Genomic DNA, 72,089 nt, shown 5'->3' with positions numbered 1-72,089 from the left:
GGATGCTGGCCTTTTAGGCAGAGTTGCAAAGAAAAAGCCATATCTCAGATTGCCCAAATAAAATAAAAGATTAAGATGAGCAAAAGAACAGACACTGGACAGATGAAGATTGGAAAAAAAGTGTTATGGACAGACTGATCTAAGTTTGAGGTGTTCTGATCATAAAGAAGAACATTCGTGAGACGCAGAAAAAATTAAAAGATGTTGGAGGACCGCTTGACGCCATCTGTCAAGCATGGTGGAGGCAATGTGATGGTCTGGGGGTGCTTTGGTGGTGGTTAAGGGGGAGATTTGTACAGGGTAAAAGGGATCTTGAAGAAGGAAGGCTATCACTCCATTTTGCAACGCCTGCAAGAAGCATGGGGTGAAATCTCTTCAGATTACCTCAAGAAAATGACAACTAGAATGCCAAAAGGTCTGCAAGGTTGTAATTGCTACAAACGGAGGATTCTTTAACGAAACCAACGTTTGAAAGACACAATTATTATTTCAATTTAAAATCATTATTTATAACCTTGTCAACATCTTGACTATATTTCCTATTAATTGTGCAACTCATTTCATGTATGTTTTCATGGAAAACAAGGACATTTCAAACTTTTGAAAAATAGTGTATATATATAGAATATATAGACATTATGGGCAGTATGTGGATAGAATATGTAGTATATCTGAAAAATACGTAGCATAGAATAGTAATGTTTATGTACAGCAATAGTGAAATAGGATGGCCTTGACTAGAGTACAGTATACATACGAAATTGTGAAAACAGTATGTAAACATTATTAAAGTGAGCAGTGTTACATTATTAAATTACAACCAGCCATGACACAGCTTTCCAGAAACTGGTTTTGTCACATAGGAGAAGCTGACTGATTGACTCATACAAAAGAGACTGTAAATCAGAGAGATTGGGTGGAAACTAGGGGAGCGCTAACCCAGAGGCTACAGCATCACCTGTCTACATTACTATACAACTATTTAAACCCTCAACGTACCTACTCCTGCCTGCATGGCCAGTCAGTGACCATTATTAATCTGTCTATTTTCCTGACTGGCTGAGTTTGCACTCAAGTGGAGAATGGGTCTATCCCCCCTGCATCACACACCTTGGGGTTGTTTTGTAAATGGACTGGGACAGGCACTTGGGAGGGAAGGGGAGTGGTGCCGTGCTCCGAGGTGTTTCCTCATGATAATCTGTGCTCTGTGGAGCTCTGCTCAGCCATGCATGCTGACTGCTAATGCATTACTAACAGGACAGAATGCTAAAAGCCACAGAGGGGCTGGCTGCCTTGGCCTAAATGTCTGAGGTAATATACACTGAGTATACAAAACATTAAGAACACCTGCTCTTTCCATCACATAGACAGACTAGGTGAAAGCTATAATCCTATATTGATGTCACTTGTTAAATCCACTTAAATCAGTGTAGATGAAGGGGAGGAGACAGGTTAAAGAGGGATTTTCAAGCCTTGAGTCAATTGAGACATGGATTGTGTATCTGTGCCATTCAGAGGGTGAATGGGCAAGACACACATTTGAAGTGCCTTTGAATGGGGTATGGTAGTAGGTGCCAGGTGCACTGATTTGTGTAAAGAACTACAACGCTGCTGGGTTTTTCACACAGTTTCCCATGTGTATCAAGAATGGTCCACCACCCAAAGGACATCCAGCCAACTTGAGAAAACTGTGGCAAGCATTGGAGTTAAAGTTGTCCTCCTTGAGTCCATGCCCTGACAAACCGAGGAGTGTACTCACAATATACCACACATGCTAACACTCAACTTAATAGATAATAAATGACGAATAATATAAGAACAAATAAGTTGTGAACAAAATTTCTATGAAGTTTCTGAAATCTGAAAAGTAAAAACTGCCCTGTTCATAATACAGTTTGTTTCAGAAAGTATGTATGTCATTCCTGTGCCAGTCATTTGTGCAAGAGCATGCTTCTGATGTAGCCCAATAATTAAATATTTACATCTCTTTTCTGTTAAATACACTACTGATTAAGGGAAAGTTAGTAGGGGATATATATATTTAAACCTTTATTTAACTAGGCAAGTCAGTTTAGAACACATTCTTATTTTCAATGACAGCCTAGGAAGAGTGGGTTAACTGCCTGTTCAGGGACAGAATGACAGATTTGTACCTTGTCAGTTTGGGGATTTGAACTTGCAATACTCTCAGTTACTAATCCAACGCTCTAACCACTAAGATACCCTGTCAGGGGGGAATATTAAAATCAGTGAGGACAGTGTAGTCAAAACTCAACTGAAGAAAACTCAGCTCTTTTTATCTTTCTGGATCATCCTTCCTGTCCACAGATTGTATGTTGATACATCTGCACAGCCCATAGGGTGAGTGTGTAAAAGACATACAGTACCAGTCAAAAGTTTGGACACACCTACTCATTCAAGGGTTTTTCTTTATTTTACTATTTTCTACATTGTAGAAAAATAGGGAAGACATCAAAACTATGAAATCACACATACGGAATTATGTAGTAAAATAAAAAGTGTTAAACAAATCAAAACATATTTTAGATTTGAACTTTTTCGAAGTAGCCACCATTTGCCTTGATGGCAGCTTTGCATACTCTTAGCATTTTCTCAACCAGCTTCATCAAATAAAATAAAATTGTATTGGTCACATATACGTGTTTAGCAGATGTTATTGCGTGTGTAGCGAAATGCTTGAAATGAGGTAGACATGAGATAGTCACCTTGAATGCATTTCAATTAACCTCTACATACATGATCGGTGTCCCTAAACCGGTATGGTTGTTGCTCAGTATGCGATAATGTGACTAGAATGACATTGTAAACAACAGCCAATTCCGGGACATAGACATGTCTTATATGGGCAGAAAGCTGAAATTCTTGCAATCCGACCCGTTTTGTTCAATTTTCGCCTAAAAGGACATACCCAAATTTAACTTCCTGTAGCTCAGGACCTGAAGCAAGGATATGCATATAATTGGTACCATTGGAAAGGAAACACTTTGAAGTTTGCAGAAATGTTAAAATAATGTAGGAAAATATAGCACAATATATATTGTAGGATAGAATTCCCCCAAAAAACCAACCCGAAATGTTTTTCTTTTGAGAAACCATCCTCTTAGAAATTCAATAGAAAGGTCATATAGAACATTTGCTCCCTGGATGCAAGTCCCATGGCTTCCACAGGGTGTCAGCAGTCTATGTTCAAGGTTTCAGGCTTGTAACTTCAAAAACGAATAAGAAATAACAGTTTTAGTAGAGGGAACTGTCTTGGAAAGTCGTGTTTGCGCTTGCCATGAAGACATTACGCACCTGCTAAAATCGGTTTCCTATTGACAATACCCCTTTCCGTAAGAAATATTATAGTTTGATTACATTTTAGGGTATCTGAGGAGTAAATATAAACATATTTTGACTTGTTCAAACAAAGTTTAGGGGTGGATTTTCGGATTCCTTTCTCTGCAAGCTGAGCGAGTGGATTACTCAAATCGATGGCGCCAACTAAACTGACTTTTTGGAATATAAAGAAGGATTTTATCTAACAAAATGACACTACATGTTATAGCTAGGATCCTTTGGATGACAAATCAGAGGAAGATTTTCAAAAAGTAAGTGAATATTTAATCGTTACATGTGAATGTATGAAAGCTGTGCCAGTGAAAAAATATTTTGATGTGGGACGCCGTCCTCAAACAATTGCATGGCATGTTTTCGCTGTAAAAGCTACTGTACATCGGACAGTGCAGTTAGATTAACAAGAATTTTAGCTTTCAGTCAATATAAGACACTTACATGTACATAAATGTTTAAAATCCATAATATTTATGATTATTTATTTGAATTGCGCGCCCTCCAGGCTCACTGGAAGTTAGCTAGCGGGACTCCTATCCCTAAGAAGTTCCAGCATGGCTACCACATCATTCTGCAGCGATACGCCATCCCACCTGGCTTGCAGGACAATGACCCAACACACCTCCAAGCTCTGTAAGGGCTAAATTTTGACCAAGAAGGAGAGTGATGGAGTGTTGTATCAGATGACCTGGACTCCACAATCACCCGACCTCAACCGAATTGAGATGGTTTGGGATGAGTTGGACCGCAAAGTGAAGGAAAAGCAGCCAACAAATGCTCAGCATATGTTGGACCTCCTTCAAGATTGTTGGAAAAGCGTTCCAGGTGAAGCTGGTTGAGAGAATGCCAAGAGTGTGCAAAGCTGTCATAAAGGCAAAGGGTGGCTACTTTGAAGAACCTAAAATCTAAAATATATTTTGATTTGTTCAATACTTTTTTGGTTGCTACATGATTCCATAGGTGTTATTTCATAGCTTTGATGTCTTCACTATTATTCTGCAATGTAGAAAATATTTAAAAAATAAAGAGAAACACTTGAATGTGTAGGTGTGTCCAAACTTTTGACTGGTACTATGTACAGAAAGTATTAAAGTATTCACACCCCTTGACTTTTTCCATGTTTTGTTAGGTTACAGCCTTATTAAAAACAAATCCCTCATCAATCAACACACAATACCCCATAATGACAAAGCAAAAATTACAAATAACAATCTGAAATATCACATTTGCGTAAGTATTCGGATCCTTTAATCAGTACTTTGTTGAAGCCTCAGTTTCTCCCATTCTTCCCTGCAGATCGTCTCAAGCTCTGTCAGGTTGGATGAGCATTGCTGCAAAGCTGTTTTCGGGGCTCTCCAAAGATGCTTGATCGGGCTCTGGCTGGGCCACTCAAGGACATTCAGAGACATTTCCCGAAGCCACTCCTGCGTTGGTTTGGCTGTGTGCTTAGGGTAGTTGTCCTTTTGGAAGGTGAACCTTCAACCCAAGTCTGAGGTCCTAAGCGCCCTGGAGCAGGTTTTCATCAACGATCTCTCCATCCAAGGATCTCTCCATTTGTTCCTTTTATCTTTGCCTCGATTCTGACTTGTCTCCCAGTCCCTGGACACTGAAAAAGATCTCCACAGCATGATTCTGACACCGCAATGCTTCACCGTAGGGATGGTTCCAGGTTTCCTCCAGACGTCGACATTGCGCGTCCTAATATTTATATATTTCTCTATACTTTTACTTTTGTGTGTATTGTTGTGTATTGTTAGATATTCGTTGCATCTTGGAACACAAGCATTTTCCTACACCCACAAAAACATCTGCTAAATATGTGTTTGCAACCAATAAAATGTGATTAGATGTACATCTATTTTTGCTACCTTTGTTTTTGTTTCTGTTTATTTAGACTCCTAAACCAATTCTGTTGGGTATAAAAAGCACAATAATCAGACCTGGAGCATCCTCAACCATCCAGTAATGAGATGATGATGTAAGCAGGGGAATGTAGTAAAATACACATGGAATAAGAAATATAGCTGCAAGGAGCAATGAACGGGGTTCACAGGATGACAGAAAGGACACAATATTAGTGGTATAACAAAGCAAGCACTCTATCATGTAGGAACTAAATTCCTTTATGAGCAAGGCAAAATACAAAATCTGGAATGAATCTGACTTATGGTTCATAAATAGAAGATGATGTTGGACATGATAATTTCATATGCAAAGAACAAGTTGTTAATAATAGTTTTCTTATTTTTTGAGATAGGAATAGCCCATTTAGCATGGTTAATCTTAGGGACGTCCTTGATAGCAATGACAAGTTGATAGGCCACGGTGGAGTGGATTTCAGATTTTGGATTTGTCAATAACTCAGCCATCTTTTGACCAGTTTCTAAATGTAGTGAACCCCTAATAATGAGGATCACACACCTCTCAAATCACAACACTCTTAGAAAAAAAGCCTTTATCTGGAATCTAAAAGGGTTCTTCAGCTTTCCACGTAGGAGAACCCTTTTAAGAACCCTTGTTGGTTGCATACAGGAAATGACGTCATTAAAATAGGATTGACAGATAATTGAACACATTTTCCTAACTGGGAACGAACAAGAATGAACGGAAGAACATAATCACATTATGTTATTCACATAATAGAATTAGTATCTCAGGAGTTGAAATTAAATGGCCCAGCTCACTGTAACCATTACATTGTGTCTGTGGCAACTTAACAGTGTTCATTGAATTAAAGACTGTTCCACAACAATGTACAGCAGAACCTTCCCTCCCTCCCAGCAGTGTTGCACTACAGTGTAGTGGTGTAGGGAAGGGCCCATGGAGACTGGGATGGTAATTTCTTAATGCAGTAGTTTATGTATAATGAGACCAGCGCTTTAGTTACACAGCCCTTTGTGGTGCTGTACAACTGCTAATACTGCAGCAGTACCAGGCCCTCCTATTCTCCAGACACTCTATTATATATTTTTTTATTTCATGTATGAATTAAGAGCCGATAAAACACATGTTTTCCCCCACATAGTATGTGTGTTGAGGCATTGGAGTGTGAGTGTATATTTGTTCCAGTATATTTCTGCATGGGTTTGTATTTCCTTGAACAGTGTGCGATATTTCACACATTCACGCATTAGATGCTCCAGGCCATTTGTCCTTCTTGTACATGTCAGAATGACACAACTACCCACATATAGCTAATACCGCACATGCAAAAAAAGAATTATTTGGCAGACACTCTTATTCAAAGCAACATGCAGTACTGACTGCACACATTTTTGTACTTTTTCAATCTGGCCCACTGTGGGAATTGGCATTTGGCAACTCCGGCATTGAAAATCCCATGCTCTACCAACGGAGCTATTCCGGACCTACAAATGCATAGAAACCGAGTTTTCATTACAGCGTTACAATTATACCCAGCAGTGTTTTTCATCGAGTGTAAATAATCGTGACAAATGATTACACAACACTCTTCAGATGTCCTGAGGTGAAGGTTAGCTTGATTCAATATCATACCCCTTTTATGCATAAAATGTGATTATTGCTTCCTGTCAGTCGGCTCTCTCGCTGCTGTAGGAGATTGAGCATACCTACTAATGACACACTTGTCACAAGCTATACCTTCATCAGTCTATTTCTATGCAGGTTTTTGGGTTATTTATATAATTGACAGAGAACAGATTAATAGCAACATTGACATGAAGCAATATATATATATATATATATATATATATATATATACACAGTTGAAGTTGGAAGTGTACATACACCTTAGGCAAATACATTTAAAATCAGTTTTTCACAATTCCTGACATTTTATCCTAGTAAAGATTCCATGTCTTAGGTCAGTTAGGATCACCACTTTATTTTAAGAATGTGAAATGTCAAAATAATATTAGAGAGAATGATTTATTTCAGCTTTTATTTCTTTCATCACATTCCCAGTGGGTCTATTGGATTGAGGTTAGGGCTTTGATATGGCCACTCCAATACCTTGACTTTGTTGTCCTTAAGCCATTTTGCCACAACTTTGGAAGTATGCTTGGGGTCATTGTCCATTTGGGAGACCCATTTGCGACCAAGCTTTAACTTCCTGACTGATGTCTTGAGATGTGGCTTCAATATATCCACATAATTTTTCTTCTTCATGATGCCATGTACTTTGTGAAGTGCACCAGTCCCTCCTGCTGCAAAGCACCCCCGATGCTACCATCCCCGTGCTTCACAGTTGTGAGAGTGTTCTTCGGCTTGCAAGCCTCCCCCTTTTCCTCCAAACATAACGATGGTCATTATGGCCAAACAGTTCTATTTTTGTTTCATCAGACCAGAGTACATTTCTCCAAAAGAACAATCTTTGTCCCCATTTGCAGTTGAAAACCGTAGTCTGGCTTTTTTATGGCGGTTTTGGTGCAGTTGCTTCTTCCTTGCTGATGTCGATATAGGACTCGTTTTACTGTGGATATAGATACTTGTGTACCTGTTTCTTCCAGCATCTTCACAATGTCCTTTGCTTTTGTTCTGGGATTGATTTGCACTTTTCGCACCATAGTACGTTCATCTCAAGGAGAGACAGAACGCATCTCATTCCTGAGCGGTATGACGCTTGTGTGGTCCCATGGTGTTTATACTTGCGGACTATTGTTTGTACAGATGAACGTGGTACCTTCAGCTGTTTGGAAATTGTTCCCAAGGATGAACCAGACTTGTGGAGGTCTACAATTTTTTTTGTCTTGGCTGATTTCTTTTGATTTTCCCATGATGTCAAGCAAGGAGGCACTGAGTTTGAAGGTAGGCCTTGAAATATATCCACAGGAACACATCCAATTGACTCAAATTATGTCCCTCTTTGCCATGCAAATGAACTTAACCCCTCAAAAAATTCTACTGCATTTCAGCCCTGCCACAAAAGGACCAGCTGACATCATGTCAGTGATTCTCTCTTTAATACAGGTGTGAGTGTTGATGAGGACAAGGCTGGAGATCACTCTGTCATGCTGATTCAGTTGAAATAACAGACTGGAAGCCTCAAAAGGAAGGAAACACGTGCCGTCATCATTGCTTTGCACAGGCAAGGATATTGCTGCCAGTATGATTGCACCTAAAACAACCATTTATCGGATCATCAAGAACTTCAATGAGAGCAGTTAAATTGTTGTGAAGAAGGTTTCAGGGCACCCAAGAAAGTCCAGCAAGTGCCAGGACCGTCTCCTAAAGTTGATTCAGCTGTGGGATTGGGGCACCACCAGGTCAGAGCTTGCTCGTGAATGGCAGCAGACATGTGTTAGTACATCTGTACGCACAGTGAGGCCAAGACTTTTGGAGGATGGCCTGGTGTCAAGAAGGGCAGCAAAGAAGTCACTTCTCTCCAGGAAAAACATCAGGGACAGACTGATATTCTGCAAAAGGTACAGGGATTGGACTGCTGAGGACTGGGGTAAAGTCATTTTCTCTGATGAACCCTTACTGATTGTTTGGGGCATCCGGAAAAAAGATTGTCTGGAGAAGACACGGAGAGCGCTATCATGCCAACAGTAAAGCATCCTGAGACCATTCATGTGTGGGGTTGCTTCTCAGCCAAGGGAGTGGGCTCACTCACAATTTTGCCTAAGAACACAGCCATGAATAAAGAATGGTACCAACACATCCTCCGAGAGCAACTTCTCCCAACCATCCAGGAACAGTTTGGTGATGAACAATGCCTTTTCCAGCATGATGGAGCACCTTGCCATAAGGCAAAAGTGATAAGTGGCTTGGGGAACAAAACAAAACATCGATATTTTGGGTCTGTGGCCAGGAAACTCCCCAGACCTTAATCCGATCTCAAGAGGCGGGTGGACAAACAAAACCCCACAAATTCTGACAAACTACAAGCATTGATTATGCAAGAATGGGTTGCCATCAGTGACCCAGAAGATAATTGATAGCATTCCAGGGTGGATTGCAGAAGTCTTGAAAAGGAAGGGTCATCACTGCAAATATTGACTCTTTGCATCAACTTCATATAATTGTCAATAAAAGCCTTTGACACGTATGAAATGCTTGTAATTATACTTCAGTATTCCATAGTAACATCTGACAAAAATATCTAAAGACACTGAAGCAGCAAACTTTGTGGAAATTCATATTTGTGTCATTCTCAAAACTTTTAGCCACGACTGTATATGTATATATAAATACAGTACCATTCAAAAGTTTGGACACACCTACTCATTCAAGGGTTTTTCTTTATTTTTTACTATTTTCTACATTGTAGAATAATAGTGAAGACATCAAAGCGATGAAATAACACAAATGGAATCATGTAGTAACTAAAAAAGTGTTAAACAAATCCAAATATATTTTAGATGTTATATTCTTCAAAGTAGCCATCCTTTGCTTTGATGACAGCTTTGCACACTCTTGGCATTCCCTTAACCAGCTTCATGTGGCAGTCACCTGGAATGCATTTCAATTAACAGGTGTGCCTTGTTAAAAGTACATTTGTGGAATTTCTTTCCTTCTTAATGTATTTGAGCCAATCAGTTGTGTTGCGACAAGGTAGGTTTGGTATACAGAAGATAACCCTATTTGGTAAAAGTCCATATGACGTTAAGAACAGCTCAAATTAGCAAAGAGAAATTACAGTCCATCATTTCTTTAAGACATCAAAGTCAGTCAATACGGAACATTTCAAGAACTTTGCAAGTTTCTTCAAGTGCAGTCGCAAATACTGCCAAGCTCTATGATGAAAATGGCTCTCACTGGAAAGGAAGACCCAGAGTTACCTCTGCTGCAGAGGATAAGTTCATTAGAGTTATCAGTCTCAGAAATCGACAATTAACTGCACCTCAGATTGCAGCCCTAATAAATGCGTCTCACTTTAGTGTTGAGATTTCCCTTCACTGGAACTAAGGGGCCTAGCCCGAACCATGAAAAACAGCCCCCAGACCATTTTTCCTCCACCAAATAGTTTGCACTATGCATTGGTGCAGGTAGCATCTGTGGGACTGCTGGATTTTGAAGCATGATTCATCACTCCAGAGAACGCGTTTCCACTGCTCCAGAGGCCAATGGCAGCGAGCTTTACACCACTACAGCCGACGCTTGGCATTGCGCATGGCGATCTTAGGCTTGTGTGTGGCTTTTCGGCCAAGGAAACCCATTTCATGAAGCACCAGACGAACAGTTCTTATGCTGATGTTGCTTCCAAAGGCAGTTTGGAACTCGGTAGTGAGTGTTGCAACCGAGGACAGACGATTTTTACATGCTACGCGCTTCAGCACTCTGCACTCCCGTTCTGTGAGTTTGTGTGGCCTACCACTCCACGGCTGAGCCATTATTGGTTCTAGACGTTTCCACAATAACAGCACTTACAGTTGACCGGGGCAGCTCTAGCAGAGCATACATTAGATGAACTGACTTGTTGGAATGGTAACATCCAATGACGGTGCCACGTTGAAAGTCACTGAGCACTTCAGTAAGGCCATTCTACTGCCAATGTTTGTCTATAGAGATTGCATGGTTGTATGCTCGATTTTATACACCTGCAACGGGTGTGGCTGAAATAGCCTAATGCTTCTACATCCGCATTGCTTGCTGTTTGGGGTTTTAGGCTGGGTTTCTATTTTGCACTTTGTGACATCTGGTAATGTTAAAAGGGCTTTATATATACATTTGATTGATTGATTAATCCACTAATTTGAAGAGGTGTCCACATACTTTGTACTGTATATATAGAAAAGGGTCTCCAAATCAATCAACATATTTGTGCTTGACTGTTCCTTTTATCTTCCTAACTCCAGGTGGGTAGAAGGTGAGTTATGGGGGTTCCATACCATTCTTCATCTCTCTATAGTGCCTGGTCACATCAGGGGAACGTGAGTGCATACAGTAATCCAAGCAAAATGTCACCATGATGAATCTAACTTTTCCAATGAGCCCAAGAGTGGTTACGTACCTGTGTACACGCAACAATAATCTGATCTTTCAAAGCCTTTGTGGAGTAATTGCTGTCACCCACTCTGGTCATAAATCGTGAAACCTCAATCACACAAGCACCATAAATCATTGTTAAAATGTTCACCTGTGATGTACACTCTCCTGCAGCTCTCCTGCTTTTTTACTAACCTTTGTCTAGTCAAGAGGAGTGGTTGTGTGATTCAGACTAAGTTTCCTTTCCTATGTTTTAGTGTCACAGTCCATGGCCCTGAAAATCCATTACGTGACTATGTCCATGGCCCTGAATCCTGGGACCTGTGTCCTGGAGTGCTTACAAAGAGAGGAGAGTGTGGTAGAACTGTTATATTATATGCTGTACATGGCCCATTGATGTACCACACATCCTCCCCTCAATCTTCTTCAAGCCAGATCATTATCTTACCCTGGATGCCTCTCACAGTGTAAATAAAGAGACCACTTCTTCTCACTATGAGTGGGTCAGGCCATCAAGACTTGGTGCTGATGAGGCAGTCAAGGACATTTTCCATGGATGAGGGGGGAGGGGGGGGGGGGTGACAATTGCAGCATTGGGTGAATGATGTAAGGAGAAAAGCAGGTCTGGGGCGTTTTAATAAATCAGTAAGGGTGTTTCCAGTCAGCAGGGGAATTTCCTGTGTGGGAGCCTGGAGCCAGGAGCCATCTTAGGGGAAACCCGAGAGGGAAGATGAGAGAGGAGGGGAGATGCAAGCCTGGGGTCTTGCTGATAAATCAGCTAATGTTTTCCTTCAGCAGAGCCAACGGACAATCGCCATCAGACCGTATGACCTTTTACCTTTCACCTCTAACGTGCTTTGTGACAGAAGTGGGCGGCCTCAGGAAGACAAAGCTGTGTGAGTCATGGTCCGTAAGTCTCTCTATATAATGAACTATGTTCACAAAAATGCAATGATCAGTGTTGTTTGTCCCTGACAGTAGCTTGTAGTGCCATTTAATTTGGGAATCTAGCCAGTGTTGGCCAGTGAAAAGCTTGCTCCTCTAATTTTTAGATGCAAGTTCAGCTAGTGTAAGTACTGAACTATAAGTGAGAAGCAGGACAATAAGCTGTATTCCCTGTGACATAACTCTACCGCCTCCATGGTTGGGTTGAGGGATGGATAGAGCATGTCCTGTCCCCCCCCCATTAATAAAACATCAGTCATTAACAACTTGTATCAATCTACTTTCAACATCAAGTGGTGCATTCATCAGTGAGATGGTGGGAGGGAGGGAAAGATTGAGGTAGGGAGAGAGGGAGGTAGCGAATATGTGTTGATATTGCATTGCCCTTGTCATTACCTTCTGCAAACATTCCACATTAGAATCGTTAACATATGTTTGAGTAGTTTGTCAAAATGCACTTTGTCTGAAGCAAGCATGATTTAGGCTGTACATTGCTTGCAGTTGGTTTAACTGACTAAAAAGTGGGATGTGACTTTTGGATCACTTAGCTTATCTATTTAAGGTTACGATATGTTAATTCTCTCAAACACTATTATTTCCTTGGACTGTCTTTATTACTGTATATTCCTTCCTTTCCCCGTCCCTTCATCTCTCCCAGTGTCCTTTCCCTCCTCCACCATACCTCTCTCTTCCGTCTGTCTTTAAATGCATGCGAGTCAGTCCCGCAGCAGAGTGACAATAGCGCAACAGACTCTCCCTCCCACGGGACCTTCATTTTAACTGACTGTATTAAGTTAAGCACTTAAAATACCTCATTATGCTCCCTGCCCAGCTCTATTTTAGATCTGAAGTGCTACAGTATTGTGACTGATAGTCCTGAGGGACTTCCTACTCTGCTTTTCACTCTGTTTTTCTCACATCTTTTCACCACTGTAGCAGAGCTGCGTACTTTACACAGAAACACCTCGCATCAGAACCGGCGACAGCGTCGACTCGTGAACCATGAAAGGAGAGGACTAGGAATCCGGCGGTGGGAAGGAGGTGTGTGTTTAGGAAGGTGGACACTGCACTAATTGCGGTGGGAATATAGGGAAGCTCAGACAGCTTGGAATATGTACATTGCAATCAGGAACGCAACATCGGACTACGCCATAGAAAAACATATACATATTTTTTGGGAAAGATAATGAACTCTGTAGGAAGGTAGTCAAGCTGACTCAACTAAAACATTTTAACAGTGGTCAGATCATTCCTAGCAAGTAGCTACATAATTAACATTTTGCCAGGAGTGATGAAAAATAATTCATATGAATCTTTCCAGCCCAAAGAAAACATAATAAGGTTGTTTTCATTGTGATGTATAAGTGTTGACAGTATAATGGGATACAGACAGAGAACACTGCATTGTGTTTATGGTGTTTCCTCTGCAGTAAAAGGTAATTGAATCTACCGGTCCATCCACAGTCCATTCAGAGTGACAATAGCGCATAATGTTGTACATAATGTTGCTGCTACCATCTCTTATGACCGAAAAGAGCTTCTGGACATCAGAACTGGGATTACTCATCTCAGATTAGACAAAGTTTTTCTTCAATGAGTCGGACGGGAGGGAGATACTACAGACAACCGACCAGGCCCAGATCCCCAGCTATCGCTGGAGAAGGAAACTGAGATTTTGCAGGAAAAAAACAGGGTGCCTTGTGAGGATCAGGCGACGAGTGGCTAATCTGCCTATGCCTTCCGTCCTGCTAGCTAACGTCCAATCGCTGGAAAATAAATTTGATGAACTAAAAGCACGTACAGTATATCCTGCCAACAGGACATTAAAAACTGTAATATCTTATGTTTCACCGAGTCGTGGCTGAATGACGACATTAAGAACATACAGCTGGCGGGTTATACACTCTATCGGCAGGACAGAACAGCAGCCTCTGGTAAGACACGGGGCGGGGGCTCATGCATATATGTAAACAACAGTTGGTGCACGATATCACAATATAAGTTTTGCTCATCTGAGGTAGAGTATCTCATGATAAGCTGTAGACCACACTATCTACCTAGTAGATAGTGTGGGTTTTCATCTGTATTTTTCCCAGAAGGCATGACTCTACTGGGATGAACGTCCCAGACGAGTCCCTGCCTCTGGTTCTCCTGTCGCGGTGTTAGGCAGTGGAGCAGATGGCTGCCTATTGACATGCAGGGAGAGGCCTGCATGACCTGCCGCAACGACATAGGCAGTGTACTGTTGTGTTCTGGGCAACAAGGGAAAACACTTGATGGAGTTTAAAGTGAATTAACGTTATGTTTGTTAGCATTTATCGCCCTGCTCTGTGAGTCAACGCGCTCGGTGTTCCTGAGATTGGGAAGAACAAAGGGAGGGTGGGAGAAAGGCGGGAAGGAAGCATGGAGTGTTCTGATACAGATCTCTCTTGACATGTCTCACTGTCACTTTAGCTCAGGGAGAAATACAGGCATGCACGCACGCACACCAAGATGCCCCCGAAGAAATATCTACGTTTGCTAGCCTCCCACGGTTAATCCTTGTTGGTGAGATCATACAGAACCAGATACTGTCAATGAATGGAGTTGTGTTGACGTTTTGATGCAGGATGATAGTACAAGTGATACGATTAGGGGATAAGTGCTTCCAGTCTCTCTGCGTGAATATCAGGTAGGTCCGATCCCCCTTTCTCTCTCTGTAGCCTATCTCAGTTCCTTCCCCTTACCTCAGCAAACCTTATCAGGTCATTCATGCCATGAATAGACGTCTAATGACCCTCACATCAACCTTGTTGAAAAAAAACAGCATAATGGAAGATGTTATCTCTCCACTTGTAATAAAGCAAGGGGAGGGTGCAGGGTATGGGGTTGAACGGTATTCCTGGGACGTCAATGTCATCATTTTACTGATCAGGATCAGAATATCACTTATATATTTAACACCAGACCCATTTAGACAGACAGCGCATCACACACACACCTACACACACACACACACACACACACACACACACACACACACACACACACACACACACACACACACACACACACACACACACACACACACACACACACACACACACACACACAAGGAAGGTCATATTATTAATTAAATACTGTAAAGTGATTGAAAGGCAGTAGAGTTCTGCATTTCTTGCACATTTTGTACCAGGGTGTTTTTGTATTGAAAAATCTGCAGCCAAAGCCCAAGGACGGTTTCATTGTTGTAGAACATAGAATGACAATGGTACCAGGCATAACACCAGCGATACCTTTGTCTTTGTGTGTGGCCTTTAATTACCTCCTGAATCTCAGAATCTCATAAAGCAACAGGAACAAAAGCTTTGGTCTGAATAAGCGGATTATGAAATAAGAATGTAATTATTGACGTCATCACCATCACCATTTAAAAATGTTTTTATTAAAGAGAATATTTGGGCTGATACAAACAGTAATTTATTATTTATCTACCCCATTCTCTTCTTTTACTCTCCTCATAGTCTAAGAGAGGCTATTCCCCTGTCACTCCAGACTACATTCGTTTTGCTCAATTGAGCACAAACTATTTTTGGATCCGTGTTGAAATCTACAGTGCCATCAGAAAGTATTCACACCCCTTCACTTTTCCACATTTTGTTGTGTTACAGCCTGAATTTAAAATGGTTTAACCCTCTATGGTATGGTGTTGCTCTCAGGCAACAAACTACCTTTTTGTACCTCAAACCGCTTTAAATAAATATATGATATCACCTGACATGTCTGTGTCCAATGAAATGAGGGGCTGAAGTGGGTGTGGACTTTTGTCTGGTGAAAAAGCAGTCCTTTCAGGAAGCAAAGCTGCATGGGACACGGTGCCACCAATTGGTAAGATAAAATAACTTTTTAACATGTTTAAATTTAAATAAATGTATATAAAAAAATATATGCATGTACATGAGTATGTTAAGTCGTATGTTTGATTGTTTAAATACTTATGTTGTTTCTATTTATATATTAAACTGTGCTTTTTGGTTTGTTGCCTCAGGGCAACATTGTGCAGTTAGACCACTTTTGTTCAGGCAATATCATGCTAAAGTGTGGAGATGTGCTCAGATGCATAATTATGACCATCAATGTTTTTAATTTACTATCTACTGATACTTACAGGAAATGGACACAATAACATTTTATGGGCGGAAGGAACATGATCGAGCAGTTAGGGTCATTCCATCTGACAGTGAGCTTGAGGAGAGTGACAATGAGGACAGTGAACTTGAAGAGAGTCAGGAAGAGTGGATCCCCAAATCAGATTTGAGAGACAGTTAGGAGGTCAAGAGTCAGTTAGGGATCAGTCAGCGAAGTAACGTGTGTGTGTGTGTGTGTACATGTGTGCGTGTGTGTGTCAGTGGATGAAGAAGGGTATATGACATTCAAATGTGGGCTTCCTGCTATCTTTTTTAAAGGAGAATGCCTGTCTGTTGACAATGAGACTGAGTCTGAGGATGAAGATGTCTCAGAGGCTGATGTTCCATGTTGATGTTCCACGCCTAATGCATACTTCAATGCTTACCCTGAATGGCAGGGCCTGCTTTCAAGATATGATGATATCATGTCCCCCCTCCAGTACTTCAAGCAGTATTTCGCTGAAGACATTCTCTACATTATTGTAGGGCTGTCAAATCTACATGTGATACAATGTAATGCAAACAAGCCCCTTAACCTCACTACAAAATAATTGTGAAGTGGTACGACACCGCTCAGTGACCCTTCTGAGTGATTACACTGGAGCCCACCCAGTCACCGAGGTTGACAGGTGGAATCGCAAGCAAAAGATGATCACCACAGTCCCCTGCCCTGCTGTGGTGAAACAATACAACAAGAATATGGGTGGGCTGGATCTGCTTGACTCACTGATTGCACTGTACCAGAACAAAATCAGATCAAATAAGTGGTACCACCGGCTGGTGTTCCACTTCCTGGATATGATCATCGTGACCACCTGGCTGATCTACCGAAGAGATTGTGAAGGCACTGGCATGAGAAAGAAGGAACAAATGAAGCTGTATACCTTCAAGTCATACATCGCTGAAGGCCTATGCCAAAGTGGAAAGAGTCTGGAGTGCAAGAAGGTCATCCCAGTTCCACAATTGCTGGTGAGTATGAGGAGAGGAGGAGAAAAGGGCCCGCTGCTCCAATTCCAGTCCCTGATGGATGCCACAGCCAGGCGCACATGATTATGGCTGAAAAGAACGGGAGATGCAAGGTACCAGGGTGCGCAGAGTCACCAAAAGCCAAGTGCCAGAAATGTGATGTCCACCTCTGTTTCACATCCACCAGCAACTACTTCCCCAGGTTCCACACAGAATAGGGAATCAGAGTGCTTTGTCAAAAAGAGAAACATTGATTCAAACAATAACCCACACAAACACACATTCAGACACACTGAAACACATACACACACACACTCGCACATATACCCGCACACAGGCTAACCCCTCCACATTTTTCAATGCTTCGCAAAGGGCACCGATTGGTAGATGTGTATAAACATGTTTTTTAAATGATGCTGAATATCCCTTTGAGCATGGTTAATTAGGCTTTGGATGGTGTATCAATACACCTAGTCACTACAAATGTACTGTCACGCCCTGACCGTAGAGAGCTTTTTATGTCTCTATTTTTGGGTGATCAGGGTGTGATTTGAGTGGGCATTCTATGTTCTTTTTATATGTGTTTGTATTTCTTTGTTTTGGCTGGGTATGGTTCTCAATCAGGGACAGCTGTCTATCGTTGTCTCTGATTGAGAACCATACTTAGGTAGCTTTTCCCCACAGGGTTTTTGTGGGTAGTAGTTTTCCATATCAGTGTTTGCAACTTACAGGACTGTTTCGGTTTCATTTAATCTCTTGTTATTTTTGTATTTAGTGTTCAATAAATAATATGAACACTTACTACGCTGCGCTTTGGTCCGACTACTCTTCCTCATCTGATGACGAAAGCCGTTACAGGTACAGGCATCCTCCCTAACTCAGTTGCTGAAGAGGAAGGAAACTGCTCAGAGATCTCATGGGGCCAATGGTGATTTTAAAACCTTTACTGAGTTTAATGGCTGTGATAGGAGAAAACTGAGGATGGATCAGTAACATTGTAGTTACTCCACAATACTAACCTAAATGTCAGAGTGAAAAGAAGGAAACCTGTACAGAATAAAAAATATTCCAAAACATGCATCCTGTTTGTAACAAGGGACTTAAGTAATACTCCAAAACATGTGCCAAAGAAATTAACTTTTTGTCCTGAATACGAAGCACTATGTTTGGGGCAAATCCAACACAACACATCACAGAGTACCACTCTTCATATTTTCAAGCATGGTAGTGGCTGCATCATTTTATGGGTATGCTTGTCATTGGCAAGGACTAGGGAGTCGGCAAGGACTTAAGATAAAAAGAAACGGAATACAGCTTCGCACAGGCTAAATCTAAGTTGAAAGTCTGGTTCAGTCTGCTTTTCAACAGACACTGGGAGACGAATTCACCTTTCAGCAGGTCAATAGTCTAAAACACAAGGCCAAATATACACTGGAGTTGCTTACCAAGACAACATTGAATGTTCCTGAGTGGCCTAGTTCCAGTTTTGGCTTAAATCGGCTTGAAAATCAATGTAAGACTTGAAAATGGCTTTCTAGCATTAATCAACAACCAACTTCAAAGAGCTTGAAGAATTTTAAAAGACCAATAGGCAAATATTGTACAATCCAGGAGTGCAAAGCTCTTAGTTGTCATCTTTAACATTGTGAACTTCCATTATAGAGCTTTGCTTTGTTGTGGATTGGGGCCTATACATTCATACCATTTGTGTTACTGCATTGTATCACATTTCCTTACTTCTATTGTGGATAGTGTTTATGTGCAGCAATGGAAAGTCTACGAAACAATGAGCAAACCAGACTTTGTATTGAATACATGGAATTGGAAGTGATGATACCGATGAATGAATCCTGCAAACAATGTTTTTTTAATTATTACTATTTTGATGGGAAATCATGTTTGATTTGATGTGTTTAAAATTGCTTGATGAAATATGCATAACAGGAGAGTAATTGCCCATAATGCTGCACCTTTGAATAGATGTACTTCCAATTTTGATTTAGGGACTGCAAAGGAAACGTATTGATTTAATTGGATTTTTAAAAGACAGACTTTTCTGTTTTGTCTGCTTGGACTCAAAAGATAAGTATGCTTGCAGTAATCTTTTTGCAGGCAGTCGTGTTCTTTTGCTGAATATATTTTCAATTCTGTGGTATAATATAGTTTTGATTGTTTTTATGTTTTGAGAAGGCAACTAACTTTTGAAAAAGTATTTCATGTTTGTAAAAAGCAACAGAGTTATTTGTCTTGTGAACACTGAACACTGCACCTGCACCCACATGCACATGACATGAATTAGCTTTTTTACTTAATGAAAACTTGCACTTCACTGTTGCTTTTCTAGATGTGCCTACTAACTGTCTTATCACTATCAGCCACGATTGGCAAATTAAATCAGCATCTTACGTGCCCACAGAACTGCATATGTTGTACAGTTTGAAATCACACCTGCCCGCTTAAAACACAGCCAAGCAATTTCTCCTGTAAGCTGTTCTGGATAAGAATGTTTGCTAAATGACTAAAAATGTAAATATAAATGAAAATGTGTTTGATAGTGGCATTTATGGATTTCGGTGAGGGAAAATGCTGACACAGTCTCCAGTAATGCCTGCACATTTCATCACCATCCTGCACTACTAAAATAAAAATAAATAGATATATTATTTGTCACAAGCGCCGAATACAACTGCTGTAGATTTGACCGTGAAATGCTTACTTACGAGCCATTCCCAACAATGCAGAGTTAAAAATAAAAAATAAAATAGGTACATGAGGAATAAAATCAAATCCACAAGAATGGAGATACAGTATATACAGGGAGTACCAGTACCAGATCAATGTGGAGCTATATACAGGGAGTACCAGTACCAGATCAATGTGGAGCTATATACAGGGAGTACCAGTACCAGATCAATGTGGAGCTATATACAGGGAATACCAGTACCAGATCAATGTGGAGCTATATAAAGGGAGTACCAGATCAATGTGGAGCTATATACAGGGAGTACCAGTACCAGATCAATGTGGAGCTATATACAGGGAGTACCAGTACCAGATCAATGTGGAGCTATATACAGGGAGTACCAGTACCAGATCAATGTGGAGCTATATACAGGGAGTACCAGATCAATGTGGAGCTAAATACAGGGAATACCAGTACCAGATCAATGTGAGGCTATATACAGGGAGTACCAGTACCAGATCAATGTGGAGCTATATACAGGGAATACCAGTACCAGATCAATGTGGAGCTATATACAGGGAGTACCAGTACCAGATCAATGTGGAGCTATGTACAGGGAGTACCAGATCAATGTGGAGATATATACAGGGAATACCAGTACCAGATCAATGTGAGGCTATATACAGGGAGTACCAGTACCAGATCAATGTGGAGCTATATACAGGGAATACCAGTACCAGATCAATGTGGAGCTATATACAGGGAGTACCACATCAATGTGGAGCTATATACAGGGAATACCAGTACCAGATCAATGTGAGGCTATATACAGGGAGTACCAGTACCAGATCAATGTGGAGCTATATACAGGGAGTACCAGATCAATGTGGAGCTATATACAGGGAGTACCAGTACCAGATCAATGTGGAGCTATATACAGGGAATACCAGTACCAGATCAATGTGGAGCTATATACAGGGAGTACCAGTACCAGATCAATGTGGAGCTATATACAGGGAGTACCAGTACCAGATCAATGTGGAGCTATATACAGGGAATACCAGTACCAGATCAATGTGGAGCTATATACAGGGAATACCAGTACCAGATCAATGTGGAGCTATATACAGGGAGTACCAGTACCAGATCAATGTGGAGCTATATACAGGGAGTACCAGTACCAGATCAATGTGGAGCTATATACAGGGAATACCAGTACCAGATCAATGTGGAGCTATATACAGGGAATACCAGTACCAGATCAATGTGGAGCTATATACAGGGAGTACCAGTACCAGATCAATGTGGAGCTATATACAGGGAGTACCAGTACCAGATCAATGTGGAGCTATATACAGGGAATACCAGTACCAGATCAATGTGGAGCTATATACAGGTAGTACCAGTACCAGATCAATGTGGAGCTATATACAGGGAGTACCAGTACCAGATCAATGTGGAGCTATATACAGGGAGTACCAGTACCAGATCAATGTGGAGCTATATTCAGGGAGTACCAGTACCAGATCAATGTGGAGCTACATACAGGGAGTACCAGTACCAGATCAATGTGGAGCTATATACAGGGAGTACCAGTACCAGATCAATGTGGAGCTATATACAGGGAGTACCAGTACCAGATCAATGTGGAGCTATATACAGGGAGTACCAGTACCAGATCAATGTGGAGCTATATACAGGGAGTACCAGTACCAGATCAATGTGGAGCTATGTACAGGGAGTACCAGTACCAGATCAATGTGGAGCTATATTCAGGGAGTACCAGTACCAGATCAATGTGGAGCTATATACAGGGAGTGCCAGATCAATGTGGAGCTATATACAGGGAATACCAGTACCAGATCAATGTGGAGCTATATACAGGGAGTACCAGTACCAGATCAATGTGGAGCTATATACAGGGAGTACCAGTACCAGATCAATGTGGAGCTATATACAGGGAGTACCAGTACCAGATCAATGTGGAGCTATATTCAGGGAGTACCAGTACCAGATCAATGTGGAGCTACATACAGGGAGTACCAGTACCAGATCAATGTGGAGCTATATACAGGGAGTACCAGTACCAGATCAATGTGGAGCTATATTCAGGGAGTACCAGTACCAGATCAATGTGGAGCTATATACAGGGAGTACCAGTACCAGATCAATGTGGAGCTATGTACAGGGAGTACCAGTACCAGATCAATGTGGAGCTATATTCAGGGAGTACCAGTACCAGATCAATGTGAAGCTATATTCAGGGAGTACCAGTACCAGATCAATGTGGAGCTATATACAGGGAGTACCAGTACCAGATCAATGTGGAGCTATATACAGGGAGTACCAGTACCTGACCAATGTGGAGCTATATACAGGTAGTACCAGTACCAGATCAATGTGGAGCTATGTACAGGGTGTACCAGTACCAGATCAATGTGGAGCTACATACAGGGAGTACCAGTACCAGATCAATGTGGAGCTATATACAGGTAGTACCAGTACCAGATCAATGTGGAGCTATGTACAGGGAGTACCAGTACCAGATCAATGTGGAGCTATATTCAGGGAGTACCAGTACCAGATCAATGTGGAGCTATATTCAGGGAGTACCAGTACCAGATCAATGTGGAGCTACATACAGGGAGTACCAGTACCAGATCAATGTGGAGCTATATACAGGGAGTAGAAGTACCAGATCAATGTGGAGCTATGTACAGGGAGTACCAGTACCAGATCAATGTGGAGCTATATACAGGGAGTACCAGTACCTGGCCAATGTGGAGCTATATACAGGGAGTATCAGTACCAGATCAATGTGGAGCTATGTACAGGGAGTACCAGTACCAGATCAATGTGGAGCTATATTCAGGGAGTACCAGTACCAGATCAATGTGGAGCTATATACAGGGAGTACCAGTACCTGATCAATGTGGAGCTATATACAGGGAGTACCAGTACCAGATCAATGTGGAGCTATATACAGGGAGTAGAAGTACCAGATCAATGTGGAGCTATGTACAGGGAGTACCAGTACCAGATCAATGTGGAGCTATATACAGGGAGTACCAGTACCTGATCAATGTGGAGCTATATACAGGGAGTACCAGTACCAGATCAATGTGGAGCTATGTACAGGGAGTACCAGTACCAGATCAATGTGGAGCTATATTCAGGGAGTACCAGTACCAGATCAATGTGGAGCTATATTCAGGGAGTACCAGTACCAGATCAATGTGGAGCTATATACAGGGAGTAGAAGTACCAGATCAATGTAGAGCTATGTACAGGGAGTACCAGTACCTGGCCAATGTGGAGCTATATACAGGGAGTACCAGTACCTGATCAATGTGGAGCTATATACAGGGAGTACCAGTACCAGATCAACGTGGAGCTACATACAGGGATACCTGTAACAGATCAATGTGGAACTATATACAGGGAGTACCAGATCAATGTGGAGCTATATACAGGCAGTACCAGTACCAGATCAATGTGGAGCTATATACAGGGAGTACCAGTACCTGATCAATGTGGAGCTATATACAGGGAGTACCAGTACCTGACCAATGTGGAGCTATATACAGGGAGTACCAGTACCAGATCAATGTGGAGCTATGTACAGGGAGTACCAGTACCAGATCAATGTGGAGCTATATTCAGGGAGTACCAGTACCAGATCAATGCGGAGCTATATTCAGGGAGTACCAGTACCAGATCAATGTGGAGCTATATACAGGGAGTACCAGTACCAGATCAATGTGGAGCTATATACAGGGAGTACCAGTACCTGACCAATGTGGAGCTATATACAGGGAGTACCAGTACCTGATCAATGTGGAGCTATATACAGGGAGTACCAGTACCAGATCAACGTGGAGCTACATACAGGGATACCAGTAACAGATCAATGTGGAGCTATATACAGGGAGTACCAGTACCTGATCAATGTGGAGCTATATACAGGGAGTACCAGATCAATGTGGAGCTATATACAGGCAGTACCAGTACAAGATCAATGTGGAGCTATATACAGGGAGTACCATTACCAGATCAATGTGGAGCTACATACAGGGAGTAGCAGTACCAGATCAATGTGGAGCTATGTACATGGAGTACCAGTACCTGACCAATGTGGAGCTATATACAGGGAGTACCAGTACCTGATCAATGTGGAGCTATATACAGGGAGTACCAGTACCAGATCAACGTGGAGCTACATACAGGGATACCAGTAACAGATCAATGTGGAGCTATATACAGGGAGTACCAGTACCTGATCAATGTGGAGCTATATACAGGGAGTACCAGATCAATGTGGAGCTATATACAGGCAGTACCAGTACAAGATCAATGTGGAGCTATATACAGGGAGTACCATTACCAGATCAATGTGGAGCTACATACAGGGAGTACCAGTACCAGATCAATGTGGAGCTATATACAGGGAGTACCAGTACCAGATCAATGTGGAGCTATATACAGGGAGTACCAGTACCAGATCAATGTGGAGCTATATACAGGTAGTACCAGTACCAGATCAATGTGGAGCTATATACAGGGAGTACCAGTACCAGATCAATGTGCAGAGGTATGAGGTACAGTTTTTAAGGTAAATCTGTACACAAAGGCAGGTTAAAGTGACTAGGCATCTGGATAGATAATAATACAAGTAAAAATAATTAACAGAACAGTGTAACATTATGAGTGTGAAAGTGTGTATGTGTGTAATGTGTATCTATGTGTGTTTGTGTTGTGTCGGTCTGCATGTGTGTTATGCTTGGGTATGTAGTGTATGTGAATGCGTGTGTGTTTTGTGTGGAGGTGTCAATGCAGTGTGTGTGAGTGGTTGGTTTGGTTTATATATATAGTCTAGTCAGTGTGTGTGTGTGGTTGGTTTGGTTTATATATTTAGTCTAGTGAGTGTGTGTGTGTGGTTGGTTCGGTTTATATATATATAGTCTAGTGAATGTGTGTGTGTATGGTCATTGACATATTTCGGGTACCATTAATTTACTATTTAGCAGTCTGGCTATTTAGAAGACTTATGGCTTGGGGGTATAAACTGTCTCGGAGCCTGTTGGTCCGAGAGGCAATGCTCCGCTACTGTTTGCTGGACGGTAGCAGAGTAAACAATCTATGGCTTGGGTGGCTGAAGTCTTTGGTCATTTTTCAGGCCTTCCTCTGACTCTGCCTGATATAGATGTCCTGGGTGGTAGGGAGCTCAGCCCCAGTGATGTACTGGGCTGTCCGCACCACCCTGTGTAGTGATTTGCTGTCAAGGGCGGTGCATTTGCAGTGATGCAGCCAGTCAAAATGCTCTCAATAGTGAAAAACTGTAGAACCTTTTGAGGATCCGAGGGCCCATGACAAATCTTTTCAGCCTCCCGAGGGAAAAAAGGCGTTGCTGTACCCTCTTCACAACTGTGCAGGTGTGTGTGGACCATGTTAGGTCCTTAGTGATGTGGAACCAAGGAACTTGAAGCTCTCGACCTGCTCCACAACAGCCCCGTCAACGTGGATTGGAGGGGTTCAGTCCCAGGGTCCCGAGCTTGGTGATGAGCTTGGAGGGCACTATGGTGTTGAACGCTGAGCTGTAGTCTATGAACAGCATTCTCACATTATTATTTCCCCTCTTGTCCAGGTGGGAGAAGGCAGTGTAAAGTGCAATTGAGATTGCGTCATCTGTGGATCTGTGCTGGCGGAATGCAAATTGGGGCTGTATGCGAATTGAAATGGATCTAGCCTAGGGTGTCTGTGACGATGGTGTTGATGTGTGTCATGACCAGCCTTCCAAAGCACTTCATAATTAAAGAGGTGAGTGCTACAGGGCGATAGTCTTTTAGGTAGGTTACCTTGGAGCTCTTGGGAACAGGGACAATAGAGTTCAGCTTGAAACATGTTGGGATTACAGCCTGAATCAAGGATATATTGAAAATGTCTGTGAAGACACTTGCCAGCTACCACTACTGTTTATTTGGCAAGCTAGACTACAGCTAGAACCAGACAAAAAAACAACAACACACATTGCGCGCACAACACACACACACACACACACACACACACACACACACACACACACACACACACACACACACACACACACACACACACACACACACACACACACACACACACACACACACATTCACTTATACACTCATACGAGTAAGGTTATATTAGTTCTGTATTATTTGTACCCGGGTGGTGTCACACCCTGACCATAGTTTGCTTTGTATGTTTCTATGTTTTGTTTGGTCAGGGTGTGATCTGAGTGGGCATTCTATGTTGGATGTCTATGGTAGTTGCTTGTGTCAGCACAGTTCTCATTATAGCTTCATGGTCGTTATTCGTTTATTGTTTTGTATAGTTTGTATTCAGTGTTCAGTGCTTTCTTTAATAAATCATCTTGAACACATACCACGCTGCATTTTGTCCGTTCCTTACAACGATCGTGACAGAATCACCCACCACAACAGGACCAAGCGGCGTGGTGACAGGCAGCGGCAGCAGGAGCAGCGCAAGGAGGAATGGACATGGGAGGACGAGTTGGACGGTAAAGGACCCTGGGCACAGTCAGGAGACTATCGCCGCCCCAAAGAAGAGCTGGAGGCAGCGAAGGCGGAGAGGCGCTGGTATGAGGAGGCAGCGCGGCGGCGCGGATGGAAGCCCGAGAGTCAGCCCCAACTTCCTGTGCTTACCGGAGGGCGAGAGAGACCGGGCAGGCACCGTGTTATGCTGTGGAGCGCATGGTGTCCCCAGTGCGGGTGCATAGCCCGGTGCGGTACATACCAGCTCCTCGCATCGGCCGGGCTAGAGTGGGCATCGAGCCAGGTGCCATGAAGCCGGCTCTACGCATCTGGTCTCCAGTGCGTCTCCTTGGGCCGGCGTACATGGCACCAGCCTTACGCATGGTGTCCCCGGTTCGCCAGCACAGCCCAGTGCGGGCTATTCCACCTCGCCGCACTGGCAGGGCGACCGGGAGCATTCAACCAAGTAAGGTTGGGCAGGCTCGGTGCTCAAGAGCCTCCCGCCTGTCCGTCGCTGCCGGAGTCTCCCGCCTGTCCGGCGCTACCGGAGTCTCCCGCCTGTCCGGCGCTGCCAGAGTCTCAGTCCAGAGGCGCCAGAGCCCCTCAGTCCAGAGGCGCCAGAGCCCCTCAGTCCAGAGGCGCCAGAGCCTCCGCCCCTCAACCCTTTAGTAGGGTTGCCAGTCCTAGATCGGCGGCGAGGGTCGCCGCTCAAAGGACGCTACTAAAATGGACTAAGACTATGGTGAAGTGGGGGCCACGTCCAGCGCCAGAGCCACCACCGCGGACAGATGCCCACCCAGACCCTCCCCAATAGGTTCAGGTTTTGCGGCCGGAGTCCGCACCTTGGGGGGGAGGGGGGGATTGTTTGGTCAGGGTGTGATCTGAGTGGGCATTCTATGTTGGATGTCTATGTTAGTTGCTTGTGTCAGCACAGTTCTCCTTATAGCTTCACGGTCGTTATTCGTTTATTGTTTCGTGCAGTTTGTATTCAGTGTTCAGTGCTTTCTTTAATTAAAAAATCATCATGAACACATACCACGCTGCATTTTGGTCCGTTCCTTAATAATTAACACCAAAAGCAGAAGGACGGCTTCATTGTTGCAACCCAACAAATGGTACCATGCATACCACCAGTGATACCTTTGTTTGTGTGTGTGGCCTTTAAGGACCTCTCAGAATTTCCATTGAATATAGAGTCATAAAGTATTAAAAACACACACACACACACACACACACACACACACACACACACACACACACACACACACACACACACACACAAATGTTTTGTTTTACTATACTTGTAGGGACCAAACAATTGATTCCCATTCAAAATCCTATTTTCCTTAACCCCTGATCCTAAACCTAACTCTAACCCTTAACCTATCCTCTAACCCTAACTCTAACTGTTACCTTAACCCTAAACCTAACTGCTAAGCATTAGATATGTACTTTTTCTGAGGACACACACACAAAACAAATACACCTGCAAAGAGAGAGTGATACAGATGAAGAAAGCACAATAGACACAGGAAGGCCATAAAGATCATCAAGGACAATAACCACCCGAGCCACTGCCTGTTCACCCCGCTATCAACCAGAAGGCGAGGTCAGTACAGGTGCATCAAAGCAGGGACCGAGAGACTGAAAAACAGCTTCTATCTCAAGGCCATCAGACTGTTAAACAGCCACCACTAACATTGAGTGGCTGCTGCCAACATACTGACTCAACTCCAGCCACTTTAATAATGGAAATTGATGTAAAAAAGTGTATCACTAACCACTTTAACTTTTTATGGCTGCAGGGGCAGTATTGAGTAGCTTGGATGAAAAGGTGCCCATTGTAAACGGCCAGCTCCTCAGTCTCAGTTGCTAATATATGCATATTATTAGTAGTATTGGATAGAAAACACTGTAAAGTTTCCAAAACTGTCAAAATATTGTCTGTGAGTATAACAGAACTGATATTGCAGGCGAAACCCTGAGGAAAATCAAAACAAGAAGTGGCTTCTATTTTGAAAACTCCATGTTCCATAGCCTCCCTTTGCTCCATTTAAAGGGATATGAACCAGATTCATTTTCTTATCGCTTCCTCAATGTGTCAACAGTCTTCAGACATAGTTTCAGGCTTTTATTTTGAAAAATGAGGCAGAACGATAACATCGCGTCAAGTGGTCACATGAGTTTTGCTCGCGCAACAGAGTTTGGATAGGTATTGCTTTTCCCTCTCCTACTGTGAAAGACATTTGCGGTTGATATATTATCGATTATATATTTTAAAAACAACCCGAGGATTGATTATAAAAAACGTTTGACATGTTTCTGTGGACATTATGGAAACTATCTGGAATTTTCGTCTGCGTTGTCGTGACCGCTCTTTCCTGTGGATTTATGTACATAACGCGACAAACAAACTGAGGTATTTTGGATCTAAAAATAATCTTTATGGAACAAAAGGAACATTTGTTGTGTAACTGGGAGTCTCGTGAGTGAAAACATCCAAAGATCATCAAAGGTAAACGATTAATTTGATTGCTTTTCTGATTTTCGTGACCTAGCTACCTGATGCTAAGTGTACTTAATGTTTTATCGTGCGATCGATAAACTTACACAAACGCTTGGATTGCTTTCTCTATAAAGCATCATTTCAAAATCTGACACGACAGGTGGATTAACAAAAGACTAAGCTGTGTTTTCCTATATTGCACTTGTGATTTCATGAATATAAATATTTATAGTAATGTTTATTGTATGTAATGCTATGCTATTCAGCGGTTGTTGATGACACTTATCCCAATATCGGGATTGCAGCCATAACAGGTTTTTAAACAATGCCACTTAACTTCATAGTCCGCCCCACCCCGCATGCGGGTTCGTGACTACAGCCTCAAGCTCATTACCATAACGCAACGTTAGCGATTTCTAAAAATCGCAAATGAAATGAAATAAATATGCCTGCTCTCAAGCTTATCCTTTTCTTAACAACACTGTCATCTCAGATTTTCAAAATATGCTTTTGAACCAGAGAAAATCAATCATTTGTGTAAGAGTGTTGATAGCTAGCTTAGCATTTAGCGTAGCATTTAGCACGCAACATATTCACAAAAACCAGCAAAGGAATCAAATAAAATAATTTACCTTTGAAGAACTTCAGATGTTTCAATGAGGAGACTCTCAGTTACATAGCAGATGTCCAGTTTTTCCTGAAAGATTCTTTGTGTAGGACAAATCGCTCCGTTTTGTTACTATGCATTTGGCTACCGAAACTAACCGAAAATTCAGTCACCTACACGTCGAACTTTTTTCCGAATTAACTCCATAATATCGACTGAAACATGGCAAACGTTGTTTGAATCAATCCTCAAGGTGTTTTGTCATATATCTCTTCATTGAAATGCCGTTCCTGGAAGCATGCTTTCTTCTCAGAATCGCATGGAAAAATACCAGTAGCTGAGTTTTGCGCACCAATTTCCACGCAGGACACCGTGCGGACACTTGGCAATTGTAGTCTCTTATGGTCAATCTTCCAATGATATGCCTGCAAATACGTCACAATGCTCCAGACCCCTTGGGGAAACGATAGAAAGGGTCCGTTCATTCCTGTCGCATTCACAGCCATATAAGGAGATCATGGAAAACGTAGCTTCGGAAATCCTGTTCATTTCCTGGTTGCTGAAACATCTTGGTTTTGCCTGAAGGTTTTGTTCTAGGGCACTCACAGTGAAAATCTTTGCAGTTCTGGAAACGTCAGAGTGTTTTCTTTCCAAAGCTATCAATTCTATGCATAGTCGAGCATCTTTTCGTGACAAAATATTGCGCTTAAAACGGGCACGTCTTTTTATCCAAAAATGAAATAATGCCCCTAGAGGACTATGAGGTTAATATAATGTTTACATACCCTACATTACTCATCTCATATGTATATGTATATACTGTACTCTATATCATCTACTGCATCTTGCCATCTTTATGTAATACATGTATCACTAGCCACTTTAAACTATGCCACTTTTATGTTTACATACCCTACATTACACATCTCATATGTATATACTGTACTCGATACCATCTACTGCATCTTGCCTATGCCGTTCTGTACCATCACTCATTCATATATCTTTATGTACATATTCTTTATCCCTTTATCCCTTTACTAACTATAGGTAGTAGTTGTGGAGTTGTTAGGTTAGATTACCCGTTGGTTATTACTGCATTGTCGGAACCAGAAGCACAAGCATTTCGCTACACTCGCATTAACATCCGCAACCATGTGTATGTGACAAATAAATATTTGATTTGATTTAGGCAGACAGAAGAGACACTCTTTACAATAGACAGACAGACAGACAGACAGACAGACAGACAGACAGACAGACAGACAGACAGACAGACAGACAGACAGACAGACAGACAGACAGACAGACAGACAGACAGACAGAGTGAGTACAGACAGACAGACAGACAGACAGACAGACAGACAGACAGACAGACAGACAGACAGACAGACAGAGTGAGTGAGTGAGTGAGTGAGTGAGTGAGTGAGTGAGTGAGTGAGTGAGTGAGTGAGTGAGTGAGTGAGTGAGTGAGTGAGTGAGTGAGTGAGTGAGTGAGTGAGTGAGTGAGTGAGTGAGTGTGTGTGTGTGTGTGTGTGTGTGTCAGGCTCCAGAGACCTGTGGAAGGCCAGGTTATTGACCACCACCTGCTTTATTTGACAGCTATTGCCTTTCTCAGGGGTTTTTACAGCCAGGCTGCAAGCCACAGGGCTCAGTGTCTCACTGCCTGTCTGCCTCTCCCACTGCTCCCCATTTCCATGCTGTATCCCCTGCTCTACTCTGAGGTAATTTGCAATGCCTTTGGTGTGGTGAAGTCCCCTCACCATCCCTCCCCATTGAGCTTCAAACAAGTCTACAGCCGTGACCTATGAGCGCCTCCATCTCCCTCCTATCATTCTTACCCTTCCCTCTCCGCACCAGGCCCTGCAGAACAGCACAGATTGGAACGGGAGATGATATATTTAGAAAGAGAGAATGGAGAAGAGAGGAGAGGATTCAAAAAGAACAGAGGGAGAGAGTTATCGGTCCTATTGAGCGGCGTTCTCTTTCTCATGTAGCGCGTGGGAGAGCTCATTGAAAGGCTGTTGCTGTCTATCGATCGGCTAGTTCCCGAAGAGTGGATACTGTGAGGCTACTGGGGAAAGAGAGAAAAACAGGGATGGAGAGAGAGACAATAAAGCTCAGCTATATTCAGGATAACAGAGAGATGGAAAATGGAGGAGAAGGGAGAGAGAGATACATGGGAGACACAAAGTAAAGCTTGCTTGCCTTCATTTTCTCGCTGGATGCTGGTTATATATTTGTTGTTGTTATATTCCTCTAACCTGCTATTTGAAAAAACCACCCCAACCCTGAACTCCACCGCCAACGTGAATTGTGTGCTTTTGATTGTGCTCCACAGGAATTTGTTTAAACTTCTCCAATCCTAACCCTGACACAACGCAAGGATGTAAGGTCTACTTTAATATACTTTCAAAGTTAATATTTGTCTTTGTAGTTCTATGCTTCTGCCCTCAGGGGTTTTGTGTTGAGAAGGGTTTGCTTGGCTAACTTTGGCCCTGAAAAAGAGGGATAGAGAAGAGAAAAATAGAGTGGAGAGAGCAATAGAGAGGGGAGAGAGAAAGAGTGGGAGACAGGTGGGGTTTGGGGATGAGAGAGAGAGAGAGGCTAAAGGCAGAGGGAGAGATCTGAGCTCTCTCTGTGTTTAAGGGACATGATTATGGAGCTTATACTGGAGGCTGAAGCTACAGAGACCTACAGCCACATGCCAGGTGTGGGTGAGGGAGCAAATTCAGGAGCCTTGCATGTGTGTGTGTGTGTGTGTGTGTGTGTGTGTGTGTGTGGAGGGGGGGGGATTCAAGTTGTTCCTTTGATAAAGTGGGTCTGAATAACCCCCTTTTTCACTTCTGGGAATGTCCCTCCCACTGTTTGACAAAGTGCTCTCTAGGTTGACTTGAAACACAATTTTATAGATGATACAAATCAAAGCTCAGTGTTTGAATCTTTGGATCTGGTCTGAAACAGTTGTTCATATCACACACACCGTGCAATTCCTTGACTGTGTCACAAATCTTCTTACGACATCTCTGACAAGGTTGACATATGAAAGACACGGTCAAGACTGATGTGTAGACCTGAGAGACCTAAGTCTAATAGGCCCGGCAACTCTCCCCCCCCCGCCTCTCCCCTGGCTAACCCATCTCTAAAACCTTGAGTGTGTCCAGGACGAGGCTGTGCTCTGTAGGATGACATCAGTCTTCCAGGGTCAGATAGTGTTGTGATTAATGGCACCTGGTGGACGTGGGATGCTTCTGTGGTTCATCTGGTGGCAGACACCCCCACACACACACACACATATTACATATTACATACACATACACATTGTCTGCACTCATTTAATTTTTTTTTTTATTTCACCTTTATTTAACCAGGTAGGCTAGTTGAGAACAAGTTCTCATTTACAATTGCGACCTGGCCAAGATAAAGCAAAGCAGTGCGACACAAACAGTATGTCTATGACCTGTCCCTGACCACAATGTTAAATGGCAGTCGGTGTGTCTGATGACTGGTCAGTTGGCTCCATGAGGAGGAGTGGGGGGCATATGTGAAGATGAAATACCCCTCCTCTACACCCCTCGGTCCCTGATGGTTCGGGGACAAGGACACTAATTGCTCTTTGTGGCATCTGGGTGACCTCACAGGATCCAGGGCACAGATTCATCACCCAGTGCTCCACACTGTCCCACCGTCCCCTCACTCACCACCACATGATCTCCTGGCCAGCTACACAATATGGCCGACATGGGACATTTCACCTGATATAAAGACCCTGGATTAATTCATTCAGTTATAAGACTTTCAGTTATCGTAACTCTGTCTTGATCCAATGGCTCCCATTATGAGGACTGTTACTGTAATGATGTCATCGAGTGTATAAGAGGCGAAGTCAGGTGCAGGAAAGTAGAGTGATGTAAACAGGCGCACTTTTATTTTAGTTCCAAAATGAGAGCACTACATAAATCAAATGCGCTCAAAACACGGAACACAACCAAAGTAAAGAGCGTAATAAAACAACACAATAACATGAAACGATTACACACAAAACATGGAGAGAAACAGAGGGTTAAATACAAGTAGATGGATTGGTGAAATGAAAACCAGGTGTGTATGGAAACAAGACAAGACAAATGGATATATGAAAAATGGAGCGGGGATGGCTAGAAAGCCGGTGACGTCGATCGCCGAACGCTTCCTGAACAAGGAGAGGAGCCGACTTCGGCGGAAGCCGTGTCAAAGGATTTTAATATTTCAGTCATATAACTGATCAAAATGGAAATCCTCCAACCCCCATCTATCCCTGAGAAGAGCAGGGAATTATGTAAAAGGGATGTTGTAGACTGTTGGGAATTCGGGGGATTGTGGGGTGATGGGGTAGTCTTGTTGTGACCCTTTAGTAGCAAGCTCCCTCCCCAAGCATGCAACTGGCTGGTGTTGTGAGAAAATCTGGTTTGATGTATCTGTTGTGATGCTCAGTTTAGTTATTCGTTGACCTGTGTATCAGGCCAACGAATAACCCACATTCCATTGAATCAGAAATTAATTGAAGATTCCTCCAGGAAAATCTGCTCCAGCTTGACACTGTCACACCCGTTCCTGGTCTTATTCCCTGAACTGTAACGTCTCAATACAATTTCTTCCAGAGACAGCACGAAACAGACACCTCGCCAGAAAGAGAGAATCATCGGGGAAAGTATCATTTTAGATGCATTCAATCCAAAGGTACTTATATATCCAGTCAAGATTGTTATGAATAGGCTATGTTTGTTACAACCATATTATTCATACATCAGAGACACGCCAGGGTTTGATGCAGGACTCAGGCTTAAAAATGATAGCATCTTCCTCTTTTAGTCTCTCTCCTTTTCTTTCAAGCATGCAGATGTGCCAGTCTTCATCTCCAACGTGTGGAAACGTTGAAAGGAGGTAATAAGATTGTAAGAGAATCCCGCTGATGCATTTCTATGATGGATTACAGCACCATGCACAATGCATCCGTTTCCCTGTTTACCTGATTAGTGATACACATTTAACACTTGTTAGGCGTTTTGTAAACAGCATTAAGGGAGAGAAATTGTCAGTCGTGCAGCTTTGCTTTCAGGTGAAGGGTAAGCCATTACGATCACATTATTTAATTAGGCAAGTTAGTTAAGAACAAGTTCTTATTTTAAATGACAGCCTAGGAACAGTGGGTTAACTGCCTTGTTCAGGGGCAGATCAACAGATCTTTTACCTTGTGAGCTCAGGGATTCGATCTTGCAACCTTTCAGTTACTAGTCCAACGCTCTAACCACTAGGCTACTTGCCACCCCGGATAGTCATTTAGTAGGTGAAATATGAATTTAAATTGAATCATTCTACACAGTATATCCAACTATTAACTATTAAAGATTCAGACTGTATATTATTTTTAATTCAAATGAAAATTACAGATTTTCTGGTCCAGGCGGTGAGTTTTACCCACACAATACTGAAAGCAGTAGATTGTTCATTTAGAAAAGGTTTGCTTTAAGTCACCGTAACAGGTCTTCATTTGATTGGACCTTTAATTAATCCTAAAGCCTACATGAAAATCCATTGCAGTAACTGGGTGAATCCATCTGAAGCCCACCACAGCCATTAGCTAGACTTGGAAGCTAGTGGGAAATTAGATGAGTGTGGCACACATCCAGGCTATCAATCAAAACCCTGGGCATTTGACTGGTGCTATCTGAGTGCTCTTCTCTGGCTTATGGTGCCCTAACCCGTGCACACAGCCGTTTTCACATCATTACATTGACTTATTCATGTGGGACCTGAAGTATGGCACCCCCAGCTCCTGTATCTCTATCACATTGATGGGTGGGCCTTTAAATCAATGGGCAGAGTGTGTGAAGGTTGCTGTGTCTTCATCCAGAGCAACAAGTGAGTTGAACTGGTTATTGCTTCCACCGTTGGCCTTTGGGTGGGAGTCCTAAGATAGATCCAGATGAATCAAGTCTGTCTGTTCAAATACAGATCCATGTGGGGAACTCATTGTTTCACTGTACCTTGAGTGTGTCCACATATCAAAGACACAACCTGAGCCATTGAAAACTACTCTGTTTTAGATGGGTGAGAAATGAATACCCAGGTCACGGACCATAGCAGGGTTCCCGCAATAGCCTATTCATGGTGTGTTATGCTTGACACACATCAATTTCAAAGACATGGCTTCATGTTTACAGCCTCAAAGAGAATTTACATCCTACATTATTTGGCACAATGCAGTGCTGTCATACTTGTCTTATCTGTAGTGTCTGGGAGGTGGTCTTTTTTCCCTCCATGTAGCCGCCTAGGAAAAGGATGCTACGTTGAGTCCCTCTGTGCCAATGGGGTTTGTGTTGGGTAGTATTTCTCTGTCAGCTCTCTGGGTGTGTGTGTGGGGGGGGCTCAGCTCCTCTCAGGTCCTAGGAGAGGGGGTGGTCATGACCTCAAACCACCTCCGTAGTGTGGGTGAGTCAGGGCGAAGCTCAGATTTCCTCACCCCGAGGTGGTGTCACATAGCCCCGCTTGGTTGTTAAGTGGTGTGGAAACTGTGCCGTGTAAAAAGTTAGCGCGGTAATTGCTTCATGGCTAATGTTTAGACCAAAGATGTTTGTTTCATTGGAGGAGGATTAAAGAGAAAATTCATCAGAGAGTGAATCAGGCTTTTGATCTCAGATTATAGTGCTTTTAAAAAGAAATACAATGTGAAAGAGAAAGTCAAGTCCATTGCCAGTGTTTATTTGATCAATACTAGCACAACACAATGAGCTGTCATATTTCCTATCTAATTGGCCTCTCATTAGGACTATTCGTTATATCAGCTCAACTGTTTTGAGCACCAATGAGAAATCAATCAGGCCAACACCAAACACTGCCCTGAATCAGTCGTTTTCATCACTTTAAAAAAAAGCTCTGTCAAAGTGAAAAAAGTTATGTCAAAGTGAAACTCTGAGCCAGCATGCTGCTGAGTACACATCAAAAAACTGAAAGAAAGAGGGAAAAGTTCCTGCGCTAAGGTACTTTAGCAAGGCCTTCAATGCTCAAAGGAGGTTCTCCCTGGGGAATGCATGTGTACAAAGGCTCTGTAAATAAATAATTAAGAGATAAATCGAGGGCTAAGCAGACAGCTGATGAGACTGATCAGAGAGAGGGGGCGAGTCAGGTCCTCTCTGACGCTGTCAGCAGGGACTGGGGGTTAGTGGTGATTAAAAATGCCTTCCTAGCTCTCACCTGTCAGCAGCTCTCCTGTATGCACACAAAACAAGCATACACACAGGCATGTATACATGCGCGTGCTCGCGCACACACACACACACACACACACACACACACACACACACACACACACACACACACACACACACACACATACACACACAACGCTATCTCTGCAAAACCGCCTTACAAATGTACAGCTTAAGCCCCTGTGATGTGCAAAACAGATGATTTATTTTCACTCAACAGAGGGACCTTTTTGACCACCCCTGCATTTCTGTCTGTCTGTGTGCTAAACCTGGCAGATGACTGCTGCCACCAGGGTAAATCAAATCGAACAACTTTTTCTATGAGCAATGCACATGGGCAAACAGGATGGCAATTTCAATAGGATGGCAGACAGTCATTTAATTCTGGTGTTTTAAACATGATTTCCAAGGCTGTGTGTTATCATTAGCCACAGGAGAGAATCATTCCCCTGGGAAAACTGCAGGCTTGGCTTTTCTCCGTGGATACGGAAATATTTTTATAATACACAACATCTATTTGTGTGTGTGTGTCAGTGCATTATTCAAACATCAGTTAAACTAAGCATCGTTATCTGGATGTGATTGTGTTGGATTGACAACATCTCACATTCCATATTCTATGCAATTAGCTTCCATATTCTAATTCTTTGCACACCTTCTCCTCTTTTTATTTGGAGAGATACAATTCTGATTGCACTGCTTCAAATATGTATGTATTCAGATCTACAGTGTGCTTATGGCAGTAAACTGGAACTCCAGATTCTAGAGGGCATGATGCAGGCCGAACCAGTCGGCTTTATAAATAGTAATGTGCAAAGAGCAAGGGAGGGGGAGAGAGGAGGAAGAGGAGAAAGAGAGAGAAGTAGAAGGTAAGGGAGAACAAATGAGAGAGAGAGAGAGTGAGACAGCGAGAGAAACAGAGCTGGGGAGAATAAGAAAGGAGGAGAGAATAGAGAAAATAAAGTGGGGAGAGAGGAAGGAGCGGAAAGAACACAGGAGCACATTCTCCGTTGGAAATTGCAGTCTTCCATCCAAATAGTAGATAATGGAAGAAAATTACACTACATTAATAACTGGGTATATTTAAAGTGGCGCAGGGCATATATGCAATAATATATTATTTATTATAAGTGAATGTCAAACTCACACTTTTCTCTTCCGTATGCAATGGGGGTCACAGCAGGGAGAAGTCAGGCCCTGGACGTGTTTAAAACACACCCCTCACTATAATCAGCTAAATGATTAGTATTCCTTCTTCATCGTCCTTAAGGCCTATAATACCTGGGAATGTGTCATTTAGTGTCTGTCATAATGTGCTGTCAGTGGGCTAAAGACGTTTGTCAGGCCTGAACATACAATACATGTAGCCAGTGTAGGATACTGAAGCTTATCAATGCAAATAAAGGAGAGGACATCTTAAGTCTATGGTGTGACAGCTCACTCTTCCGAGTGTGAGTAATGGTGTCTGTGTGTGAATGATAATGAAAAGCACTGTAAGGAGAGAAGAGTCGCTACAACACAGGCAATATGCTACTTCATATGACAGCTGATTACGAGTGGAAATGTGTGGTTAATCGATTTTAAACAGCCCTTTTCAATAATGATCGATGAAAGAAAGGAAAGGATGAAATGAAAGTAAGTGTAAGGACCAACGCTGGAGTAGAGAAGCAGGTACGAGTAAAATATGCACGCCCAAATGCACGCCCAATTTTTCAGTTTTTGATTTGTTAAAAAAGTTTGAAATATCCAATAAATGTCGTTCCACTTCATGATTGTGTCCCACTTGTTGTTGATTCTTCACAAAAAAATACAGTTTTATATCTTTATGTTTGAAGCCTGAAATGTGGCAAAAGGTTGCAAAGTTCAAGGGGGCCGAATACTTTCGCAAGGCACTGTATATACAGTACAAGTCAAATGTTTGGACACACATACTCATGCAAGGGGTTTTCTTTATTTAGACTATTTTCTATATTGTAGAATAATAGTGAAGATGTCAAAATATTAGTATTTGGAGTATTTGGATAGAAAACACTCTAAACGGTTTAAATCATGTCTGTGAGTATAGCAGAACTCATATGGCAAAAACCTTAGAAAAAATCCAAACAGGAAGTGGGAAATCTGAGGTTTGTTGTTTTTTAACTCAGCCCCTATTGAATTAACAGCGTGATATGGGTTATTTTGCACTTCCTAAGGCTTCCACTAGATGTCAACCATCTTTTTGTTTCATGCTTCTCGTGTGAAGGGGGCCAGATGGGAGCTGTTTGACTAAGGGGTCTGCCTGTATCTCTCGTTCCATTGCTTTTCTACAGACAATGGAATTCTCCGGTTGGAACTTTATTGAACATTTATGATAAAAACATCCTAAAGATTGATTCTATACTTAGTTTGACAAGTTTCTTTGACCTGTAATATAACTTTTTGAACTTTTCATCCGACTGGACTTGAACGCGATTTTGGATTTGTTTACCAAACGCCCTAACAAAAGAAGCTATTGGCCATAAATGGACATAAATGATGGACATTATCGAACAAGACAAGCATTATTATTATTGTGGATTTGCGATTCCTGGGAGTGCATTCTGATGAAGATCATCAAAGGTAAGTGAATATTTATAATGCTAATTATGACTAATGTTGACTACCCAACATGGCGGATATTTCTCTGGCTGGTTTGGGCTCTGAGCACAGGTCTCAGATTATGCTTTTTCCGTAAAGTTTTTTTGAAATCTGACACAGTGGTTGTATTAACCTCTTGCGTCCCCCCGACATGCAGGCGTCCCATCTGGAAATGCAAATGCGCTACGCTAAATGCTAATAGCACTCGTTAAAACTCAAACGTTCATTAAAAAACACATGCAGGGTACTGAATTAAAGCTACACTCGTTGTGAATCCAGCCAACAAGTCAGATTTTTAAAATGCTTTTCGGCGAAAGCATGAGAAGCTATTATCTGATAGCATGCAACACCCCCAAAGACCCGCAGGGGACGTAAACAAAATAATTAGCATAGTCGGCGCTACACAAAACGCACAAATAAAATATAAAACATTCATTACCTTTGACAATCTTCTTTGTTGGCACTCCTAGATGTCCCATAAACATCACTATTGGGTCTTTTTTATTATTAAATCGGTCCATATATAGCCTAGATATCGATCTATGAAGACTGTGTGATCAAGGAAAAAAACACCGTTTTATAACGCAACGTAATTTTTTTAAATTAAAAAAGTCGACGATAAACTTTCACAAAACACTTCGAAATACTTTTGTAATGCAACTTTAGGTATTAGTAAACGTTAATAATCGATCAAATTGATCACGAGGCGATGTATATTCTATAGCTGTACGTCTTGAAATAATGTCCGGGTAAATCTCAACCAAAATATCCGGTCGGAGACCGGAAGATATGGGCTGCCTCTTCTTCGTTTGACCAAGAAACAAAGCCGAGGCAAATGACAAGACTGTTGACATCGTGTGGAAGCTGTAGGTATTGCAACCTCGGCCCCATTTAATATGGTTTCTATTCAACAATACATTCAAGTGGCGCATTGATATATTTTCCCATTTCCAGTGATCAGATTTTCCTGCGCTTTTCGATGAAACTCACGTTCTGATATAGTCACAGCCGTGATTTAACCAGTTTTAGAAACGTCTGAGTGTCAACGTCTATCCACACATACTAATCATATGCATATACTATATTCCTGGCATGAGTAGCAGGGCGCTGAAATGTTGCGCGATTTTTAACAGAATGTTCGAAAAAGTAGGGGGTAGGATCAACAGGTTAAGGAGAAGTTTATCTAAAGTTCCATGCATAACACTTGAATTTTCATCAACATTTATAATGAGTATTTCTGTGAATTCATGTGGCTCTCTGCAATATCACTGCATGTTTGCTAGCGGAACTCCAGTCCTAGACAGGTTAAAGACTACAAAAGGAAGCACAGACAAAAGCTGCCCAGTGACACGAGCCTACCAGACAAGTGAAAATACTTCTATGCTCGCTTTGAGGCAAGTAACACTGAAGCATTCATGAGAGCATCAGCTGTTCCGGGGACATTGTGATCACGCTCTCCGTAGCTGATGTGAGTAAGACCTTTAGACAGGTCAACATTCACAAGGGCGCAGGGCCAGACGGATTACCAGGCCGTGTACTCCGAGCATGCGCTGACCAACTAGCAAGTGTCTTCACTGACAATTTCAACCTGTCCCTGACTGAGTCAGTAATACCAACATGTTTCAAGCAGACCACCATAGTCCCTGTGCCCAAGAACACTAAGGTAATCTGCCTGAAAGAATACCGTCCCATAGCACTCATATCTGTAGTCATGAAGTGCTTTGAAAGGCTGGTCGTGGCTCACATGAACACCATTATCCCGGAAACTCTAGACCCACTCCAATTTGCATACCGCCCCAACAGATCCACAGATGATGCAATCTCTTCTGCACTCAACACTGCCCTTTCCCACATGGACAAAAGGAACACCAATGTGAGAGTGCTATTCATTGACTACAGCTCAGCGTTCAACACCATAGGCCTGATCACAGACAACGATGAGACAGCCTATAGGGAGGAGGTCAGAGACCTGGCCGTGTGGTGCCAGGACAACAACCTCTCCCTCAATGTGATCAAGACAAAGGAGATTATTGTGGACTAGAGGAAAAGGAGGACCGAGCATGCCCCCATTCTCATCGATAGGGCTGCAGTAGAGCAGGTTGAGAGCTTCAAGTTCCTTGGTGTCCACATCATCAACAAACAAACATGGTCCAAGTACACCAATACAGTTGTGAAGCGGGCATGACAAAACATATTCCCCCTCAGAAGACTTTAACTATTTGGCATGAGACCTCAGATCTTCAAAAGGTTCTAGAGCTGCACCATCGAGAGCATCCTGACTGGTTGCATCACTGCCTGATATGGCAACTGCTCGGTCTTCAACCGCAAGGCACTACAGAGTGTAGTGCGATCGGCCCAGTACATCACTGGGGCCAAGCGTCCTGCCATCCACGAACTCTATACCAATCGGTGTCAGAATAAGGAATAAAAAATGGTCAAAAACTCCATCCACCCTAGTCATAGACTATTCTCTCTGCTACCACATGGCAAACAGTACTGGAGCACCAAGTCTAGGTCCAAAAGGCTTCTTAACAGCTTCCACCCCCAAGCCATACGAGTCCTGAACAGCTAATCAAAGGGCTACCCAGACCCCTCTTTTATGCTGCTACTCTGTTTATTATCAGTGCATTGTCACTTTAACTCTACCTACATGTACATTACCTAAATTAACTGGTGCCCCCACACATAGACTCTGTACCGGTACCCCCTGTACATAGCCTCACTATTGTTATTTTATTTCTGCTGTTGAATTATTTGTTACTTTTATTTTCTATTTGTTACTTATCCATTTTTCACTTAACACTTATTTTTTCTTAAAAACTTCTTAAAGCATTGTTGGTTTAGGGATTGTAAGTTAGCATTTTACTGTTGTATTCGGCGCATGTGACAAATAATAATAAATACAATTTGATTTGATTTGATGAGGACTGCCACAGGAAAGGAGGACCCAGAGTTACCTCTGCTGCGGAGGATAAGTTCATTATAGTTACCAGCCTGAGAAATTGCATCCCAAATAAATGCTTCAGAGAGTTCAAGTAACAGACACATCTCAACATGAACCGTTCAGAGGAGACTGCGTGAACCAGGCCTTCATGGTCGAAATCATGCAAGGAAACTACTACTAAAGGACACCAATAAGAATAAGAGATTTGCTTGGGCCAAGAAACACAAGCAATGGACATTAGACCGGTGGAAATCTGTCCTTTGGTCTGATGAGTCCAAATGCGAGATTTTTGGTTCCAACCTCTGTGTCTTTGGGAGACGCAGAGTAGGTAAATGGATGATCTCTGCATGTGTGGTTTGCACCATGAAACACGGAGGAGGAGGTGTGATGGTGTGGGGGTGCTTTGCTGGTGACACAGTCTGTGATTAATTTAGAATTCAAGGCACTTAACCAGCATGGCTCCCACAGCATTCTGCAGCGATACGCCATCCCATCTGGTTTGCGCTTAGTGGTGCTATCATTTGTTTTTCAACAGGATAATGACCCAACACACATCCAGGCTGTGTGAGGGCTATTTGACCAAGAAGGAGAGAGTTGGAGTGCTTCATCAGATGACCTGGCCTCCACAATCAACCGACCTCAACTTAATTCAGATGGTTTTAAATGAGTTGGACCGCAGAGTGAAGGTAAAGTAGCCAACAAGTGTTCAGCATATATGGGAACTCCTTCAAGACCGTTGGAAAAGCATTCCAGGTGAGAGAATGCCATGCATGTGTAACGGTTTTCTAATGGTGAAGGAGAGTCGGACCAAAATGCAGCGTGTATATTACGATCCATGTTTTAATAAACAAACGTAACACGAATCTAAATACAATTACTACAAAAACAATAAACGTAAAGAAAACCGAAACAGCCTATACTGGTGTAACCTAACATAGACAGGAACAAGGACACTAAGGACAATCACCCACAATACAACCAAAGAATATGGCTGCCTAAATATGGTTCCCAATCAGAGACAACGATAAACACCTGCCTCTGATTGAGAACCACTTCAGACAGCCATAGACTTTCCTAGAACACCCCACTAAGCTACAATCCCACTAACCTACACACCAAAACCCCAAGACAAAACACACCACAATACAAAAACTCCACGCCACACCCTGGCCTGACCCAATACATGAAGAAAAACACAAAATACTTAGACCAGGGCGTGACAGCATGTGCAAACTTGTCATCATTTGTTTTACATTTTTTGGTTACTACATGATTCTATGTGTTATTTCATAGTTTTGATTTCTTCACTATTATTCTACAATGTAGAAAAATTAAGAAAAACCCTTGAATGAGTAGGTGTGTCCAAAATTATGACTGGTGCTGTATATATCTATATCTTTTTAAAACGCATATTTAACCCCTTATTTTTGTTGGCACAAAATGACCTCCATTCATTTGTATGGGTTACCTTCAGACGTATCCGTCAAACTGCTTGGACGCTACAGCGTTTTTCGTGAGAAGACCCGATTTACAGGATGTCTCATGGTCTGATAGACATTGCTCTAGCTCTGCCACCTGTCACCGCAGATGCGGCAGGCTGAAATAGGCGGATGCGGAGGATTGAGATGCAGCCCAACTGATATCTCTAGCTTTAACAGACTGATGCATCCATGCGTCAATAGACTCTTGAGGATCTTAATTAGGGAGCAAGGGCTTGTGGTAATGGCTGGAGCGGAAAGAGTTGAACTGTATCAAATACATCAAACACATGGGCTGTATCCGAAATCTGTTTTGCCTACTACTTACTTAAACTACATACTGTATATTAATCATACTACACACCATTTAGAACGTACTGTTTAGAAAAAACAAATGCAGTAAGAAACAAATATCAGCATACTAGGCTCATCCTACTGAATATACATCATATAATGCGCATTTGCGTTGATTCCCACAGATTCATGCATTTTGCTACAGCGTGTCCCCTCAGCTGATGATCAGCTGTTGTCAGATACACGTGTCCAGAAAGGTAATTCTGTTCCTCAATAGTGTGCAGAAAATTCTACTACATGAAAGGCATAAATGAGTATGACATCCTGGCATTTAAATCATACTACATTTGTTAAATTTTACGTACAATAATAAATAAAACAATTTGCATCCCCAAAATGGCTACTATTTAGAACCCAAGTACGGGTATTCGGACATTGCCATGGTTTCCATGTGTTTGATGACATTCCATTCGCTCCGTTTCAGATATTATTATAAGCCGTCCTCCCCTCAGCAGCCTCCTGTGGTATAGAGAGTCAGGAAATCAAATCAAAACACATTTTATTTGTCACTTGCTTCGTAAACAATGCAGAGAGAAAAATAGAGAATAGAACATAACTAAAGTAATAAATACACAATGAGTAAAACTAACTTGGCTATATACACAGGGTAAGTACCGAGTCGATGTGCAGGGGTACGAGGTAATTGAGGTATATACTGTATATACATATACAGTGCCTTGCAAAAGTATTCAATAAAATTTAGTCTCCTTGCTTAGAGGCTAAGTTGACCTTAGTTCAAAGAAATTATTAGGTATTTACTTATCAGTTAATTGTAAATCCTAATTACACATTAATAATGAATGACTTGTTTGTTTGTTTCTTTAGGAATCATTATACAAGCACCACTAGGCAAATTCAGGCTCATGGTTGAGTGTCAGACTTGACCCTTGTTCTTATCAGATGCTGTTGAGGATGAAGAAGTGCTGGATGCAGATGCAGCCGAAGGTCAGGATGCTCCCCCCAAGCCAATTCCAGGCACGGGCTTGGTGAATAATCCATTTTCATGGATCTGCCGAGTGATATGGTTGGTTCACAATGCCAGCTCAATCAACTGGAGCACAGAGAGTAGCATAGACAATGCACATGATTTAAGATGACCTGACAGAGTTATTCATTCAGACCGTGTGGTAGGTGAAACTCCCCGGCCTCCATGCCGAAGTAGGCTAGGCGCCCATGAAGGTAAGGGGCACGGAGATGCCAACCCACAAAGCCAAGATTTCCACCAGCTTGCCGAAGAAGATGGCGGCCAAGAAGCCTTCCACCCACAGGATCAGTTTCACCAGAACGTCTGCAAACAAGATCCTGAGAGGGAGGGAGTGAAAATGGTTGGGAAAGGGATGGGACAGTTAGTATGGAAAAATGGACAACCACATCACCCTCATAGTCTAGACATGTTTAAAGATTTTCAGTCAAGCATGTTGCCATGATGTGTAGAAGCTGCTATTGACCAAAGTGAATATTAATCATAAATACAATTCACAAAGCATCCAAGAGTAGGAGTGCTGGCCTCGTTTGAAAGTATGTTCCAGAATGATAACACCTCACCTGATTGGTCAGAAGAAAAAGCCTGCCGTGTTGTTGCATTTATTAGCAAAAGAAGTGACATGTTTCCAAATATTTTTTGCAACCACAAAACTGATTATACAGGCGGATCTCATATTTTACTTGTGCAAATTATATTTTACATGCTTGTACACTTTTGACATTAATTTACCTTCATAGATTTGCCCCAAACATAAGGCTTTGCATTTAGGCCAAAAAAGTGTATTAATTTGCTGTATTACTTTAGTAACTTGCTGCATACAAGATGCATGTATACTATATATTAGAATTCTTCTATTCAATCCGTCATTTTGGCCATTTTTGTGGAGTCACAACAATGTTGTTGATCACTCCTAAGTTTTCTCCAATCACAGCTATTGAACTATGTAGCTGTTTCAAAATCCCCAATTTTAGTAACATCCCTGAGCAGTTTCTTTCCTGTCCTGCAGCTCAGGTTAGAAGGACGACGATCTTTGATGTGACTAAGTGGTTTAATACATCATCCACAGCATAACTATTATCTTGACCATGCTTAAAGAGATATTCAATGTCTAACTTGTAGTGCCTTGTGGTCAGATGCTAAGCAGTTGCCATACCAAGCGGTGATGCAGCAAGTCAAGATGCTCTTAATGGTGTCGCTGTAGAACTTTTTGAGGATCTGAGGACCCATGAAAGGTAGGACAGGTGGAGAAAGAGGGAGATTGTGGAGAAAGAAGAGGGAGATTTAACTGAAAGACAGACAGGGATAGATAAAAGTTGAGGAAGACATAGTGCCCATAGAGACAGTTAGAAAGATGAGAGATAGAGGAACAGAGATAGAGACTGACTGAATAGTATTGGTATCCGCTCCTCCTGCTGCTCCTCCTGTTGTTGTTGCTGGAGCAGACAAACATTACAAAGTATTAATTACACCTCAATATATCTCACTGTGTCAAAACCTCCAATAAAACTGTCCCGCTTCGACATACAGTGTCATCAAACATCATCAAGCGCTTCAACACCTGCCACTGTGAACCCCCAACGCCAGCACACTTCATATAAAGGGCACATTGTTTCTCGTTTTTATCATTTTACTTCAGATTAACTCGATTTGCTCTCTGTGTTCGCCCGCAATTATGAGCTTTGCTGGCGTGCTGGGTAAACGGGATCAGAGTAAAATAATCATTCTCTCAGACAACATGTATGAATAACACATGCATATATGGCGCCAACATACTTTCAGGGAGATATATATGTGTTGATTTGGAGAGAATTTAGCTCAGCCTCTAATAAAATATTCACCAGTCGATCTCCCTATGGCTGCGGCAAGCTCATTTTCCATTGCCTCCTCACTCATAGTGTTAGAGAGTTGAGCTTTTAGCTATCAGTCCTTTCCTTTCACAGACAGAGGTAATGTGGGTGTCAATAGGTACTATAGAGTGTCTTCAGTTGTGAATGATTCAGTGCCCTTCCTGCCATTTCTCACCAGGTTGAGGTGAGGCTGAGTCCTATGATAGCTCCTTAGAGGTGATTTTTAAAGTGCAGGGTCTGACTGAGGACTCAGGGAGGAAGAACAATGGGTGAAACTCACCTTTAAAGGTCTCCGATATTTCTTTATCTGACTTTAGATATATCCACTATCCCTCTCTCCATTCAGCAAAGCTCAGACAGTGGGGGGAGAAGAAGTGAATTAATCAAACTGTAAGTATCGACACTGGAGACGAGAAGCAGGTACAGGGACTGAACATTTAATGAAATACTTACATGAAACAGAACAGGAACAGCGTCTGGACTGGGGAAAAATAACAACATCAATGCTGACACAGGGAACAAAGTGAGGAGCAGACAGATATAGAGGGGATAATCAACAAAGTAATGGAGTCCAGCTGAGTCCCATATTGCGCAGCTGCGCATAATGATGGTGACAGGTGTGCGTAATGAATGGCAGCCTGGCACCCTCGAGAGAGGGAGAGCGGGAGCAGGAATGACACAAACCTTTGTTCGGGGTTTTAGCGTTTGTTTTCTTAGTGCATCGAATTCCAATGCTGCCTCCTACATCTCCTGGCCCCATCAATAAAGCCCTCATTCTCATCGATGGGGCTACAGTGGAGCAGGATGAGAGCTTCAAGTTCCTTGGTGTCCACATCACCAACAAACAAACATTTTTTTATTTTACCTTTATTTAACTAGGAAAGTCAGTTAATTTGAAAATAAACAAATTCTTACTTTCAATGACGGCCCAGGACCAACTGCCTTGTTCTGGGGTAGAGCGACAGATTTTTATCTTGTCAGCTCAGGGATTCAATTGAGCAAATATTTTGGTTACTAGTCTAACGCTCTAACCACTAGGCTACCTGCCACCCCATGGGTTCAAGCATACCAAGACAGTCGTGAAAAGGGCACAACAAAACATATTCCCAATCAGGAAATGAAAAGATTTGGCATGGGTCCTCAGATCCTCAAAAGGTTCTACAGCTGCACCATCGAGAGTGGTTGCATCACTGCCTGGTATGTCAACTGCTCGTCCTCCGACTGCAAGGAACTACAGAGGGTAGTGCTAATGGTCCAGTACATCACTGGGGCCAAGCTTCCTAACATCCAGTACATCGATACCAGGCGGTGTCAGAGGAAGGCCCTGCAAATTGTCAATGACTCCAGCCACCCTAGTCAAAGACTGTTCTCTCTGCTACCACACGACAAGTGGTACCAGAGTGCAAAGTCTAGGTCCTAGAGGCTTCTATACAGCTTCTACCCCCAAGTCATAAAACTCCTGAACATCTAGTCAAATGGCTACCCAGACTATTCATATTGCCTCCCTCCCCTCTCCCCTCTCCACATCACTGCCACTCTCTGTTGTCATCTGTGCATAGTCACTTTAATGAACTCTACCTACATGTACATACTACCTCAACTAACCGGTGCCCCAGCACATTGACTCTGTACCGGCACCCCCCTGTATGTATTTTTGTTTTACTGCTCCTCTTTAATTACTTGTTACTTTTATCTCTTATTCTTATCCGTATTTTTTGAAACAGCACTATCGGTTAAAGGCTTGTAAAAGTAAGCATTTCACTGTAACATTTGATTTGATTTGATATCTGTCACTCCCTTTGGTTTTTTCCCAAGGCTTTATTGATTCTGTTCTTGTGTTATATGTCTGTATGCTACTCGTGTTTCTTGTTTTGTTCCATGTTGTGATAACATGTGTCTTGGTGAGAGGTGTAGGAGTCAGGCGCAGGAGAGTAGGGAAACGGCACAGACAAAAATCCCCAAATTAAGCTCTCGAATACTCAGAAACTCGTTTACATACACGTGCGTAATAGCGAAAAAACAACAAACATCAAATACAATCGAGCGCAATGCACACAAGTCTAATCCTGCACGAATTACGGCAGGTAACAGGTGCCCTATATACCCACAGAAATCAAAGCAATTGAAAACCAGGTGTGAAAAGGAACACAGACAAAACTACCAGAAAAAGAAAAAGGGATCGGTAGCGACTAGTAGACCGGCGACGCCGAGCGCCGCCCGAACAGGGAGAGGAGTTACCTTCGGTAGAAGTCGTGACACATGTTTTATTTATTATTAAATTCAGTCCCTGTCCTTGCTTGCCAACTCCTTGCATACACGTTACAGAATAACGCCTCACCAAGGGGAAGCAACAGGGTTCATTTGTTTTTACTGGTGAAGTCAGGTCCAAGTGCTGCTGCCAAAGTAACCGGGGAAGCCTCAGCTGGCAGGCATCCATGTCTCAGCTTGCTCGACTGGTTCTCGGGCCTCTGTTGCCTCGGCAGGCTTCCATTGCCTCAGATACCGTGGGTGCCTCAGCTAGCTCATCAGCCTTCCATGCCTCAGCCGGCTCGACAGATTCTCAAGCCTCAGTCAGCTCTTCAGGCTCCCATGCCTAAGCCAGCTCGTCATGCTCCCGCGCCTCAGAAGGCTCGACTGGTTCCTGCGCCCTCAACTGGTTCCCGCGCCCACAGCTGGTTCAACTGTTTCCACGCCCTCAGCTGGCTCTACTGGTTACCGCTCCCCAGCAGAAGTGACCGGCCTGTTCCTTGTCCTCGGGACCGTCCCTCTGATCGGCATCCTGCAGCTGGAACCGCACGTCAGGGAGGGTGTACTGTCACGTCTACTGCCGCTCCTCTTCTCTGGCGCTCATTGTCGCCAGTTTATTAATTATTACGCACACCTGCCACAATCGTTACATGCACCTGCGCCTCATGAGACTCACCTGGACACCATCACATTCCTGATTACCTCCCCTATATCTGTCACTCCCTTTTGTTCTTTCCTGAGGCGTTATTGATTCTGTATCTGTCTTATAAGTCTGTACTCTACTCGTGTTTCTTGTTTTGTTCCATGTTTCATTAATTATTAAATTCACTCCCTTGTACTTGCATCCTGACTCCTAGCGTGCACGTTACATATACAATATATTATTAGGCTGTATGTATCTTCAGATATAAACCTATTGTAAATGTGTATTGTATCATCATCTTTATTGCAAAAATAAATACAAATACACACAACTTTAAGCAATTGATAAAATGGGACCATGTTGGAAAAACAAGTGGTTCTGAGCTTATGTTAATATTACACAGGTAAAAGGTTTAGAGAAATCAAGAATGCAGACAGACCTCTGTCTATATATATATATCTATATATATCTATATATATCGAACACGCCACCTCCTGTTAAGTTGGGTACCTACTGACCAAAAATATACAGTTGAAGTCGGAAGTTTACAGAACTGAAAAAGCGTGTGCGAGCAAGAAGGCCTACAAACCTGACTCAGTTACACCAGCTCTGTCAGGAGGAATGGGCCAAAATTCACCCAACTTATTGTGGAAGGCTACCCAAAACGTTTGATCCAAGTTAAACAATTTAAAGGCAATGCTACCAAATACTAATTGAGTGTATGTAAACTTCTGACCCACTGGGAATGTGATGAAAGAAATAAAAGCTGAAATAAATCATTCTCTCTACTGTTATTCTGACATTTCACATTCTTAAAATAAAGTGGTGATCCTAACTGACCTAAAACAGGAATGTTTACTATACCAACATAGCTACTGTAGTACTGTAGGTCAAAGCTGTGTTCTGGAAAACATTGGTGGAGCATGGGTGAAGTACCCAGTGTGGTGAATTTCCTTTCTTTTACTGCTTCAGACCAATGCATACTTCTCATATTAATCATGTTATTTAGAGTGCTTGGTCAGGTCTGATGATAATGTCCTATATGTATAGTTCCCTGGGGAACATCTTAAATCCTGTCTTTTATTCTCCTATCCACCCCTCACTCCTCCTCCCACGCTTTTGTGTTCATGACATAATCTGGTTAACAGCTTTCGCGTTTCCAATGATCTCTGCAAATTTAACAGCCATAAACAGGCTTTATGATGCTATTATGTACACAGGTAGCGTGCCTGGTTGACTGAGCCTGGCGGTGGATCAAGGGAGACGGGCATCGACAACGCTAGCATATAAAACCCATACAGAGGCAGCTAGTGAAAGTAAAGATAAAGGCCCCTTTTAAAACCTCAGAGATGTTAAGTCCCCTATTTAGGCCATTAAAAACGTCATGGATGTGAAGTCCCCTATTTAAGCCATTAAAAACTTCATGGATGATAAGTCCCCTATTTAGGCCATTAAATTCTTCATAGATGTTAAGTCCCCTATTTAGGCCATTAAAAACGTCATAGATGTTAAGTCCCCTATTTAGGCCATTAAAAACTTCATAGATGTTAAGTCCCCTATTTAGGCCATTAAAAAGTTCATAGATGTTGTTAAGACCCCTATTTAGGCCATTAAAAGCCTCATAGATGTTAAGGGGACTTTGAGAGGTTCTGGACCGGTTCCGACTGACATTTTGGTGTACAAAGCGCTCTGTGAGCATTGCAGTGTCCAGTGCCTAGTACCATAAAGATACATCTGTCTGCTTTCCGCTACCGCTACCAGTCAGGTTTCACACCCCACTTGAGCTTGAACTATGCAGCATTACTAGCCGTTGTTTATGGCCAGCTCATGAAAAATATTTAGGCAGAAATCTATATTTTGCCATAACGTTCAAGAGGAAGGCCCAGAGCAAGACTAGCAGAACAAGACTAGCAGGGAGCAATGCTAGAGTAGCACGGTGCCATTCTGATTAGCTTGCCATGTTTCTCTTTTTGTGGATTGACAGGCCACATCTGCCGAGGGGACTGAGAGACACCAAAAGGCACACAGGTGTTAATATTTCAGTAGGTACATTAATACATGAAGCATCTGGACTGGGGATAAATGGGGGATGAGGGGTAGGGTGAGGGTGAGGAGGTGTTGCAGGGAATGGGAGGTGGATAGAGCGGTGGGGTGGGGGGTATACAGAATGAGAGGAGAGTTGTGGTAGAGGTGAGGGGGTGTTGAGAAATAGGGGAGGGGATTCTTTGAATAATAACAGTCACTATCTGGTGTGGCCACCAGCTGCAATAGGTACTGCAGTGCATCTCCTCCTCATGGACTGCACCAGATTTGCCAGTTCTTGTTGTGAGATGTTACCCCACTCATCCACCAAGGCACCTGTAAGTTCCCAGATATTTCTGGGGAGAATGGCCCTAGCCCTCACCCTCCGATCCAATAGGTCCCAGACATGCTCAATGGTATTGAGATCCAGGCTCTTCGCTGGCCGTGTCAGAACACTGACATTCCTGTCTTGCAGGAAATCACGCACAGAATGAGCAGTATGGCTGGTGGCATTGTCATGCTGGAGGATGGGCCTGCAGGAAGGGTACCACATGAGGGAATGTCTTCCCTGTAACACACAGCATTTAGATTGCCTGAAATGACAACAAGCTCAGTCCAGTGATTCGGTGACACACCGCCCCAGACCTTGACGGACCCTCCACCTCCAAATCGATCCCGCTCCAGAGTACAGGCCTCGGTGTAACGCTCATTCCTTCGACAATAAACGTGAATCCGACCATCACCCCTGGTGAGAGAAAAACCTTGACTCGTTAGTGAAGAGCACTTTTTGCCAGTCCTGTCTCGTCCAGCGACGGTGGGTTTGTGCACATGGGCAACGTTGCTGCCGGTGATTTCTGGTGAGGACCTGCCTTACAACAGGCCTACAAGCCCTCAGTCCAGCCTCTCTCAGCCTATTGCGGACAGTCTGAGCACTGATGGAGGGATTGTGCGTTCCTGGTATAACTCAGGCAGTTGTTGTTGCCATCCTGTACCTGTCCCACAGGTGTGATGTTCGAATGTACCGATCCTGTGCAGGTGTTGTTACAAGTTGTCTGCCACTGTGAGGACGGTCAGCTGTCCATCCTGTCTCCCTGTAGCACTGTCTTAGGCGTCTCACAGTACGGACATTGCAATTTAGTGCCCTGGCCACATCTGCAGTCCTCATGCCTCTTGCAGCATGCCTAAGGCACGTTCACACAGATGAGCAGGGACCTTGGGCATCTTTCTTTTGGTGTTTTTCAGAGTCAGTAGAAAGGCCTCTTTAGTGTCCTATGTTTTCATAACTGTGACCTTAATTGCCTACCGTCTGTAAGCTGTTAGTGTCTTAACGGCTGTTCCACAGGTGCATGTTCATTAATTGTTTATGGGAAACAGTGTTTAAACCCTTTACAATGAAGATCTGTTAAGTTATTTGGAGTTTTACGAATTGTCTTTGAAAGACAAGGTCCTGAAAAAGGGATGTTTCTTTTTTTGCTGAGTTTATATTGACTGGTGGCAATTAACCAGTCCATTGTTTTACAACATCATGTGTATAGTCAGTAAAATAAGAGAGACTCACCATTCCCAGTAATGATATGGTGTTTCATATGCTACGCATTACAGCAGGTGTCTAGGCTTGATTTTTGTGTGACTCTCCGATTTAGAGATGAGTGAGTGCTTATGTATTCACACGGAGCATAAACATTATTACTGTGTTCCCTGTCTTCGCTTCCAGCTGCTGGGGAAAATCTAAACAAACCGCTGCATCGCCCTCAACGCTAGCTGCCTCCCCTCAGAGACACACCGCAGTCCCCTCTGGGCGATAGACACGGAGCTCCGTTATTAACACAAATATCAAGGCAAAAACAAACACGACCCCCAAGGACTGGAGGGAGAAAAGGAGAGGAGAGGAGGAAGAGAGAAAGGAGGATAGGAGAAGTTTAGCTGTGCTCTCCTCTCTTCTCCAACAGTACCTCTCTTCTGGAGAGGAAATGTCCTAATTACCTGACTTGTCTGATGTCCCTCTCAACTCAATGTGTGTTCCCCAGCCTCCATTGCTGTCCCCTTGATGGTCTGAAGAGGGTTTATCTGAGTGGGGAGCGGTAGCTAGTCCCGGGTGCTGTGTGGCTATGCTGTGGCGTATCCATACTCCACACCTTCTCTTGGCTCAGTGAGCCTCACTAAGAAGGACACAGGAGGGACTATCCCTCAATCCTCATCCACTGGCCTACATTTCCCCTCTTGCTTTCACACGGCCTGACAGAGTGCTGGACACAACCTGCGAAAAAAAAAAAACTCCCCATCCTTCATACACATACACACACCCCTTACTTCTCCTCGGTGGGACACATCCCTATCATGACCCGCTGCTGCACTCTGTTGGAGTATGAGCCGCTGCCCCACGAATGACCTCACTTCCTGACAGGGTGATGACACGCGTCGTGAAGTTTTTTTGTTTAGTTACAGAAATTATTTGTGTGTCTGTCAGTTTCACAGAGCATTCATTTTTAAGATTTTCACTTCCTTTATGACGAATTCCAGGGCCAGGCTGACTTCCATGGAAGTCTGAAAAAATGTTTGGCCATGAATACTGTTTGCTCTTTTAAAAAATGTTCAAACATATCCTTTGCCAAGCCTTTTTTGGATGGGAGAACTTTGTGTTACTAATAGTAGCGATGTAAATGTCCAGCAGACAGACTTGTCATTAGAAACATAAAGGCATTTCACTGACATTACAACTTGAAACTTAGATAATGATGCAATGGAACAGATCTTGCCAGAACACAATCAAAAGCACGTAGCAGCTCCCCAAGTCCAGACACTCTCTGGCTGCAATTTCTCAGAGTGTATTCATTAAAATCACATAATGACGGGCTGTCTAAATAAGAATAACACATGAATACCATGAAATGTCCGTCCCCTTCCTCCCAGGCATATTCATCCAGCCATTTTACTCATCTATCCTGCCCTCTTTCATTCCAATGTGGTCAACAGCTTCTGTTCAGTTACCTGTCTTCTTCAATTAGCGTAATTGGAGGAATGGTTCCACGCCTGCCAAGCATCAACAATAGGGTTGCAAAGGGATTGTATATTACTGGAAACTTTTGAAGTTTACCAGTACACTACCAGCATTTTGGTATCTTTCAAGGATTTTATGTAATCTATCACAAGATATCTAGTGGCCCTTTTGGGTACTTCAGAATATCACAGGTGTCTGTAATTATCTCTGTCCCTCTGTGTGGCCTTATCACATGTACAATAAATTAAATAATAAAATAAGATGTGAAAAAAATGGAATGACAAAGCTGTAAAACATTAATATAAATATAAAGGCTCAATTTAGTGAATACCATTGGTGGTTAATATGAGGGGTTCAGCATTAAATATCCTTTTTTTTAATTGCACACTTTTATGTATTTTACTATGTCAATATTTATGTATTTTACTATGTCAATATTTATGTATTTTCAATGTTTTGGAATCAAACTGGTGGCAGTTAAAAGTTAAAAAGGTTATGTAAAAAATTCATTGAAAATAAAGCCATTGTTCATTAGATGCTTTTTTAATTAGGCAATTTTCTCTTGAACCATATAGACTATCTACTAGAAAGTGATGGACAATATGGACACAGATATAACAAATGATGAAAATTAAGCTATTTTCTGCCGAATGAGTTGCTGCTCCAGTTTCAACTGTTCTGTCTGCGGCTATGGAACCCTGACCTGTCCACCGGACGTGCTACCTAGTCCCGGACCTGTCTCTGCCACACCTGCTGTCTCGATCTCTGAATGCTCGGCTATGAAAAGCCAACTCCTGAGGTGCTGACCTGTTGCACTCTCTATGACCACTGTGATTATTATTTGACCCTGCTGGTCATCTATAAATGTTTGAACAGCTTGAAGAACGATATGGCCTTAAATGGCCATGTAATAATCTCTACCTGGCACAACCAGAAGAGGACTGGACACCTTTCAGAGCCTGGTTCCTCTCTAGGTTTCTTCCTAGGTTCCTGCCTTTCTAGGGAGTTTTTTCTAGCCACCGTGCTTCCAAATCTGCATTGCTTGCTGTTTGTGAGTTTCTGTATAAACACTTTGTGACATCTGCAGATGTAAAATGGGCTTTATAAATACATTTGATTGATTGACTAATGTACTTTGTGTCAAGGAAAACTATAGTTGCAAGCCCTGATCACTCTATGAAAGTTTTAAAAAACTCTGTTGACTTTCAATATAAAACACAGGTGAAATGGTTTAAAACCCACCTTTTTTGAAGGTCTGCATTTTGAAAATGCAGATTTCTGAACTTTAACGTGACCCCTGTATATATCAATACATGTAAGTCATTTAAATATAAATTACCAAAGGTACGATAGATTTCCATATATTTTCTGTTAATAACCAAAATTACTGAAGATTTTCTGGCAACTTTGGGAAATTACCAGTAGCTTTGCAATCCTAATCAACACACACCCTCACCCAGAGGAGGCTGGTGGGTGGAGCTATAGGAAGATGGGCTCATTGTAATGGCTGGAATGGAATGGTATCAAACACATCAAACATATGGAAACCACCATATGTTTCACTCCGTTCCATTGATTCCATTCCAGCCATTACAATTAGCCTGTCTTCCTATAGCTCCTCCCACAAGCCTCCTCTGCCCTCACCTGTAGGGTCACATCTCAGGTAATCTGGGTCCACCCTCACGTGATGATGTGAAGCATTCCCAGTATCATGAAATGAATCCCTGTAATTTCCCATATATGTATCCTAGGTAACATTATATTCCAGTCTTGTCCGTGCAATGACATCGTGCAGAGGGGTTGTGTCAAGGGTTGTTCTGTGGAGAGAGCAAAATCACCTCTGCCCCTTTTCTTCCCATCTGGAAACCGCATGGATGACACTGCATTGAAATGTCTCGCCTTGCATTGTTTTTTCTAATACACGTACAGCCAATGACGTGGTGGTTGCTTGGCCATGAATTACAGATTTGTTGTTGGCATAGTGTGTGTGGAGATGAACTGTGCATGTCCGGGCCAGATAAGGCCATATTTACACCTTTGGCTGCCAGACACTGCCTTAGGGAGCCAGCTCACAAATGAAATGGAAATTGAGTTTGAGGGAGCTAATAAAACAGCTCCAGCCCTCTTGTGCAGGGCCATGTCCTTCTCTCCATACAATGCATACATTTTGGGCCAATACGGACAGCAAGCTATGCCTGGCTCATCCTGTGGTCAACCCGACTGGGTTTTGGCTTCACATTGCTGTTTAAAAAGTAGTTTATTCTAGTTTTCAGGAGGTGGTGGGAATGGTCAGTAGGCAGAGAGGGGTGTATTTGTTTACATTTTGCAAAGGTAATCCCTGAGCCAAGTTTCTACAACATACTTGGCAGCAAAGTATTCACCCCTGAATAGTTTATTTTTGCCATATTATGTGAGCAATTGCTGTTCATATGTCCATGAAATGCTATGTGTCTGTAATATGTGTCACAAAAGTTATATTGCACAAACTGTATATACAGTTAAAGTCGGAAGTTTACTTACACCTTAGCAAAATACATTTAAACGCAGTTTTTCACAATTCCTGACACTTAATCCTAGTAAAGATTCCCTGTCTTAGGTCAGTTAGGATCACCACTTTATTTTAAGAATGTGAAATGCCAGAATAATAGTAGAGAGAATGATTTATTTCAGCTTTTATTTCTTTCATCACATTCCCAGTGGGTCAGATGTTTACATACACTCAATTAGTATTTGGTAGCATTGCCTTTAAATTGTTTAACTTGGGTCAAATGTTTCCGGTAGACTTCCACAAGCTTCCCACAAAAAGATGGGCGAATTTTGGGCCATTCCTCTTGACAGAGCTGGTGTAACTGAATCAGGTTTGTAGGCCTCCTTGCTCGCACACGCTTTTTCAGTTCTGCCCACATATTTTCTATATTATTGAGGTCAGGGCATTGTGATGGCCACTCCAATACCTTGACCGCTAGTGTCACCTCAACAACAGCCAGTGAAATTGCAGGGCACCAATTTCAAAACAACAAAAATCCCATAATTACAATTCCTCAAACATACAAATATTTTACACCATTTTAAAGATATACTTCTTGTAAATCCAGCCACAGTGTCCGATTTCAAATAGGCTTTACGGCGAAAGCACACTAAACGATTATGTTATGTCTGCACCTAGTCACAGAAAACCATAAAGCCATTTTCCAGCCAAGGAGAGCCCTCTCAAAAGTAAGAAATAGCAAATAAATTAATCACTAACCTTTGATGATCTTCATCAGATGGCACTCACAGGACTTCATGTTATACAATAAATGTGTGTTTTCTTCAATAAAGTTAATCTTTATGTCCAAAAACCTCATTTGAAATTGATGTGTTGTGGTCAGAAATGCATTGTCTCAAACAAACATCCGGTGAAAATGCAGAGAGCCACATCAAATTACAGAAGTACTCATAATAAACATTGATAAAAGATACAAGTGTTATGCATGTAAATATAGATAAACTTCTCTGGGATAAAACAAGATATTTTGTCACGAAAAGATGCTCGACTATGCATATAATTGACAGCTTTGGAAAGAAGACACTCTGACGTTTCCAAAACTGCAAAGATATTGTCTGTGAGTGCCACAGAACTGATGTTACAGGTGAAACCCAGATAAAAATCCAACCAGGAAGTGCCACATTTTTTAAAACCACCTCATGCCAATGACTCCTTATATGGCTGTGAATGAGCTACGAATGAGCTTACGTTTTCCACGTATTCCCCAAGGTGTCTACAGCATTGTGACGTCTTTTTAGGCATTTCCATTGAAGAATGGCTGTATGGGACCATATAAAGCATGTGGTCACATGGTGTCTCCCGCAGAAAATCTTGCGTAAAATACTATATTATGGAGCAAATTTTGAAAAAAGTTTGGCGTTATAGTTGTAGCATTTTCCGGTCGATTTCTCAGCCATGCATGATGAAGAAACGGGAGCTATTTCACCTACAAAAATAATATTTTGGGGAATAAAGGAACATTTGCTATCTAACTGGGAGTCTCCTGAGTGAAAGCATCTGAAGTTCTTCAAAGGTAAATTATTTAATTTGGTTGCTTTTCTTATTTTCGTGAAAATGTTGCCTGCTGCCAGCAGAGCCTAGCATAGCATTATGCCATGATAAACTTACACAAATGCTTGTATAGCTTGGCTGTAACGCATATTTTGAAAATCTGAGATGACAGTGTTGTTAACAAAAGGCTAAGCTTGTGTTTGAATATATTTATTTCATTTAATTTGCGATTTTCATGAATAGGAAAATATTCTAGGGGTATTTATGTCCGCTGCGTTATGCTAATGCATTTGAGGCTATGATTACGCTCCCGGATACGGGATTGCTCGTCGCAAGAGGTTAACCTCTTCAGTCGACCCTCTACTTTTTTGAACATTTTGTTAAAAATCGCGCAACATTTCAGCGCCCTGCTACTCATGCCAGGAATATAGTACGTTCATATGGTTAGAATGTGTGTATAGGAAACCCTCGGACGTTTTTAAAACTGGTTAAATCACGACTGTGGCTATTACATAACGTGCGTTACATCGGAAAGCGCAGGAAAACCTGATCACAGAAAATGGAAATAAATATCCTTGCGCCACTACCGCAATTGTTAACAGTGAGCCGAATTAGATAAAACCGAGCATTCAACTCCCACAGCATCCCCATGTTGTCGAGTATCTTGTGAATTTAATCCTCTTTGATTCTTGGTTGAACCGAAAGAGGGGCACGACGTACCTCCGGTCTCCGCCCAGATCATTCCGGAAGAGCTCTCTCCTGAAATTTTTTCCAAGACGACAGCTAATGATATGTACATCGCCACGGATGATTTTTATCGCTTATTAACGTTTACTAATACCTAAAGTAGCATTACAAACGTATTTCGAAGTGTTTTGTGAAAGTTTATCGTCTACTTTTTGAATTTTAAAAAATGACGTTACGTTGTGAAATCGCTGTTTTTTTCGTTTATCACAGTCTACATATAACGATATCTTGGCTTTATATGGCCCGATTTAATCGAAATAAAGACCCAATAGTGTTTATGGGACATCTAGGAGTGCCAACAAAGAAGATGGTGAAAGGTAATGACTGTTTTCTATTTTATTGTGCGGTTTGTGTAACGCCGAAATGCTAATTATTTTGTTTACGTCCCCTGCTGTGCTTTTCTGTTGTAGTGTATTGGTGCATGCTATCAGATAATAGCTTCTCATGCTGTCGCCGAAAAGCATTTTAAAAATCTGACTTGTTGCCTGGATTCACAACGAGTGTAGCTTTAATTTGATACCCTGCATGTGTATTTTAATGAACTTTTGAGTTTTAACTAATACTATTAGCATTTAGCGTAGCGCATTTGCATTTCCAGAGCTCAAGTTGGGACGCAAGCGTCCCAGGTAGAGGTAAGAGGTTAAGGCAACTGCTGTGTCAGATTTCAAAAAGGCTTTACGGAGAAAGCACACCTTGTGATTATGTTAGGTCAGCACCTAGCCACAGAAAAAAATACAGCCATTTTCCAAAGAAGGAGAGGTGTCACAAAAGTCAGAAATAGCATTATAAATATTCACTTACCTTTGATGATCTTCATCAGAATGCACTCCCAGGAATCCCAGTTCCACAATAAATGTCTGTAATTTATGTCCAAATACAGTCGGGAAGAACTACTGAATATAAGAACAACGTCAACTCACCATCAGTACGACAAGGAATATGACTTTCCCGAAGCGGATCATGTGTTCTGCCTTCCAACCAGGACAACGGAATGGATCCCAGCCTGCGACCCAAAACAACGACGTCGTAAAAGAGGGAAACAAAGCTGTCTTCTGGTCAGGCTCCAGAGACGGGCACATCGCGCATCGCTCCCTAGCATACTACTCGCCAATGTCCAGTCTCTTGACAACAAGGTTGATGAAATCCGAGCAAGGGTAGCCTTCGAGAGGGACATCAGGGACTGTAACGTTCTTTGCTTCACAGAAACATGGCTCACTCGAGTGACGCTAACGGAATCGGTGCAGCCAGCTGGTTTCTTCACGCATCGCGCCGACAGAAACAAACATCTTTCTGGTAAGAAGAGGGGCGGGGGCATATGCCTTATGATTAAAGAGACGTGGTGTGATCACAACAACATACAAGAACTCAAGTCCTTCTGTTCACCTGATTTAGAATTCCTCACAATCAAATGTCGACCACATTATCTACCAAGGTAATTCTCTTCGATTATAATCACAGCCGTATATATTCCCCCCCAAGCAGACACATCGATGGCCCTGAACGAGCTTTATTTGACTCTTTGCAAACTGGAAACCACATATCCTGAGGCTGCATTCATTGTAGCCGGGGATTTTAACAAGGCTAATCTGAAAACAAGACTCCCTAAATTGTATCAGCATATTGATTGCGCAACCAGGGCTTGTAAAACCTTGGATCATTGCTATTCTAACTTCCTCGACGCATATAAGGCCCTCCCCCGCCCTCCTTTCGGAAAAGCTGACCACGACTCCATTTTGTTGCTCCCTGCCTACAGAGAGAAACTAAAACAAGAGGCTCCCGCGCTCAGGTCTGTTCAATGCTGGTCCGACCAATCTGATTCCACGCTTCAAGACTGCTTCGATCACGTGGACTGGGATATGTTCCGCATTGCGTCTAACAATAACATTGACGAATACGCTGATTCGGTGAGCGAGTTCATTAGAAAGTGCATTGACGATGTCGTTCCCATAGCAACGATAAAAACATTCCCAAACCAGAAACCGCGGATTGATGGCAGCATTCGCGTGAAACTGAAAGCGCAAACCACTGCTTTTAACCAGGGAAAGGTGACCTGAAACATGACTGAATAAAAACAGTGTAGCTATTCCCTCCGCAAGGCAATCAAACAAGCTAAGCGTCAGTATAGAGACAAAGTAGAGTCACAATTCAACAGCTCAGACACAAGAGGTATGTGACAGGGTCTACAGCATCTTTATGTAACACATATATCACTAGCCACTTTAAACTATGCCACTTTGTTTACATACCCTACATTACTCATTTCATTTGTATATACTGTATTCGATACCATCTACTGCATCTTGCCTATGCCGTTCTGTACCATCACTCATTCATATATCTTTATGTACATATTCTTTATCCCTTTACACTTGTGTGTATAAGGTAGTAGTTTTGGAATTGTTAGGTTAGATTACTCGTTGGTTATTACTGCATTGTCGGAACTAGAAACACAAGCATTTCACTACACTCGCATTAACATCTGCTAACCATGTGTATGTGACAAATAGTTTTGATTTGATTTGATTTGTTAGCGCGTTTAGTTCACAAATCCAAACTCACGAGGCGCGGGCAAGTCCAGGCGAACGTTCAGACGAAAAGTCATATTACAGTTCATAGAAACATGCCAAACGATGTATAGAATCAATCTTTAGGATGTTTTTATCATAAATCTTCAATAATGTTTCAACCGGACAATTCCTTTGTCTTTAGAAATGGAATGGAATGCAGCTAATTCTCACGGCTGAGGGCACTCTGCCAGACATCTGGTTGAAACAGCTCTCATTCTCTCCCCCTCTCCCCCTCAAACAATGTTCTAAAGACTGTTGACGTCTAGTGGAAGCTTTAGGAAGTGCAATATGACCCCATAGACACTGCATATTCGATAGGCAATGACTTGAAAAACTACAAACCTCAGATTTCCCACTTCCTGGTTGGATTTTTTCTCAGGTTTTTGCCTGCCATATGAGTTCTGTTATACTCAGACATCATTCAAACAGTTTTAGGAACTTCAGAGTTTCTATCCATATCTACTAATTATATGCATATTCTAGCTTTTGGGCCTGAGTAGCAGGCAGTTTACTCTGGGCGCCTTATTATCCAAGCTACTCAATACTGCCCCCCAGTCCCAAAGAAGTTTTGGGACTGGGAAGCCATTTTGCCACAACTTTGGAAGTATGCTTGGGGTCATTGTCCACTTGGAAGACCCATTTGCGACCAAGCTTTAACTTCCTGACTGATGTCTTGAAATGTTGCTTCAATATATTCAAATAATTTTCCATCCTCATGATGCCATCTACTTTGTGAAGTGCACCAGTCCCTCCTGCAGCAACGCACCCCCACAACTCCCTCCTGCAGCTGCCACCCCCGTGCTTCACGGTTGGGGAGGTGTTATTTGGCTTGCAAGTCTCCCTGTTTTCCTCCAAACATAATGATGGTCATTATGGCCAAACAGTTCTATTTCTCCAAAAAGTACGATCTTTGTCCCCATGTGCAGTTGCAAACCATGTCTGTTTTTTTTATGCGGTTTTGGAGCAGTGGCTTCTTCCTTACTGAGCGGCCTTTCAGATTATGTCAAAATAGGTCTTGTTTTACTGTGGATATATATACTTTTGTATCTGTTTCCTCCAGCATCTTCACAAGGTCCTTTGCTGTTGTTCTGGGATTGATTTGCACTTTTCGCACGTTCATCTCTAGGAGACAGAACGTGTCTCCTTCCTGAGCGGTATGCCGGCTGCATGGTCCCATGGTGTTTACACTTGCGTACTATTGTTTGTACAGATGAATGTGGTACCGTCAGGCATTTGGAAATTGCTCCCAAGGATGAACCAGACTTGTGGATGTTTACAATTGTTTGCCTTGGCTGATTTCTCTTGATTTTCCCATGATGTCAAGCAAAGAGGCACTGAGTTTGAAGGTAGGCCTTGAAATACATCCACAGGTACACCTCCAATTGACTCAGATGATGTCTATCAGAAGCTTCTAAAGCCATGGCATCATTTTCTGGAATTTTCCAAGCTGTTTAATAAAGGCACAGTCAACTTAGTGTATGTAAACTTCTGACCCACTGGAATTGTGATACAGTGAATTATAAGTGCAATAATCTGTCTGTAAACAATTGTTGGAAAAGCTATAAAGTAGCTGTCCTAACCGACTTGCCAAAACTATAGTTTGTTAACAAGATATTTGTGGAGTGGTTGAAAAATGAGTTTTAATGATTCCAACCTAAGTGTATGTAATCTTCCGACTTCAACTGTATATAATTTATTTTGCAGTGAGTGGGATATAAGCTGTGCTCTGGCTCTAAATCTTTAGCAGGGAAATGGATTGGTTCATTCTCAGTTTGAAAGGTTGACAGACAACCCAGTGACAGCAGCATAGGACCCTTTGACAGCAGCATAGGCCTGTTGGAGTATGTGGATGTTCTATGCTGTCCTTCTCACACACATTATCCTTCCTCCACATTAATAACAAGTATCCTGTGTCATGTCTCTGTGTCAGAATGGCCTCACCATTTCTCTTTCTCTCTCTGTATTTCTCTACCTCCTCTTTTCTCTCTGAGGTCATAACAAGGATCTATTAGACACGTACAATGTCAACGTTGACACCTTGTGACACAGAGAAGGAAAGAGCTTCCACTCAGCCTGTCCCAGGACCATCGTGCAATCCGCATCACATCTTGTATCATGCATTCATGCTAGTGTATCTCCGTAAGACCAATATAACATACAGTTTGATACAGGGTCACGATGTAACAACACACACATTACTGTTATTCAGCCCATCTATGTAATGTGTTGTATTGATTTGATCAATAAAACTCTACATTACATCAAAGTCGTGTTGTGCTCTAGTTGTCCTTTCTCATTGTACGTTACCCACAGAAAGAGATGACAGTGGTTTAATATCATACACTCTTAGAAAAAAGGGTTCCAAAAGGGTTCTTTGGCTTTCCCCATAGGAGAACCCTTTTTGGTTCCAGGTAGAATTTTTGGGGGGTTCCCTCTGTGTGAAAGGGTTCTACATGGAACTCCAGGCTTCTACCTGGAATCAAAAGGGTTCTACCTGAAACCTAAAAGGCTTCTTCAAAGGGTTCTTCGATGGGGACAGCCAAAGACCTTTTAGGCTCTAGATATCACTTTTTTTTAAAGAGTGTAGGGTATGAGACTGAGGCATCTAACACAGATGCTTCCAGATGCTATTATGCCTCATTTTAAAACAATGACAGTATCTCAATTGGTCTTCATCAAATGTTTGATTCCAGCAGTGCAGTATTCAGAGCAGCGATAGTCAGAGGGGCTGTCCTCGTCCCACTTCTGCCCACAACAGCCCTCCATCCCTTGGCCTGAGATCTGAGGAGGCATGGGTGGCCCCTGGAGGACCATGTCTGGACCTTTTTGTTGTTGTTAATTAATTACCTCCCTGAAGCCTCGCTGGGTGTCCTGCACTGCACTGAACCACGGCCTGCTCCTGTGTTCCCGATTTTAGCTCACGCCGTTCCCCAACTGGCCTGTTTTCCCAGCTGGCTGTGCCAATGATCCAGCTTCAAGTTCCCGTTCTGTATTAAGAGAGAAGTGCCACTTTAAATTTAGAAGAATGTGTAGATGGAGTGTACTGGGAATGTAAGTTATTTTGATTATTCTGGAAGCCAGTCTGAGAATATACTGGTCGGATTGATATGAATCATCTCACACATACTTATATTGAATTATTGTACTACATTATTACACTACTCTCATGATAAAAAATGTATAAACTCTGTGATGCTTGAAGTAAGACCAAAAATTGAAATTGGGTCACCATGACAACAGTGGTACGTGAGTAAAATCACTGGGGAAGCCAAACCAGAAAAAAAGCCATATAACATCCTATGTGTTGTGACAATTGCTTTGTTTGCTCATAACCTGTTAGTTCACATGCCTTGCCACCATGATACAGTATATAGGCCTAAGGCTGAGACAATAAGAAGACACAGTGGCAGAATAAATTTAACCACACCTTTGTTTCATGACAAAACCAGAGAGGAGGCATGGGGGGCCTCTGGAGGACCATGTCTGGACCTTTTTGTTGTTGTTAATTAATTACCTCTCTTGAAGCCTCACTGGGTGTCCTGCGCTGGGTGTCTGGTGAAATCCATGATGCAAATAACAAACAGTTCATGTTTCAAACATTTCCGGACTACTAAACAACTATTGATTTAGAGTTACTGCAAGTCACAAAGAAAAGGAGCTGCCTCCACTATTCCAGCACCATTTCAACAACATTTATTTAACCTTTATTTAACTAGGCAAGTCAGTTAAGAACAAAATCTTATTTACGATGACAACCTACCGGGGAACAGTGGGTTAACTGCCTTGCTTAGGGGCAGAACGACAGATTTTTACCTTGTCATCTTGGGGATTCGATCCAGCAACCTTTTGGTTACTGGCCCAACGCTCTAGCCACTAGGAAACCTGCCACCCCCCCCAAAGAAAAATATATAATCATATACAGTGACAACTAAAAGATACCAAAAAACTATTTAATCCAATCAACGTAAGTGAAATATGATGTGGCTGTCCATGGTTCTGATTAGTGTGTGTGTGTGTGTGTGTGTGTGTGTGTGTGTGTGTGTGTGTGTGTGTGTGTGTGTGTGTGTGTGTGTGTGTGTGTGTGTGTGTGTGTGTGTGTGTGTGTGTGTGTGTGTGTGCGTTCATGCAAGTAGAAGAGACGTGTTGACTCACCCTACTTGCAGAAAAATGCCAATGCCACCCTCCTCTCTTTCGTGTTGATGAAATGGTCTATAACTATCATACAGTAGGCCTACACACTTCTATTTTTTGTTGTCCTAGGCTACCTGCCTAAAATGCTTGCTCGCTAGCCTAACTTCCTTTCATGGGCAGCGTTAGCTAGTTAACATTAGCCTTCTACATCTAGCTACATATTGAACTTCCATCCTCTCAGTCAAGGTGCACAATGTATTTTATGGTTGCATCAAAATCATCGTTATAATCATCGGCCAGTACAGAGAATTAAGTAAAACCACAAGTCCAAATCCCTATCTCCATCCATGGCTAATTTTGGAAAGGGACAATTTTAGCTAGCTAGCCACCTTCGGACCACAATACATTGAGATGCAACAATACAATTTGTTTCTATCGATGAGGTATTTCTCTGTGATAGGAGTGAAGCTAAATTCAAACTGGCTTCCCTTGACACTTTTTTCTGGTGCACTAGGACCAGTCATAGTTGAGCTCACTCAGTTTAGCTCAACACTTATTTTCTATTGTTTTATACTTTTTTTAAATCAAGGAAAACCAAATGCTCACTGGTTTTCCTTGCATTCAATGCTACGGGGGGCAACAATGTCAAACTATTTATGACCACAACGCATCAGATAGATGGGCTACACATACACAGGCATAATGGGACCCATTTTGTCCAAAAAGTTATATTTTTGAATCATCTGTCCGTAGAGCATTCTTCCAAAAGTATTGATGATCATCCAGGTGCTTCCAGGTGCGTTTTGTCAAACATGAGTCAGCTTTTTGGATGACATGGGTCCCATTAAGCCTGGCGAAAACCAAACACTGTATTCCAGAGTAAGAACTTGATACCAACGGTCAAGCATGGTGGTGGTAGTGTGATGGTTTGGGGATGCTTTGCTGCCCCAGGACCTGAACGACTTGCCTTAATAGAAGGAACCATGAATTCTGCTCTGTATCAGAGAATTCTATGGGAGAATGTCAGGTCATCCATCTGTGAGCTGAAGCTGAAGTGCAGCTGTGTCATGCAGCAAGACAATGATCCAAAACACACAGTCAAGTCGACATGAAAATGGCTAACAAGTAATACATTTGATGTTTTGGAACGACATAGTCAAAGTCCAGACTTAATCCTAATTGAGATGTTGTGGCAGGACTTGAAACCAGCAGTTCACGCTTGAAAACCCACAAATGCCACTAAGTTAAAGCAGTCCTACATGTAATAGTGGGCCAAAAAGTCCTCCACAGCGATGTGAGAGACTGACCAACAACTACAGGAAGCATTTGGTTGGGGTCATTGCAGCTAAAGGTGGCACAACCAGTTATCGAGTGTAAGGGGGCAGTTACTTTTTAACAAGGATGAAATTAGGTGTTGCATAACTCTAATTAAATAAACAAAATTAGTTTCCATTTGTTTGTAATTTGTGAACTCAGGTTCCCTGATAACATTCAGTATAAAAAATGTTCAAAAATAGAGTAAATCAGAAAGATGGCAAATACTTTTTCACGGCATTGTATCTCTGGTAATCCCCATTTTGCAGCAATAAGCAGTCGGTTGGGTATGTAGGTCCCTCTCTCAAAGTTGCAGAGAAAATAGACCCCTATTAAACAGTTGACACAATCAGTAGCTTCTACATTTGTCTTACCAGAGAAAAAGATGGAATAATGAATGTCTAACTCAGTCCATTTAATCTAACAGTATGCACTGATTACCACCTACAAATGGTTCAGTTATTTTCTAACATTTCCTCCCACACTGTTAGATATTACTTTATGATGAATGGTTGGTAACTGTTAACATTTGATTTCCTTAATGACACACACAGCATCCCATCAGGCTGGGTATTGTTGTTATTCATCACAACGTTCAGCTCCAGGTAGACGATCTGCTGCATGGCCGGCCATAGAGGGATGAAGAAACACTTACACACAGTAATGTGCATTGGGCCAATGAGCCATACACAGGCCTGGTGCCATCTCATTAGACTACCAATGACACCTGGGGAGACTGCCTCACGTCCCATTGTCTGGAAGAGCTGTACGATACAAGGGAAAAATCAGCACAGGGCTTTACGTCACACAAAAGTATGTTTGTTCCCAGACAGACACGTATTGATGGTGTGCGCACACGTGCACACACGCAGGCACACACAGACATACACAGACATTCAGGCATGCAAGCACACACACACAGCTCAGCCCTGACCTGCAGAGAGAGAGAGACGTGTTAAGTCGTTCTTCTTCAAACCACACAGAATAACCTGTAATCAGTGACCTTGGTGTCTATGGCTGCGAGTACACACTCCCTCCACCTCACAGCTCAGATTGATAACAGTCCTAAATGACCCTTGATCTGTATGGTGAGAGTTGACGTAGTGTGTGTGGCTCTTCCTACTTAACCCTGATAAATAACAGTAATAACTCTAATCTGTGCTCAGGACCCGTCAAGGGGAGGCAGGCTCAGTTCTTTAGCTTCTCTCTGTCCTCTGTATTCACCAGGAATCTGTGGTCCATGTAGGTGTGAGTTGTATTTCAAGACCATTCAAAGAATAAGAATGTGCCTAATGCATTATGGTCTTATTCTAAAGTCTATTGTACCTTGTTCTCTGGATTCCCAAACCTTCATGCATAGAGAAGAACAACCCTGTGGTTACGGTTGCTCTGAAATCGGAAAGAAGGACCACATTTCAGCACAAATACAGAATGCTAGAATGTCGGCAGAACAGGGAAGGATAAGGTCATCTCATTTATTCATGACTTGGGGGTATGCCGTATATCAAGAAACTTTATTGGTGGGTTCAATGACAGGGCAAGCTCGGGGTGATTTAAAGGTTACACTCTGATTGGCTGCATGGGATATTAATGTACCTGCCTAATGATTGACATCCGCGGATACAAGGTGAGTAGGATGGGTCAGAAAATCAACAAATGAACTCTGCCGTGCCTAATGTAAACTAATCTGCTCCTTGACTTTCTACTGCGCTAATGGTCTATGTTGGGTAATATGCTATGATGTTAATGGCAGTGCACGAGGAGGGGAGTTAGACGTGGGAGGAATAGGCATGTACTGTAGGCCATGGAAATGGGCTTTTATCAGAGTGGAAATGAGTGAGCTGCTGTTTGTTGCTGCTGTAAGGTTAAACCACAGAGTGCTGTTGCCATTAGATAACCAGCCTGATGTAAGATCGACAGTGGCCTGAGTGGGCGAACGATAACAAACGCAAATGTGATTGACCCTTCAAACTATTCCATTTTGGCTCTGACTAAGAGGTTTACGCTTGTGCCCCTTTTATTCACTCTATCTAAAATGATTATAGCAATATTACAATGCAATGAACAACAGTAAACATCACCTGTTTATGAAATCTACTCCATATGCTCGTGTTCCACTTTCAGATTGCCTACAGTCAAATGAGTTGACAAACTAAAACAAAACTTTAAGCTTCAAAGTTAGCGGTGAAACTTGAAGCTTTAAAGTTAGGGGTGTTCTACATTCAGATTTTTCCATGAAAAACAAGGCCTGGGATGAGAGACAAATGGAACCATCTGGATGCAAAGTTGCTTCCAAGGATTCCCCTGTATCATTTCTGTTTCTGGAGCCCTAAGGAGATAGATGAGAGGCATAAATTAATCTTTCAATGGTTTCTTTTGTAGTCGGATGTATTTCTTTCAGGCCGCGTACAGACCTGGGGTCATTTCAATCTTCAAGTGTTGGACTGTGTGAGTGCTTAATTCTATATAGGTAACAGCATTCAGATCAGTAAAATAAGTTTAAAGAAGATAACTGTTTTGTCGGGGGTTGACACAAAGAAACTGCCAATCTGCCTGTCCTCTCCAAACTGTTTTCCCAAATACTGTATGTAGTCTATGCTACATCTTCCAATCTCTACTGAACTGGATTCATAGTGAATCTTAAAGCCCTGGTAACTTGAAATCACCTCACATTCCTCTACCCCACTGAAATTATAAAAGGATTCAGTATCTCAAAAAAACACTCAAATTCAAACTTTTTAAAAATAATTCCTGGTGTTAAGAGCACTTAGTGTCAAAGGAAGGCCAAGAAGATCATTAAGGATCTCAGCCACCCAATCCACGATCTGTTCAATCTGCTACCATCTAGCAGACAGAGACAGTACAGGTGCATCAGAGCCGGGACAGAGAGACCGAGAAACTATATCTATATAAACTATATATTTACTCTAAATATAGAGTCTTTGAACACTGGTCACCTCATATTCTGTTTATATACTGTTGTTTACTCACTGTGTATGTATGTACTGTATTCTTGACATAGCTCATTCTAATATACAGTGTTTTCAGAAACTATTCATACCCCTTGACTTTTCCCACATTGTGTTGTGATAGTCTGAATTGAAAATGAATCACTGGCCTACACACAATACCCCATATAGTCAAAGTGGAGAATTTTTTTTCAAAACTTTTACAAATTATTTCAAAATGAAAAGCTGAAATGTCTTGAGTCAATAAATATTCAACCTCATTGTTATGTCAAGCCTAAATAAGTACAGGAGTAAAAATGTGCTTAACAAGTTACATATTAAGTTGCATGGACTCCCTAAGTGTTGTCTGGTTGACAGAAAATATAAACAAATTTAGTTGGGAACGAATCAATCAGCTGCATCCACAATACACATGGGATGCACACCACAGCCCAACCTCAACCCAGGAGGAGCCAATGCTCAAGTCTCATCACCCAGTGCTACAGGCGTCACCATAGTTCCTCCAGGGAACCTACACCAGGAACACAAGATCCCAGCCCCGGAGTGGTTTGACGAACTGAACTGGCCTCGAGTCCGTGATAACGCTGGCAATCAGGATCGACAACCGCCTCCGAGAACACATGAGACAGCACCTTTTTGACACCACCCCAGTATCCTAGTTTCCTGAGCACCTCAAGCTCCCCGAACCCAGCATTTGAGGAGCCCATGCAGCTGGACGTACATGTCTGAGCCCACAGGAGCGTGACAGGCGCATGCGCGAAGGCTGCTGCCTCTACTGCGGAGGTCTCGGCCATCTCCGCTCTACATGCCCAGAGCTGACGGGAAACGCCAGGACAAGGGGAGACCCCGACAAGCTATGCAGTTACCCCCCGGCTACCCAGTCACGTCTGTCACTACCTGCAACCTTCCACTGGGACAACCGTCAGCACCAGATTCAAGCCTTCTTGGACTCTGGGGATGCAGAGAATTTCATTGATCAAGACAGAGAAGAGAATTACAAATCCCCTGAGTGAAATGTCCCATCTCTCTCTGCAGATTCAAGCCCTCGATGGTTCTGGCCAGGTGGAATATCAGACCAATCCCATTCTACTGCAGTTTGTGGTGAATCTCTCAGAGACTCTTAGTTTTCTTTTGATCACGGCTCCCACGAACCCGCTTACCCTAGGGTACCCCTCGCTAGCACTACATACCCCACTATTCTCCTGGTCCATGGGATACCTAGTAGACTGTGGTAAGAACTGCCAGACTAAATGTCTAAGACCCCCACCAAGAG

This window comes from Oncorhynchus nerka, linkage group LG20 (genome assembly GCF_034236695.1).
Source record: "Oncorhynchus nerka isolate Pitt River linkage group LG20, Oner_Uvic_2.0, whole genome shotgun sequence".
Lineage (NCBI taxonomy): Eukaryota > Metazoa > Chordata > Actinopteri > Salmoniformes > Salmonidae > Oncorhynchus > Oncorhynchus nerka.
This window is presented reverse-complemented; position numbering follows the sequence as displayed.